This window comes from Garra rufa, chromosome 15, assembly GCF_049309525.1.
Source record: "Garra rufa chromosome 15, GarRuf1.0, whole genome shotgun sequence".
Classification (NCBI taxonomy): domain Eukaryota; kingdom Metazoa; phylum Chordata; class Actinopteri; order Cypriniformes; family Cyprinidae; genus Garra; species Garra rufa.
The window spans coordinates 40923902-40987100 of NC_133375.1; the positions used below are offsets into that span (position 1 = coordinate 40923902).

General features: G+C 39.6%; 1 protein-coding gene and 1 long non-coding RNA gene across 2 annotated transcripts; one reads left to right on the top strand and one right to left on the bottom strand.

Annotated features, from left to right (window-relative positions):
- The first annotated feature begins 3800 nt into the window (after nucleotides 1-3800).
- On the top strand, nucleotides 3801-49615 carry LOC141286592 (uncharacterized). The gene is made up of 4 exons (XR_012339302.1): nucleotides 3801-4016; nucleotides 4130-4222; nucleotides 48122-48216; nucleotides 49226-49615. It is a non-coding gene; the product is annotated as an uncharacterized lncRNA (long non-coding RNA).
- LOC141287563 (ladderlectin-like) lies at nucleotides 36876-37988 on the bottom strand. The gene is made up of 5 exons (XM_073819725.1): nucleotides 37919-37988; nucleotides 37641-37735; nucleotides 37312-37437; nucleotides 37083-37194; nucleotides 36876-36943 (listed from the first exon to the last, which is right to left on the bottom strand). The coding sequence occupies exons 1-5, from the start codon at nucleotides 37977-37979 to the stop codon at nucleotides 36876-36878; spliced, it is 462 nt and encodes a 153-aa protein (XP_073675826.1). The 5' UTR covers nucleotides 37980-37988.
- Nucleotides 49616-63199: the final 13584 nt, after the last annotated feature.

Consider the following 63199-nt stretch of genomic DNA (forward strand, 5'->3'; position numbering starts at 1 on the left):
AATGAATTAAAAAGAGAAATATTAGGTCGTCTGGGACTCTCAGCGACCGCCGCTGCGCAGCGGTTTCATGATTGGGAATTTAAAGCCCGGTTGCCAGTGCGTACTCAAGCGGCCGATCTGATGCGGTTAGCCGAACACTGGCTACTGGAAAGCTCACCGTCCCCTTCTCAAGTTGTTGAACGGGTAGTAGTCGACCGCATGCTGAGAGCGCTTCCTCGCTCGATGAGGCAGGCGGCCGGGATGAGGGGACCCAGAACCATCGCGGACCTAATTGAGGCGGTAGAACTGGCGGACGCTACCTACCGGGACGCTGGGGAGCGAGCGCCGCCTTTCCCCCGGAGGGTGAACCAGGAGCGACGACCGCCAGAGGGCACCCCGCGGCCGGTACGCAGACCCTCCAGCCCACGCGACGAGCCGATGCCCACCGAACCCTCCTCACCACCCGTCAAAGCTTGGATGGCAGGCTGTGTGGTGCACCGGAGAGCCCCCAGAGGGGCACCCACGACCCCGGTGAAGGTCCAGGGCCGCCAGTACCGAGCCCTGCTGGATTCCGGCAGCGCTGTTTCCCTCGCGAGCCCCAGTACGCTCGCCCCCCAGGCTCCACTCCAAGTCGAGGATGCCCATTACCTGTGTCCATGGCGACACACGACAGGTACCCACTAATGTACTTACCTTTCATAAAGAAGGAGAAACCTGGACTATGGAGGTTGGAATCCTGAAAGACCTCCCCGTACCCCTGCTGCTTGGGCGTGACTGGCCGGGGTTAGAAGCCGCTCTCGCCATTGCCACACAGCCTGCTCGCCAGCGTCGGCGCCCACGCCATCAACAGTCGCGGGGGTCTGAGAGCCACGCCACCCTGATGACGTCGGACAGTGGGAGAGAGGGTGAGTCCGCCCCCGGTAATACTAACCTCTTCCACAACATGTTTCAGCAGGTCACCGGAGGAGGAGATTTCGGGAAGGCCCAAAAGGAGGACGACCGCTTAAAACACTGCTGGCGGCAGGTACGCCTCCTCGAGGACCAGGAGATTCTACCGGCTCCTCACCCCCTCCCACACTTCATCGTCCGGAACGGTCTGCTGTACTGTGTCGCCGACCGGCGGGGGGAGGTTAAACATCTTCTGGTCGTACCTAAGGGGAAAACGGAGACGGTGATTGAACTGGCCCATGCGCACCCCATGGCAGGCCACCTCGGGGCCCAGAACACGATCCAGCGCATCCGCGACAGGTTCCACTGGCCTGGCCTAGAAGCCGAGGTAAAGAGGTTCTGCCAGGCCTGTCCTAGGTGCCAACGGACATCACCCCGGAAACCTCCCCCCAGCCCGCTCATTCCGTTACCCATTATCGGGGTGCCCTTTGAGCGGATCGGGATGGACCTCATAGGGCCGTTGCCAAAGTCTGGCCGGGGCCACGAGCACATCCTGGTTATTGTGGACTACGCCACCCGGTACCCTGAAGCAGTCCCCCTTAGGAAAGCCACCGCCAAAACCATCGCTCGGGAGCTGTTCCTGCTCTTCAGCCGGGTGGGCCTGCCAACGGAGATCCTGACCGACCAGGGAACCCCATTTATGTCCCGGCTAATGGCTGACCTCTGCCGGCTGCTGAAGGTGAGACAAATAAGAACCTCAGTCTACCACCCTCAGACCGACGGGAACACGTTCGGGACATGCGGGACAAGATCGACCGGGTCATGCCATTAGTCCGGGAGCACCTGGTGAAGTCCCAACAAGCCCAGCAACGCCTTTACAACCGGGCGGCCCAACCGCGGGAATTCCAGCCAGGAGACAGAGTGATGGTCTTGGTCCCCAATGCCGCCTGCAAGTTCCTGGCCCAGTGGCAGGGCCCCTACACCGTGGAAGAACGAGTCGGCCCGGTCAACTATAGGGTAAGGCGGCCCGGCCGCAGACAACCGGTCCAGCTTTACCACGTTAACCTGCTGAAGAAATGGGTTGGGGACCAGGACCACGTGGCCGCACTCACCGTCCAAGAGCCCGCGGTTGTCGACACCAACCCCAACCTCTCCGCCGCCCAGAAGGCGGAGCTGCGGCACCTGGTCGGTCAGTTCCAGGATGTCTTCTCGGACACCCCCGGCCAGACTAATGTCCTCCAGCACGACATCCGCACTCCTCCCGGCGTCATCATCCGGCAACGGCCCTACAGAGTCCCTGAGTCCCGCCGGCACGCTATAGAGGAGGAGATCCAAAAGATGCTGAAACTGGGGGTCATCGAACCATCACGGAGCCCATGGTCTAGCCCGATAGTCCTGGTCCCAAAACCGGACGGCACCTTGCGGTTCTGCAATGACTACCGGCGCCTAAATGAGATCTCGGACTTCGACAGCTACCCCATGCCCCGAGTGGACGAGCTGTTGGAACGCCTGGGAAGGGGTACTGGCAAGTCCCCCTCTCGCCGGAGGCCAGGCCCAAGACCGCCTTCTCGACCCCTTCCGGGCACTGGCAGTACCGGACCCTTCCCTTTGGCCTGCATGGAGCCCCAGCGACGTTTCAACGCCTAATGGATGTAATCCTCCGCCCCCACCAAACCTACGCAGCGGCCTATTTGGACGACGTAGTAATCCACTCGGAGGCATGGGAGGACCATTTAGAGCGACTCCGCAGGGTGCTGTCCGAGCTACGTCGGGCGGGCCTAACCGCCGACCCCCGCAAATGCCACCTAGCGATGAGCGAAGCAAAGTAACTGGGTTTCACCGTGGGAAGAGGACTCGTTAGGCCCCAAGAAAACAAGGTGAAGGCGATATTGGACGCTCCGAGGCCCCTCAGCAAAACCCAGGTACGTGCCTTCTTCTAGTTGTAGAGCGTTCTAGTTGTGTTGTGCCGTGTTGGCCTTTTGATTTTGTTGTGTTTGGTTTGTGTTTTGTTTTATTAAATTATTTCTTCCCCTGCATTTGGACCCTGACCTCATCTCTCAGCACCTTTCCACGTGACAATTACATCTTTACCTGACTGATAAATAAATAGTAAAATTCGATTTTATTCTGACTTACTCTGAAATAATTTTATTCATTAGCAAATCTGCATTCAGGGTTAAGTACATACTAGATCTCAGGTTAAATGGGGCATATTGGATGAGATTCTAGATTTCTTACTGTCTTGTTCTGCATTTAGTTTTAATTGTTGCACAGGGCATGCAGTCTTAAATAAGGAGACAGACCGGGAGTACCAAACGGGAGTACCTTAAAGCTTTAATCCACCATGTGCTGCAGTATTACAGGTTAACCATCACTAGGCAATCTCCTGCCTTAGTCGTAAATTAGTGTCGCAAATATTCAGTGCTTATGTGAATATTACATCTCCCTTTTTCCAAAGAACAACAAAACAAAACAAAAAAACACATTAAGTCACTGCAGTGTATATACTTAAATAATTAAAACATTACTCTAGCATAAACACAGAGGATGCTGGATTTAAAAAAAATTACCACATGGCACTTAATATAAGAACAAAGTGTCCATTCCTCTCTGACAGCCCATACCAGATTTTAGATTCCATTCTCTCACAGGGGCAGCGATCCCCCAGGCCATTGCTCTGGGGATAATAGGGGCTGGTGGTGGTGTGCGCAAAACCCCATGTCTTTGCAAAGTCTTCAAACTCCTTGCCTCAGTATTGTGGACCACTGTCGGAGACAAATTTCTCTGGGCCATGTCTCGCGAAAATCACTTTAAGTTTGCTGATGACAGTGGCGGACGTGGTGGTGCTGAGTTAGTCCAGTTCAAAGAATCTGCTATAGTAGTCTACTGTAACCATGTATTCTTCGTGGTTCCAGGTGAAGAGGTCTGAAGCTACTACCTGCCATGGTCTGGTTGGTACCTCATGAGGAATCATGGGCTCCTTAGTGTTTTAACGACGTTGTTCCAGGCAAGTATTGCATATTTCGACCATGTGTTCTATTTGTTTACACATTCCTGGCCAGAATAACATATCTCGTGCTCTTTGCTTTGACTTCTCTATGCCCATGTGACCAACGTGAATGCGTGTGAGCATCTGTTTTCTGAGTGAGGTGGGTATGACTATTTTTTTCACCTTTGAGAATGATTCTGTTGGTCAATGAGAGTTCGTCTCGGAAGTTCCAGAAATCACTGATGTCTGCTGGGCATTTCTTCCTCTCTCCAGGCCATCCATCCAGAATCACTTGCCTCAGCTGGACGAGCTGGCTGTCTAATTCGGTCTCAGCACGGATATGTTGCAGCTTTGTGTCACTGACTGGTAAGCTTTTGTATACCACGTGAACTTGCATGTCCATTCCATCACTGAGATTGCCGTGCTCTGTCTCTATGGACTTTCTAGAGAGGGTGTCTGCCACCAGAATCTCCTTTCCTGGCCGGTGTGTGATGGTGATGTAATATTTCTGGAGATGTAGAATCATTCTTTAGAGTTGCGGTGGTTCCTTAGTTATAAGGTCTTTCATTTTTTTGAATGCGTCATCATGCTGAGAATCCCATATGATCTCGCTGGACTGCTTAAGCAGTTGACGAAGTGGTGCATTAATGTCCGATAAGCAGGGCACAAACTTGGACAGATAATTTATCATCCCCAGGACTGTTTCGAGCTCTCCATTACTCTTTGGTGGCTCCATGTTTTTGATTGCTGAGAGCTTTTCAGGGTCTGGCTTGATTCCGTCAGCAGATAAGCAGTGACCAAAGTAGCGAACTTCAGTGGCACTCACAATGCTTTTCTCAGGGTAGAGTTTCACGCCTTTTGCAACATCGCGTGCAAGTTGTCATCATGCTCCTTTTTGGTTCGTCTGTAAATCAGAATATTATCGACAATCGCAAAGACACCATTTAGACCTTCGCATGTCTCATTGTTTTTGCGTTGAAATTCATCCTAAGCTGAAATGATGCCGAATGGGAGACGTCGAAATCTGTATTGTCCAAATATAGTGTTAAATATCGTCAGCTTGGACGATTCTTCTGTTAGTTTTATTGCCTAGTACCTGAACGGGCATCTAAAACACTGAAGTACTTTGCACCCATTAGCTTGGGCGTGATGTCTTCTATCATTGGTAAGGGGTAGTGTGGACGCTTGATCGCTTTATTGAGGTCACGTGGATCTAAGCATATTCTGAGTTTGCGGGTTCTTGGTTTTTCCACGACTACAAGTGCATTTACCCAGTCTGTGGGCTCCATTACCCTTGCTATGACTCCTTGTTTCTCCATATTTTGCGGCTCTTCTTTCAGTCTGTCACGTAGGGTCAGAGGATAAACAACTGGAGTTGCATCAGGTGTCAGATGGATTGTGCATCCCCCTGGAAATAATCCAATTCCGTTGAATACGTCAGCATATTCCATCATGATAGACTTGTCCTCTTTAAGTGCATTTACTGAGAGCACTAGCTTAATTAAATCCAGGTCCAGGCATGCTTTTAGACCTAACACGGGCGGTGTTTGCATGTTGATTATGTAAAAGTTCATCAGTGTTTCTCTGTCCTTGTATCTTCATGGCAAAGCACATGTCCCTTTTACTGTGAGCACTTGACCACCAGTGTTGGGGAGTAACTAGTTACATGTAACGGAATTATGTAATTTAATTACAAAATAAATGTAATTGTAATTAGTTACAGTTACTGAGAAAATATGTGTAATTAAATTACAGTTACTTCTGAAAAATGCCAGCGATTACAAAGGGGATTACATCTGAATTTTTTCACACACTCACCCCCACTTACAGATTTAATTTAATTCTTTCATAAATTGCATTGACTGCTCTAAAATGAGACACCAATGTTTCAGGAGTTTAGGACACAGAATAGGACACATGCTTATTCGATAACTGTTTTATTTCCTATTTTGGTTTATAAATAAACTTTATTTTTTAAGATTTTGTTTTTTCCAAGGCATTGTTAGATGCTCGTGTTTCCTGTCATAACTATGCAAACATTTAATTTCAAACCCAGTATCACAGCTATTAAACTATTTCTTATGATGTTATTAATGTTATGATCTTGTTATGACATATAGTGCAACTGCACTCACAGTGACCCTAGTTTGATTCCCGTCTTGAGGTACTTTGCCGATCCTGCTCCCCTCTCTCCTCCCAGCTCTTTCCTGTCATCTCTCTACTGTCCTTTCACAATAAACGGCATAAAAAGATGGCGGAAGCTTTGTGTTTGGTTAGCTAATAAATTATTAAAGCTTAATTCAATATTATGTGGACAATTTCTTAATTCCGTCATCCTGGTATCGTGGACTCACTCTGTTGTTTCATACAAACGCAGCTGCTGCCATTTTTTTTTTTTTTTTTTTTTTGTACACTGTAATGGATCATAAGATAACAAACTAGTACTACTTCCTTAATTATTTATGTGGTGAAATGTTGTGTAAGAAAACTGGTAAGACTGCACTGTATACCTAAAATGTCTAATTTGAACTTGCCATTTGCTAGCAACTGATTTCTTCATGGAAGCTTTGCGTTCAAATATTTCAACTCAGATCAGTGTTTCGTGTCTAAATAATTTTGAAAAGTCTGACAATAATCAATGTTGAGTGCTACTGTAAGATTAACTCTGCCTGGTTTAAATGTTTCAAAATGAATAACAGTTGAAAATATTCCAAATTTAGAAAAGTAATCAAAAAGTAATTAAAAGTAATAAGTTACATTACTTTTATAAAGTAATTGAAAAGTTACACTACTTATTACATTTTAAATCAAATAACTTGTAATCTGTAACCTATTACATTTCCAAAGTAACCTTCCCAACACTGTTGACCACCATATCCAGTGAGACTGTTTAATCGGTGAGAGTTTGCACTGAGCTTTCAGTCTATCAAATGTGTGCAATGGAATGACATTTACCTGTGCTCCGGTTTCCAACTTGAATCTAACTTCAGTTTCTTCTACTCCTAGTAATATGTCCGCAAATGCTTGTTCTTTGTCACCTGGCTTTTGCGAGACTGAATCCTCGAAAAACTTTGGCAAAGTGGTTACGTTTCCCACCTTTGCCACACTGTTTGCGTTTAGCAGAGCATGTCTCAGATGGACTGTGAGGCTGGTTGCCTCAGTAACTGCAACTTCTGCCATTGCTGTTGCGATGCAAAGCTTTCATTTCAGCTTTCTTTGCTTGCTTCTGTGACTCTCTCTGGGTGGTGACAGCGTGCACTACTTGATCATGGGGATTGCATGTGCCATTTGTGAACATTTTGAGCTGAGCTTGTGCAACTTTGTGCGATTTGGCTATATCCATGGCCTTGTCTAGTGTTAACTCGGAGCCAGCGCTCAGCAGCTTCTCCCACACTCGCGGAGAGGGAATGCCAAACGCGATGCAATCTTTTCCTATATATCTCTTCCTTTTTCTCCTATCCACAGGAACAAATAACTGCACTTTCCGTCTTCTCCATTTTTTGCAGGGGAGCTGTGAACATGAGCTTTGCATTGCTGTCTGACTTACGCCATGCATCGGGTAAATTAAACGATTCCCAGTTCATGTGATGGTACACCTGCAAAATCCATTTTTTATTTACTTTTCTTCTGACGCCATGTCTTGTTCTGCATTTAGTTTCACAGTTTTTCTTGATTGCTTTGATGCAGCTGTCAATCAAACTTCATATTTTCAAAACAGTTAACACATAGGCCTAAACAGTGGCACTTATGGTCAAAATGACACATTTTGTTTGCAAAAGGCTCTAACCGTGCCAAAACATTTAAAATATGCAACAAAAGCAAATTTAGCCTTCAAACAACACAATTTGCAAACAAGTATATGAGCTCTTTCAGTCAATCATTACACAATGGACAACTAAATATAAAATACAGAACTCAATGTGAATCAGTGCACCATTGCTTGTCATTGTAGCCTATTGCCAGTGCCATTTGTTGTCTTTCTATATAGCCTGTGTCAAATTTGCCTTTTTGCAAAGAATTGGATCCAGAATAAGAAATACTTTGATGCATTTTTTCTTGATTCCATGACATTCATTTTTTTCAAACCATGTCTGAAAACTGAAATACTGTAAATATTGTCCTCCTCTTCCTCTGACCCCTCTATCTCTTACTCTCACTCTCATCTGCCTTAGAAATCTTCCATCCATGCTGAAAACTAAACACATAGAAAACTATGTGTTTGAACTTTAAAAACGTGGCGCGACACGGCACTGTGTTTCTCGTCCGGTGTGCGACCCCCTTTAGGAATAGATGGTGTCTGTTTGGTTACCATAGTTAAAACAATGGAGTTTGGACTGCTTGAATGACATCCGTGTTAACTGTTTTGCAAAAGGTGTCAATCCACCTTTTGCAAAATGTGTCAATCCAATGAGAAAGGGTTTAACACGTTTGCAAGAAGTGTCTTCTGCTCTACTGAAATAGCGACGATGAAAACTGAGTGGATTGTAGTTTCTTTAACCAGATCAAAGCAATCAAGAAAAACTGTAATTGTTGCACAGGGCGTGCAGTCTTAAATAAGGAGACGGACAGGGAGTACCAAACAATTTAAAGCTTTAATCCACCATGTGCTGCAATATTACAGGTTAACCATCACTAGGCAATCTACTGCCGTAGTAATAAATTAGTGTTGCAAATATTCAGTGCTTACTTGAATATTCACTTGAACTGCTTGACTTTAAGTTGTTATGCAGTTGCATTAATTATGGGGGGCTAGACAAAATATATAGATGGACTGTAAAATAACAGGAAACAGATCTGAGAAAATGTATTCACAGGAAAACCAGCAAGACTAAAAAAACTTATTTATTCTACCTGTACGCTAGATAATGGAGATAATAGTGTTTGTTAAAGTCAACTAGTTAAGACAGATGAAATGTTTAAATATTTGAAAAAGTGCAGGCATGCAAAGATTGGATCAATAAAAATTAGAATATTGTGAAAGGCTTAAAGTTCATATAAATGTAATTTTGTGCTTGGGTTTCTTACAGTCTCCTTACAATTGCTATGGTGCATTAAAAAAACTTGCTAACAATGTGTAAATGTATATACAGGCATGGGCGACATTAGGGGGGGGCAAGGGGGGGCAGTTGCCCCCCCTGTGGTTAGTCATGGAATCCTCGACAGCCCCGCTGCAACTGCTTTAGCCAAGCTTAGGCTCGGTTGTAATTGGGAACTAGACGGTGCTATATAACCCTCAAACGAAAGCAAAGCAATTGAAGATCTGGCAAACTATCCAACGTGTTTTTGCAGCGTTGAGCAGTGTAGCCAATCACAGACATATCTGTTGTTTCCGAACAATTAGAAACACTTGTCAGAATTCACTTACTGCTGAAAGCGCCTGATCGGTTTTTATTAAGTGCCGTTTTGTGCGCTCGTGAATCATCTTATGAGTGTAGACGCGATGTAAATAAAATATTAATTGTGTAGTTTAGAGAGCTTTATTAATTATAACGGAATTTTGTGAGATCTCTATGAACTTTTAGTGATAATAAGGGGAGCGTGCTTTGCACTTTCCAGGCTATAATCCATTTAGAAATTGTATGAAACTTTCGTTTTTCGGCACATGCAAGCTGATATGTTTTGGGAGTGACATTTGCATATTTACGCTGGGTTTATTCTCGAAATAACGGTGAAGCAATAGACGGGATAAAAATATATTTTCCCCTTCTCCCAAAACAACTTACTGTTTCAGCTATAAAATAGTTCAGTTTTGTATGTAATGGCAAAATGTTTATATTTAGTTTCGTTTTTTATTTAGCTAATTTAGAAAAACGCTTGGAGCATTTTTTATTCGTTAAATATATATATATTTACCGAACAGCGCCCAGCGGAAGACTGATCATAGTCTGTTTGATCAGTTTGCCTTCTCAAATCATCACGACTTGCCTAAAATGAAATCTACAGATATAAAACAGTTCAAGTATAAAACAATGGTAGTTTAAACGTTACAGATAAATGTGCGCTGTATGCGCATAGTTTGTGCAGAAAGTGGAAGCTAAAGCTTGCAGGACATCGAGGCACCAGCGCGATCACTTGCATTTTTTTCATTGGAAGCAATTTAAAATTATCCTTCATTTTTGCTCACAAAGTACGAGTAATACATCGAAACGTTACAGCATTTTTATAAAATAAAGAAAACAATAATTATGTGCTTTCTGCCGTCTGGTTCTTGAACAGGAGTGCTTAACAAAATGAAGCGAAATGCATGCCTCACAGACATAATAAATACATTTATAGAAAGCTTTAAATTATTACTTAACGAAATAAAACAAATCAAAAGCACAAACTCTTTCATGTAATCCGTAAAGATGAATTTCTCTCTAAAGGCGTGTCCAAAAAGGAGATTGGGAGTCAGGATCTTTGCGACACTGACTCAGAATACACAAATTAATTAATAAATAATTCATTTATGTCCTTACTCTTTCCTTGACACATTCATTGTTATTTATTTTTTTGCTGTGCTTGGGGCGAGTTTTAGCCTATTGTGTGCGCTTGAACGCGGATTCAGCTGCGCTAAAGCACACTAAACGGTGTCTGAGTCGGTCTCAAAAGTGAAAGCGAAAGTGAAGTTTCGTGTTGTTTCCACCAGCGCGGCATTTTTTTTCTTCACCATAATTGATGGATGTCTAAATTATGAAAATAAGGAGAAGCCTAAAACAGGCCCGATGCCGGCCCGGGTCTGAACTATGACCTGAAAATTGGCCCGAAGCCGTAGCCCTGGAGTGTAAAAAAAAGTCAGGGCCCATCGGCCCGGGCTGAAGTGCAGCGCTTTAATTGACTGCTTTGATGTGCTGCAATACCGTAGGGCACTGTTTTAATGCTTACATCTGATTTTTTTTTCTTGCCCCCCCTGACTCAAGAGTCAAATGTCGCCCATGTATACAGGTGCTGGTCATATAATTAGAATATCTTCAAAAAGTTTATTTATTTCATCAATTCCATTCAAGAAGTGAAACTTGTATAATGTATACATTCATTCCACACAGGCTGATATATTTCAAGTGTTTATTTCTTGTAATTTTGATGATTATAACTGACAACTAATGAAAACCCCAATTCAGTATCTCAGAAAATTAGAATATTGTGAAAAGGTTCAGTATTGAAGACACCTGGTGCCACACTCTAATCAGTTAATTAACTCAAAACACCTGCAAATGCCTTTAAATGGTCTCTCAGTCTAGTTCTGTGGGCTACACAATCATGGGGAAGACTGCTGATTTGACAGTTGTCCAAAAGACGACCATGGACACCTTGCACAAGGAGGGCAAGACACAAAAGGTCATTGCAAAAGAGGCTGGCTGTTCACAGAGCTCTGTGTCCAAGCACAAAGATGTGGTAGAAAAAAAGTGTACAAGCAATAGGGATGCCGCACCTTGGAGAAAATTGTGAAACAAAACTAGTGGTGGGCCGTTATCGGCGTTAACGTGCTGCGTTAACGTGAGACTCTTATCGGGCGATAAAAAAAATATCGCCGTTAATCTATTCTCAAAGTTGGGTTGGGAGCTGGGTCTAAACTACGTAAAATATGATGACTTTCACTTTGATATTTTAGCGCGGATGGCGTATACCTAGTCGAATTGCACTGTAGGAGGCGGAACGAGTCTTCAACTTCTGTGAAATTACCACATCAAATGAGACGTGCAGACATGAAGTTATGAAGCCGCTTCAGGGCAGGTGCGTGCGTTGTTAGACCCTTTTTACTGGGGCACGTGCCCCAATGAAAATCTGCTGTGCCCCAGTAAAATCTCAAGTTTGAGTTATAATTTACTTTGATAATCCCGAAATAAAGACATTAAATTATATGCAACAACTGAATTGACGCTTCTAAAAGCAACGCAGTTTAATCGAAGCACGGAGAAATCCATGCCCGTGCGCGTCTGTGTATTTACCGGCAACGCGCACGTCATGCAGCCTTTTGCGCAGAAGTACTTGGTTACACAAGTTTGTATAGGTCATTATGTTGTAAATGCAATTGTCAAGCAGTTTGTGATGCATTTTGGAAACAGGAGATGAGCGCCTGGTCTAATGCGCCACCTGGCCCGTTCTCGAAGACTTACTTTTAGTCATTATTTGGGTATAGCACACATATTCTGAAAATGCCTTCATCAGAATTCAAATTAGCCATTTTAATCTAGATTAATCTAGATTAATTCCAAGATTTAATCTAGATTAATCTAGATTAAAAAAAATAATCTATGCCCACCCCTAAACAAAACCCATTCAAAATGTGAGGGAGAAGCATCTTGCCTGGTCTCGCCTGGGCTAAAGACAAAAAGGACTGGACTGCTGCTGAATGGTCCAAAGTTATGTTCTCTGATGAAAGTAAATTTTGCATTTCCTTTGGAAATCAGGGTCCCAGAGTCTGGAGGAAGAGAGGAGAGGCACAGAATCCATGTTGCTTGAGGTCCAGGGTAAAGTTTCCAGAGTCAGTGAAGGTTTGGGGTGCCATGTCATCTGCTGGTGTTGGTCCACTGTGTTTTCTGAGGTCCAAGGTCAACGCAGCTGTATACCAGGACGTTTTAGAGCACTTCATGCTTCATGGGGTTACCCTTTTATCTTTACATTACTAATTTCTTGTGTACATTAGGTTTGTATAAAATTTTCCTAAGCTAAAGACAAATTATTTAAATTCATCTCATGAAAAACTTATTTTTAAAAGTGGCAGTGGAGGACGGAAATTATATTTACTATTATATAGCCTGTACATAAATACTGAAAAATAATACGCCTACTGTAAAAATCAAATAGTATAATCTAAAACCTGCTCTGTTTGGAGGTGCAGTCTGTACAATAACAGGAAACAGATCTGAGAAAAGAGGTTTAACATGTAAATCAGCAAGACCAACAAAACTTTATTTATTCTAGCAGTCTATGGCAATAATTGATTACGGAGATAATATTCTTTGGTAAAGTCAACTAATTAAACACAGCTGAAATGTTTAAATGTTTGGAAAAAGTGCAGGCATGCAAAGATTGGATCAAAAACAATTAGAATATTGTGAAAGACTTTTCAAGTTTATATGAATTTCATTTTGTGCCTGGGTCTCTTTACAATTGCTATGGTGCACTAAAAAAACTTGCCAACAATGTGTCATGGGTTAAAAATGAGTCTTTGCTGTCTATCTGAGTAGCTGGCTATTTAAGTTATTGGTAACGCAGTGAGGTCAATAGTATTGTAAATGATGCTCATAATAATTATATTAATTATAATTTTTATCTAGTTAATGGAAGACCAGTATCAAATGCAGGTGTGAGAGCTGGACAAAATCCAAATATATGTGGATCCATTAGAAGAATATGTACACTAATTTCCAGTAAACCGCGAATGCCTTTTAGTTTTCATGTTTATAGTAAACAATGTTTAAACTTAAAAGATGGAATAAAATTATATGGCTGTCTAACAGCTGTAAATTGTATCTTTTACAGTCAGAAGATTTATAAATTCTGTCCAGAAATATTTGTAGTATTAATTTGGATATGGACATGTATGTTTTATTTAAAATATTAAATTTGTTTTGATAAACAAGTAGATATTTTTTGGTATTTATGTGTCAAAGATAAAGAAATATCTCACTTCAAAAAATTGAAAGATGTTCACATAGCTTTAATTTAATATTATAGTCTTGTCTTTATTGGAAAATTGTTACAATTGCCTCTGTGAGAAAATTATAATTTCTTAAAATAGATGTTCAAGCAGTGCAAACTAATAGATTAATAGAAAAAAAAATTAGTTTTCATGTCAAAATGTGGTTGCAATTATTATTTATTTATTTATTTATTTATTTAATTTAATTTATTTATTTTAAGTAATGGACTTGCAAATCTTGTACATTGCTATTCTTGTTGTGATAAAACATTAAAAGCTTTGCTGCACAGCAACATTTATTTTACATAATTGTATGATAAAAACAGTACCATCATGAGGTTACCTATGCATGTTCAGATGTCAGACAAAACTCTGCTGACAGGTGTTTTATATTGTTTTAAAATATTCCTCTCAGAGGTGGAAAGTAACTAATTACAAATACTTTTGTTATAGTAGTTGAATGCATTTTTAAATTATTTTCTACTTTTTTTGAGTATAATTAAATTGTGGTACTTTTACTTTTACTTGAGTTGAATAAAAGTGAAATATTCAACTTCACTACATTTATTTTTTCACCAAAAGTACAAAGAAAAAGGTGCCAGTAGAGAAAGAGAGTGAGCTAGCAATTGACGGGCACTTTACAAACTACTGGGGTGGAGCCCTGCGCTTCAGGCAGAAACTTAAGACTCAGCTCCCTCTTGCAGTAACCCTCCCAGCCACTGTATAGTGAGGACTCTCTGCCACCAGCTGGCACCACCTGATGTGAACTCTTTGACTCTTTTGACTTTGAACTCTAGATGCAGATGCATGTAAAATCACTTATTCTGTGCGCACACTTTGGATGTGTGTGCAAATGAGTGAAGAAAAAGGTAGTTTAAAAGGTATCACTCTCAAATTAACACTCTCAGCCAGGGTGCTTTAAATTAATCTGTTGCATCTCCAAGATGAAGGGTGAAGATGATTGATCTGAATTTTCATAAAATACCAGTGAGAAACATTTTGAGTGAAAAATAATTAGTGAACCTACTATATTTGGTTTGTGTTACATGTAGGGGAGAGCGGGGCACAACCTAACACTTTTTGAATTTCGCGGTTTATGTAAATCCACTTGGGGTTCAGAGTACAATTTTTTTATTCACATTATTTTCACACTTGTGTAGTACAAATATATCGCTTTGTTTCATATTTACAGTGTATAAGTTTTTCGTCATTTACCTCAAAAGAAAGGAAGTGAAACGTGACAACATGCCCCGGGGTACATTGTAACATCTGAGGGACACGTTTTAACATGACCATATGACAGCTTAAAATGTTATCTGATCGAATGAAAAAATATACACAACAAACTAAAATATTTTGTCACTAAAATACATGTTAACTTTTCAAAATGAAGTAATTACGTTTTTTTTTTTTTAAATAAAAATAATCTAATTTTGGAGTGTGACAATGAACACATCGCAACAATGCTTGGAACAGCCCTGATCGCAACACACAGCTGTACAGTAGTTCAAAATAATGTGGAAAAATAGATGAAACACATTTAGACATTCAAAAAACACTCCCGTCCCTCCACACACAGCTCTCATAGGACACGACACACATAAACAAGCCAAAATGCTTTACATTTCTTGAAATAATAACTTCTGAACATTAAACATTGATTGGCAGTCTTTATTCACCTGTTTCTTGTTGTTTCTTATCAAAATCGTTAGAAGTAAATAGTGCAAATTGCATTGCTAATGTCATAGAATAGCATATAGTTTAATAAATGCGGGGTATATTGTTACAAGGTGTTACAACGTTCCCCATCTGCGCGACTGGAGTTTAAAGGTCCACTAGTGCCTTGAAACACGCAGCGTTATTCTATGTGGTGACGTACTTTTAATTGAAACAAAAACATATCGCCCAGCCCCGCCCACTTATTTTGAATAGCCAATAGCGTTCAATTAATATCTGCTCGGGCCAGAGCCGTTAAACTCGGTAAAGCCGCAATTGTAAGCTTATGACAGACACAGACTAATAAATTACCCCACATATTCAATATGAGGCTACGTTTACATTAATCCGGATACATTTGAAAACGGAGTTTTCATTTTAAAACGCTCTCCGTCCACACTAGCGTTTCCAAGCGTTTTCCAAAAGTTTCTCATCCACACTGAAACGTAGGAGAACAGCAAATTCGCCTTACTGCGCATGCGTAAAGCCTCCAAACTTATACAGACGTAATAAGTTTTCACGCAATTCTTCTGGCGGGATAATTTACGGAAATATCTCATTATCCACTGACGCGTCTATAGAGTCTGGGAACGTGACGTCAGCAACGCAATGCATGTTGGGAATTTAGGTAACGGAGCTGCGGTTAACACTGTGTTTGATTGTGATCGTGAAGTTTTAGTCTACTTTATTCTGCATAAATAATAATTTTTGGTGAACTATTGTTGTGTTGTTAATTGCCACAGTCTCACCGATTACCAGCATGTACGCCGACTGTCAAATGTTTGATTTTCCAGCTTTCCAGCCTTGGACAATCACCTTAGATCCCAAGTGTCCGAGTTAACAAAACGGCGTTGCATGGCGTGGGTACAAGCAGTTAGACGGAAAAGCATTAGTTGACTAATATGTGCCCCAGCGTTGTTATGAAACCATGAATTAAGAAATTAATGCTGTCAAATCAGTTGCTCTCAAGGAATGTCATCCAACATAAACTTTTCTGTGTAAATATGTTCATGTATTGCGTGTATTTATATGTATATACACATGTACATTTATAAAATTTAAATTATTTATATATACACTAGTTAACATTTGAAGTGGATCGAAAGCTTTCATCAAAGTTGTCATAAAATCATGTCTTAGGACTTTAACTTTTTTGATCCACTTCGAATGTTGACTACTAATATATGTATATATATATATATATAGATATAGATATAACACGTATAAAATATACACATGTATGTGTACTTATACATAGACAAACAATGTTTTACAGCCTTCAGTTATGCCGCGTTTCAGGCAACCCGTTACCCGTGTTTTTCCAGCCTTCTACCGGTGAAAGTGCACTGGAGCGGCAGTCAAACCAGTGATTTCCCATCTGTGAACTCGTACTAACGTTAGATCAACGTACTCCCAGTTCCGAGCTCTGATATACGGTGCGTTGTTTATGCAAGTGGTACATCGTGGAAAAATAGTCTTTAGGACAATATAACGTTGCATTCAAGTTAATAATAATAAATGCGCTCAGACAGTTTGGCACGACTTGCCTGGAACGCAGCATTAAACAAGCATTATCTGTTTTGCATATTGCATACCACGTTGTAGCAATAAATTGAAAAAACACGAACATTTCTATATCCCTTTATTTGTGGATAACACACTGATGTAAATGTGCAGAGTTCACAGTAACATAAGAATCAACTAAATTGAAAAGTTCAGTTCCACTACTACTATAGTGCAAACACAACAGGTGTAAGATGTAACAGTGCTGTAAACTTTAAGTCTCAAGAACACAGGTAACAATGCAGTAGGTAAAACGGCAAATAACACTACAAACAAAGTAGGAAAACACCATCTGGGAATGTTACGTGCGTTAAGGCGGTAACTCATTTAGATCGTCCACCACTCTTTATGCTCATAAGGATCGAGCCGTTGATTATTTTTAGTTTTTCTAAATACCTCAGCTTTGACACTTCATTAAGCTTTTCTCGGTATGGAAGATTTAGCTTTTCCTCAGATCTATGCATTGTTTTTTTTTTCTTTTTAATAGTTGCCTACTATCTTGTAATACTGACGGCTGACGACGTTACATAAAACATGGCGGCAACTACCCATAATTCTACGCGCAGTGACGTAGTTGGCCAAGCTCTATATATCACGCTCATTCATATTTTATCTGAAAAGCAGTTGTCGTCATGTTTTGCAGGACAGCAACTGTGAGTAAATTTTCCGTCATCATTTTAGGACTGTAATTTGAAGAGTGTACAAGGTAAATCTCTTTAGCAGCAGTGTGTGAATAGCACAGGCACAATTACTGGTGTAAACATATCTATTGGTACAATATGCGTCACATGACTATAAATATGCGTCATCGTTTTCAAAAGCCTCCGTTTTCACAGTCCACACTACAACGTGAAAACGGCGTTTTCTAATTTATCCACTTTGGCCGGAGTTTTTAGAAATAATCGTTTTCTGTGATAAAAACGGGGTTTTCGTGTAAATGAGAGGCCAAACCGCAGGGAAATATCTGCGTTTTCCCTTCGTGTAAACGGGGCCTGAAACTCTTGCTAAACCAAAATAGTGATCATAATCATGCTGAGGCTGTGTAGTTTAATACATGCCGATCGCACATATGAACGTATATGATCTGCTCTGTGTTATTGCGTCTCTGGACCGGAGACAAATCCGGAGTAGACTATGCGCGCTGCCACGGTTCGCGTGACACAACGTGAAACAAGACCTCATTTTCCCCAATGGAATTAAAGCACATTTACACTGTCTGAATCGTTCTCTATTGCGTACATTGCGCACTACATGCCATTCACAGAAAACACTAACAGAAAACAGAAAACACTAACACTGTGAACAAGTGACGACCTCAGCAGTACATTCAGCATCTATTTATAGTGTAGGGGGCTGGACACTACGGACTCTAGAGAGCATTTGATTAGATAGAACGTTTGATGAGAAACACCTCGGGTTTCGTATGAAACCCTAGTTCCTCGAGGGAACGAGACGCTGCGTCAAACGCTTTGGGAACGCCTCCAGCGTGACCACGCTCTGAATCATGGGCAAATTCCAAATGGAAGTGCGCATCCCTACGCCCTACTCCCTCCGAAGGGCAGATCCCTTTGAAGTGAGTTCTTTTAAGGGAGTAGGGCATTTCTGTCTCTTTTAACCGTTTGGAACTCCCTTGGCGAAGGGAATGACTGACGAAATGTTACCTTGACAACGCTGCGCAAACGTGATCACTAACAGAAATCACTTCCGTGAAGTGACCATGGAATGTTCCCTTCGCTAACGGCCTTCTGGAAGGGCCCTTCGTGAAGGGATTAAGTTGCTCACTTTCGTTTGGAACGTCCCTACAAATGGCGTCCCCTTCTAGAAGTGCCCTTGAAGGGCGCAAAATAGCCGTTTGGAATTCGCCCCATGTGTCTAATCCGTCCAATAGGAAAGTGCGTTGTGACGTGTGGTAGATGTATAATGGGAGTTGTCCAGCAGGGGGCGGTGGCAAATGGTATGGGACTGAGCACTATTTAAAAGGTGTGAAGAAGTAGTGATGGGAAAATGAAGCTTTTCGAAGCACTGAGGCTTTCCCCTCAACTGTAATGTAAAAAGGTTCATTACTCGAAGCTTTTCAACACGTTGCACACTAATGACATCTTGTGGTCAAAGGTGGAAAAAGTTGCCTTTGCGTCCCAGATCTCAAAGCGATTTTGGACAGTTTCATCAAATACATCAGTTTGTGCTATGAAAACCGGCAGAAATAAAAATAATAATAAAAATGTCATTTTACTTGAATTAATCTGTAAATAAACTTTTTTATAAAATTATAAAAGTATAAGCATGGTTTATGTAGGCATATATTTCCAAAGTAAATTAACTGTTAAGTTGACTAATAGTATTATTAATTAGAAGTGCTTGTGAAGCAAGGATAACTACAAAATTAACATGCACAAAACTACACATGTACATATTTTTTCGTATTATGTTTATTCTTAACAAAAAGCGAATGACACTTGAAACTCGTTATTTGAATCAGAATATGAAGCAGTCATGTGGTTGTGTGCGAAAACGAAGCTTTGGACGTCACAGGTCACGTGGTTATGGCAAAACGAATCAAGCTCCGGTACAGTGCTTCACTGCGAGATGTTTTGTTTTTTTGATACAAGCTTCGAAGCTTCGGTATCAAACGTTACATCACTGTGAAGAAGAAGTGCCAGGTAGACAATGGCTATGCTTAATTGTGTTTGTCTTGCTGCTGAGATGGGTCCTCAATAAAGTTACCATCAGGAATTTCTGGCTTTGCTGTGTTTCCTTTCTTGGGTATCTCAAGATACTACATATGGCGACGAGGATAAACAAAGAGATGAAGTTAAATGAAGACAAATAAAGATGACACAACTATTTCAAAGAAGCAAGTGAGAAGCAGGATGCTAAGTGGCTAAGCTGATTGAAACAAGTTGCTACCACATGAAATGATTGAAGAAACAATGGCTGGAATGGTTGGATCTGTAACACCATTTGATAGTAAGTCACAATCATGGGAAGAGTATTGTGAAATATTGAATCATTTCTTCGTGGCAAATGATGTTGAAAACACAGAGAAGAAGCGAGCCATATTGTTGAGTTGTGTTGGAGCGCAGACATACACACTGATGAGGAATTTGCTGAGTCCAGAGAAACCAGGTGCAAAGAGTTTTGAAGAATTGGTGAGTTTATTGAAGAACCACTTTAATCCAAAACCAAGTGAAATAGTTCAGAGGTGGAAGTTTAATTCAAGAAACAGACATCCTGATGAAAGCATAGTAGAGTATGTGGCTGAATTAAGGAAACTGGCACAAGATTGTAATTTCGGAAACACACTCACAGTTATGCTGAGAGACAGATTAGTGTGTGGTGTTAATGATGACAGCATACAACGTAGATTACTGGCTGAGGATGGATTAACATTTGAAACGGCACTGAAGAAAGCTCAGGCTATTGAAACTGCTAATAAGGATATGGCAGATCTGCACAGAGAAAAAGGAAATCGTGTGAGTACTACTGTTTTTAAAGTGGACACTGAAGAAAGAAGTAATTCAAAAGGGGCAGGAATGTGTTATCGGTGTGGTGGAATTAACCATATGCCAAAAGATTGTAAATTTGCCACAGAAAAATGTTATAACTGTGGTAAAATTGGACATGTGAAAAGAGTATGTAGAATGAGACCACAAGAAACTGATGGCCACAAAGGCAAGAAAACTTTGAAATGGGAGAGAGGAAAGCAGGCAAAGAGGGCTAATTATTTACGGGAGGAAGAGGAAGAGCAATGTGAAGAAGTTTTCACCATGTATAGTATACAAACAGCCCAGTCTCCTGTGCCTCCTTTTACTCAAGTTTTACTTTGAGTGTCCTGTAAAATTCGAAATTGACACTGGATGTAGTGTAACTGTGTTATCACAGGTGGAATATGGCAAACTGGAAGTTACAGAGAAACTGCCTAAATTGAAACCAAGCTCTCATAATTTGAAGACATATACAGGCCAGTCAGTGAAAGTTCTGGGAACCAGCAAGGTTCAAGTAAAGCACAACAGATTAATGAAAGATCTTTCAGTGGTGGTGGTGGCAGGAGCTGGTCCTAACTTGTTGGGAAGATCATGGCTTGCCGAGTTGGAACTTAGCTGGGAAAAGGTAAATAAAGTCCAAACAAGCTCAGAGAGGTTGCAAGACATTTTAAAGAAAAGTGAAGTTGTTTTTAAAGAAGAACTGGGGAAATTAAAATGAGCTACAGCCAAGATTCACATAGCTAGTGGGGCAAAGCCACGTTTTTTCAAACCACGTTCATTACCTTTTGCCATGAGAGAGAAAGTAGAAGCTGAACTTGATCGACTGATTGAAGAACGTGTCATTGAGCCTGTGAAGTTTTCAGAATGGGCAGCTCCAGTCGTGCCTGTGTTGAAGCCCGATGGATCGGTGAGACTCTGTGGAGATTATAGAGTGACTGTTAACCGGGAATCGTCATTGGAGCAGTATCCCATTCCCAGAATGGAGGACATGTTTGCAGTGTTATCTGGAGGTGAGAAATACACCAAGTTAGATATGAGTCATGCATATCAACAGATTTTGTTGGATGAGACATCTAAACAGTATGTCACGGTAAATACTCACAAAGGTTTGTTTACGTACACACGTTTACCATTTGGAGTGAGTTCAATTTTCCAGAGAACTATGGAAGGACTCTTGAAGGATATTCCAAAAGTCACAGTTTATTTAGATGATATCCTGTTAACAGGAAGAAATGATCAAGAACATCTGAGGACACTGGATCAAGTGCTGCAGAGGCTGGAGGAGTCGGGATTGAGGCTGAAAAGGGAAAAGTGTAAGTTCATGGAAAAGGAGGTTGTGTTTTTAGGACATAAAGTGGATGCCACCGGGATTCATCCTGTTCCAGAGAAAGTTCAAGCTGTACAGGAAGCACCAACACCAACATCAGTGACGGAGCTGAAAGCCTATTTGGGTTTGTTGAACTTTTATAACCGATTTCTTCCAAACCTTTCTACACTGCTTGCTCCTTTGCATAAGCTTTTGAGGAAAGATGGTTGTTGGTGTTGGGGAGAAGAACAAAGAAAAGCCTTTCAGAAATCTAAAGAGTTGTTGCAATCTAACCGTGTGTTGATCCACTATGATGAAAAGAAGGACCTTATCCTTCCCTGTGATGCTTCCGCGTACGGTGTGGGGGCCGTATTTGCACATCGAATGAATGATGGAACAGAAAGACCTATTGGATTTGTATCCAGAACCCTAACAGCCGCAGAGAAGAACTACTCCCAACTAGAGAAAGAGGGGTTGGCGGTGGTGTTTGGAGTAAAGAAATTCCACAAATACTTGTATGGTCGTAAATTTGTAATCTGCACGGACCACAAACCTCTACTCAGTTTACTGAGTGATTTAAAGGCTGTACCTCAGATGGTATCTCAATGAATTATGAGGTGGGCAGTGATATTGGGAGCATATGAATATGTAATTTCTTAGAGAGCTGGTAAAGATCATGGTAATGCTGATGCCCTCAGTCATCTTCCTGTTGCACAACACTCTGAGGAAGAACCTGAGGAAGAGCGGATCTTGATGTTGGATAGCATAGTTGGTCCTTTGCTGACTGTAGAGCAAATTAAGCACTGGACTACTAAAGATCCTGTTTTATCAAGAGTGCGTGAGTATGTGCTTAAAGGTTGGCCTGATCACAGTGAGGCCCAGGAATTTGCACCTTATAAACAGAGACAACAAGAGCTCAGTGTTCAGGATGGATGTGTGCTGTGGGGCGCCCGTGTCATTATTCCAGAACAGGGACGTTCGGATTTGTTGGAACAGTTACATCAGTCTCATCCAGGTATGACCAAGATGAAAGGATTGGCAAGGAGCTACTTATGGTGGCCGAATCTGGATGCTGATATTGAAACTCGAGTAGGAGATTGTACTGTATGTCAAGAACAACGGAAAGCCCCTGTGAAGGCTCCACTTCACCCATGGGAGTGGCCCAGGCAACCATGGAGGAGAATTCACATGGACTATGCAGGCCCCTTCCTAGGTAAATTGTTCTTAATAATCATTGATGCTCATTCTAAGTGGATTGATGCCTATCCTGTAACTTCAGCAACTACAGCTACTACTTTGGAGTGTTTGAGAAGAAGTTTCAGTGTACATGGGATTCCTGAGATGATAGTGTCTGATAATGCCCAATGTTTTGTCAGTGAAGCAAGTAAAGTATTTATGTCTAAGAATGGAATAACCCATGTCACTTCTGCTCCACATCACCCTTCATCAAATGGTTTGGCAGAACGGGCAGTTCAAATTTTCAAAGACCTAATGAAAAAGAGTTCTGGGAATACGCTGGAGACCAAGTTACATAGAGCTTTGTTCATTTATTGTATTACACCCCAGTCTGTAACTGGACTGTCTCCTGCTGAATTGCTGATGGGCAGAAAATTGCGTTGCACTTTAGACAAGATACATCCTGACTTCACTGGCAAAATGGAAATGAAACAACAAGTTCAGAAAGAGTATCATGATCAACATGTGAAATCTCGCTATTTCCAAATTGGAGATCCTGTGTATACCCGCAACTTTGGGTATGGACCAAAATGGGTGCAGGGAGTAATTCAAGATATTACAGGACCTGTATCTTATACAGTAGCTTTGGGAAATTCTCAAATAGTGCGACGGCATGTAGATCAATTATTTAGGCGCCAACAAAGGGAAGTAACTGATTACCCACCGAGCATGGATGTTCAGTTATGTGATGCTGATGTTGTGTCTCAGAATACTGAGGTTCAAGTGCCACAATCACCCAGTACTTCCACAATACCAACTGTGGCTGTTACTCCTGAGAGAAAGGAGCTTAGAAATTTGCAAACTGAATGTACAGTTAGACCCTTGCCAGAGTTATCTAGTGCTTATACTATGCCTGAAGGGACATCAAGTGCAGAAGTAAAAAAGCCTGAAATTATACCGACTGAGGGTCTACGACGGTCAATGAGAGAACCGAAACTACCAGCACGTTTTAAGGACTTAAAAAAGGAAAGAAGGAAAAAAAAAGAGAAAAGAAGAAAGTGATAGGGTAATATGTATTGTATTTTGTTGTATGGTACTTAATGTTCTTCCGCCCATGTGGTTATTTGGAGAAAGGTTTTTTTTTTAACTTACAGTAAGTGGGAAGGAATGTGGTAGATGTATAATGGGAGTTGTCCAGCAGGGGGCGGTGGCAAATGGTATGGGACTGAGCACTATTTAAAAAGTGGGAAGAAGAAGTGCCAGGTAGACAATGGCCATGCTTAATTGTGTTTGTCTTGCTGCTGAGATGGGTCCTCAATAAAGTGACCATCAGGAATTTCTGGCTTTGCTGTGTTTCCTTTCTTGAGTATCTCAAGATACTACAGACGTGGACGGGGTGACGTCATGAACCAGGAAACTATAAAGCACATGCGGTGAATGCAGCCGGCAGCTTCTGCCACCAGGAGCGCTGCAGGGTTGCCGAAATTGTGGAAGGCGACGCAGCGTCTCATTCCCTCGAGGAACTAGGGTTTCATACAAAACCCGAGGTCGTTCCCCTTCGGGAACGTCGAGCTGCGTTAAACGCTTTGGGAACGATATACCCACGCCACCAGAATTTCAAAGACCTGCTATATGTGAAGTTAAAATAGATGTTCAAGCAATGCAAACTAATAGATTAAAAGGAAAATATTTGAGTTTTTGCGTCAAAATATTTTTAAATGTGGTTAAAATTTTTTTTTTTAAGTAGTGACTAGTATATCTTGCACATCTTGTACATTGCTATTCTTGTTGTGGTAAAACATTAAAAGTTTTGCTGTACAGCAACATTTATTTGACATAATTTTATGATAAAAACAGTACCATCATGATGTTAACTAGTAGGCATGTCTAGATGTCAGACAAAACTCTGCTGACAGGTGTTTTATATTGTTTTAAAAAATTCCTCTCAGAGGTGGAAAGTAACTAATTACAAATACTTTTGTTACAGTACTTGAATACATTTTTTTAATTATTTTCTACTTTGAGTATAATTAAATTGTGGTACTTTTACTTGAGTTGAATAAAAATAAAGTAAATACAAGTAAATAAATAAATAAAGTATACATTCATTTTTCACCAAAAGTACAAAGTATATTAAAAAAAAGAAAAGTCAAAGGTGTCAATAGAGAAAGAGGGCGAGCTGGCATTTGACAGGGTGGAACCCTGCTTCAGGCAGGAACAGACAGTTCTGCCTTAAGTATAGGTCTTTGCCGGGAAGTAATTTGTTTTGAATCAGCAACATCGTTTGAATATTCTAGTGAATGTGAGCTATCATTTTAAATCATCATTTTGACAGATCCTGAAATAGGTCATGATATTACCAGAGCACTCAGTTTAAGTAAATAGAAAACTCGGTTGATAGAAGCACACAGTTATTGCATGTTAGGAGCAAAAACAAAGTGTCTAAAATGCATGCACATACTTCAATTGAATGGTAAAAATTGCCCTCTTTAACAGTGTAGTTAAACTAGGTGTATAAAGTTAAAATAACCTCATTGTAACAACAATATTGAAATTTCGGTTTATCTGACTGACAGATCAACCATAATTTATCTGTCAACCAGATGCAGATGCATGTAAAATCACTTTTTCTGTGCGCACACTTTCAGCCAGGGTACTTTAAATTATTGTGCTCCATCCCCAAGATGAAGGGTGAAAATGATAGATATGAATTTTCATAAAATACCAGTGAGAAACATTTTGAGTAAAAAATAATTAGTAAACCTACTATATTTGCGGTGGAGAGAAGTGACTTTTTGTACTAGGTGTTCTATCCAGGTTATCAGAGAGAACAATACAGTATAATAATAGTTAATAGTAGGGCTGTTGCCAATAATAGCCGTTAGGTGGCAGTGCCCTTCCACATGCTAAAAGTAACAATATAAATTCCATTCACAAGTCATTCAAAAACATACTTTGTCTATTCCAAAAATGTAAGATATATATGTTTTCAGTGGAAATATGTAGGGTACAACAGGGCTAAAGGCACACCCTAAGAAAAAAAAAATCATTCTTACTGTGCCCAAAGTGTATGATTGCAGAAAACTGTATACGTTTGTATTGAACATTTATGGAGGAACAAATTTTGTTTGAAAATAAATCATACAAGTTGTTTATTTTGTTGGCACAGTATTGATATATATACTTCAGCTAAAATACATATATTTTAAAATAATGTCAAAACAATGTCAAAACAATAACTTTAGCAAGGTTTCGAATAAATGCACTGAGCAGCAAAATCACCCATAACAGATGAACGGATATTAACGCTTTCTTCAGTAAACATTCAAACTAATGTCATATCATCATGAATATGAATAATGAATGCTCTATCAGATGCAGGTACATTAATCACTCGCTCAGTCCATCTCTCTCTCATAATACTCATACATTATACAGTGAGGTTTTAATAGGCTTTCAATGAAGCAACTCAAATATCCTTCGTTACTAGTTCTAAAGTGACATTTTGGAATTAGTAACGAAGCTTATGCTCAGCTGACCAACCGTCAAACCTTGATTTGAATCTGTGGCGGAAGGAATAGTTCGCACAAAAGAGGGCTTTTATGGACACTCGGTTGTTATTTTGTTCATGTATTTACATACTCGTGCCGTTGAACCGTTGAACGCAATATCACACTCCATATACAGCCATATCTCAAGTCTATATGGAACCTGTGATTCTTTTTTCAGCATTCTTAATGAAAAAAAGGTTTAAAAGAACAGCAAATGAATTTTTATCAGCCATTTCTTCCATTTTCAGTGTCACGTGATTCTATGAAAAATATTCATATATATACAATTGCAATCGAAATTATTCAACCCCCTTGACCTGCAAAACATTTTTGCTGCAGAGAACACAATTTTGTAAAAGCAACTCAACAAAGGCATCAGTACACTATTAGAGAAATGTATAAATACACATTTGAATCATTCTGAAAACGGAAGCTGATGAATAATAAAAAAAAAAATCAAATTGGCTCTAAATGTTCATGTTCAAAATTATTCAACCCATAAAAGTCAAATTTTGTGCAGAATCTTTTATTCTTTAAAACCGCCAATAAACGCTGCCTGTAAGTGCTTTGAAGCTTCTGTCACCTCTCTACTGCAATCTTGGCCCATTCCTCACCTGGAAAAGCTTTGAGATCACTGATAATCTTTGGTTTTCACTTTGCCACTGCTTTCTTCAAATTCAACCAAATGTTTTCAATGAAAATTAAACCTGGAGACTGAACAGGCCACTCAAGTACATTCCATAACTGATCCCTGAACCAAGCATAAGTCAATTTTGGATGTATACTTTGGGATGACTGTCCTGAAGAAAAGTCCATTGATCCTCAGCTTCAGTCTTTGCACTAAAGGCATCACAATTCTTGCCAAAATGGCCTGATACTTCAAAGAATCCATGATGTCCTTCATACGGTCATGATTTCCACTTACTGCTAAAATAAAACACCCCTCTAACAGGACTGGTCCACCTCAAAGTTTGACGATGAAGATGGTGTTCTTCTGCTCATAAGCTCTGCCTTTTTTGCACCAGACATACCACTGATCCATAGGTCCAAAAAGTTCCAGTTTGGTCAGATCACTCTATAAAACATTCTTGCAGAACTATATGTTGACATTATCACTTTTAATACGCCAGTAATTGGTTATAGATGCATTTTTTTTTTAATTCCTGGATCTTCAGAAAAGCTTGTATTTGTAAACTACTGCAGTCTCTGGTAGGTTGAATAATTTTGATTGCAACTGTATATATATATATATATATATATATATATATATATATATATATATATATATATATATATGGAACCTGTGATTCTTTTTTTCAGCATTCTTAATGAAATAAAAGGTTAAAAAACAGCATTTATTAAATATATATATATATATCATTTTTAACAATACAAGTCTTTGCTATCACTTTTTATCAATTTAACACATCCTTGGTAAATAAATGTATTAATTTCTTTCAAAACAATAAAAATGTACAGACCCCAAACTTTTAGATGTTATATTGTTAAAAAACTATATATATATTAAATAAACGCTGTTCCTTTCAACTTTTTATTTGTTAAAGAATCCTGAAAACAAAAAAAAAAACAAAAAAAAAAACAATTTCCAACAATATATTGAGCAGCAGAACTGTTTTTAACATTGATAATAAATCAGCACATTAGAATGGAAGGATCATGTGACACTTAAGACTCTAATAATGATGCTAAAAATTCAGCTTTTTATCACAGGAAAAAAAAATTACATTTTAAAATATATTCATATAGAAAACAGTTATTTTAAATTGAAATAATATTTTACAATATTTTTGATAAAATAAATGCAGCCTTAATGAGCATAAGAAACGCAGGATAGAAAGCAGCCAGAAATACCATCAGGGTCAGCTGGTTTTCTGAAGTTTACTTGCTTCAGTGCCCTCTGATTCATTATTTAGTTCAGCTGTGTTCACTTTGTTTTCACTATTATTTAAGTTCTCTTTGTTTCTGTGCAGTTGCTCCTGCCTGGTCAGTGCTATTTCTTAGTTTCTTCATTGTGAAGGTTGCATTTGGATTTTTGGGTTTTAAAGACTGTGACTCTTCATCATCTTTGTTGTGTGTTTATGTTTGTACCACACAACCATGACAACAGGGGCCTGTTTTAATAAGGAGGTTCAACCAACTATGAGTTTAAACTTGAACTCTGAATTGACTTACCCTGAGATGGCAAAAAAATAAAATAAAATAAAAAAATAAGAAGAATGAAACAGCTAAACATGAAGTATAAAAACATAATTCAACTAGGTAAAGCTTTAAGCATAAAGGGTTGATGGGTGTAGGCTACATGACTTTACTAATAATATATGTGTCTATTTCATTTTGCAGCAGCTTTTTCCACATAGTCTAATGCTCTTTTCACATAATTAAATGTTCTCTAATCCAAACAGTTACATTTCTTAATTAGATTAATGAAATGAACATTTGACGCCTACTCAGCCAACAGCAAGAAGGCTCAGATGAAGAGGAGATGGAAGTACTGGAAGAATGTTAAAATCCAACATGAAAAAGAATAAAAGTTGCATTTGTGCATTTAGGGAAAAAAGATGGCTGTGGTGGTTATATATATATAGTGTCACACCGTCTGCTCGTTCCTTCAGCCCCAGTCACCACGAGCTATCACCACCCAACCAATCACCAACGCACCACACACGTGAACAATCACCAGACTTCTAATTACCTTCACCTGCATCAGCAGTCACCCACTCCCTTTAAATACTCACCTCATTCACTCACCGGCTGGAATCGAAGTTGCATGGACACTCTTCTATGAATCTTCTCCTCCTTGTGCTGATCTTCCTGTACTCATCATTGGAACCCTCGTGTGTACCTATGGACACAACGCACACACAATTCTAAGGGAAGTGACTTTCACTCATATTAGTGATTGCTGACGAACTGGTATTTACCTGTTGGATTGTGATTGAAGATCAGTCTCCGCAGTCCATACTTACCTGTTGTTACTTCTGCTTGAAGCTTGCTCTATTTTACATTAAACATCACCAAATATACCTACCTTCTCTGTGTGTGTGTGTGTGTGTGTGTGTGTGTGTGTGTGTGTGTGTGTGTGGACGTGACAGGATTCCAGCCCCAAGGAACTCTGATCCCGTTTCCTCATGGAGGCTAATGCAGTATTCAGGATCCTTTCGCGGAGATGGTGAGCGATCTCCGTCAGTCATTACCGTCCGTCTCCGCCGCTGCCAGAACGAACGTTCCGACGTTCGTTACTCCTCCCCTCGCTCGCCCAATGAACTATGCCGGTGACCCGGGCAGCTGTAATGGTTTTATTCTTCAAACTTCTCTATATATTGAATCCAATGCTCATAATTTCCCTAATGAAATCTCCAAGATCTCCTTTATGATTTCCCTCCTCACGGGACCAGCACTCCAATGGGCGGAGGCGCTCTGGAGTGCTAGAAGCCCAGTATTAGTCACCCACAGCGCGTTCGTCGCTCATTTCAAGGAGGTGTTTGGAGTAGCTCTCTCTCCCCTCACTGTGCACGATGAACTCATCACGCTTCGTCAAGGTACATCAAGCATTCACGAATACACTCTACGTTTTCGATCACTAGCCGCCAACAGTGGTTGGAACCAGATCGCCCTCTTGGCTGCGTATCGAAAGGGACTCAAACTCCAAATTCGCAAGCACATGGTTACCTATGACGATAACGTTCCTTTGGAAAACTTCATTAAGAAAGCTATCAACATCTCCCAACATCTTTCTGCTTGTCCCTCAACGGTTTTAGTCGCTCATAACCCTCCTTCCAGAGCGTCTTCGCCCCAACAGGATATCGGGGAACCCATGATCATTGATACTTACCGCCTGGACCCTGCGGAGCAGAGGCGACGGATCGGTAACCGGCTGTGCTTGTATTGTGGAGAAGCATCGCACCTCAACAACGTCTGCCCAGTTCGTCCGCCTCGTCCAATGGTGAGTACAGTGTCTATTACCCCTACCATCTCTCACTTACCATATACCAACGCCTCCCTGATAGTAAACTCTCGTACTCTCCCCATACATGTGCTGGTGGACTCTGGAGCGGCCGGCAACTTCATCTCATCTCACTACGTCGTAAGGCATCAGATTCCCATCGTTCGCAATGAGATCAGGTATCAAATAACCACCATCCAGAACTCACCATTGGGCGATGGCAAGATCTCTCAACGGACACACGAATTAACGCTCATCTCTCAACATGACCACCGTGAAACCCTCACCCTCCTAGTACTCCCTCGAGCCAACGTCGATGTCATCCTGGGTCGACCCTGGCTCGCAAAGCACCAACCCCGCATTGATTGGAGCACGGGAAACATCCTAGGGTGGAGCGCAGGATGCAAAGACCATGGCTACCGTTCTCCATCATCCGTCAAGAAATCTTCACACCGCTCCATTCCTCTTCACGCCACAACCGTTGAGAGTCCCGCCACACACACCTCCATCACTATTCCTTCCATTTATCAAACATTCTCGGACGTATTCAGCAAGGAACGAGCCACCCAGCTACCTCCACACCGGCCCTGGGATTGTAGTATCGACCTACTGCCAGATGCCAAGTTACCCCATGGAAAGATCTACCCTCTTTCGCGTCCTGAGCATGAGACCATGGAAAATTACATCAAGGAGGCTCTCCAACAGGGGTTTATCAGACCTTCCACGTCTCCTGCAGCATCTAGCTTCTTTTTTGTATCCAAGAAGGATGGTGGACTCCGGCCCTGCATAGATTATAGAGTGTTGAATGACGCTACGGTCAAGTTTGCCTACCCACTTCCACTAGTTCCAGCTGCCTTAGAGGAGCTGCGGGAAGCCCGTATCTTCACCAAGCTCGACCTCCGCAGTGCTTACAACTTGATCCGTATCCGAGAAGGGGACTAGTGGAAGACTGCCTTCATCACCCCTACTGGCCACTATGAATATCAGGTGATGCCCTATGGCCTGGCGAACAGTCCGTCCATATTTCAAAATTTCATGAATGAAATCTTCCGTGACTACCTCCACCGTTTCACCATTATCTACATTGATGACATTTTGATCTATTCTCGCAACCTGGAAGAGCACCAAAACCATGTCCGCCAAGTTCTCCAACGTCTCCGTGAGTATCAACTCTACTTGAAAGCCGAGAAATGTGAATTCCATCAGTCTTCCGTCTCCTTCCTCGGATACGTGGTCTCTGCGGAGGGAGTCCGAATGGAGCCCGGTAAAGTGGATGCTGTGGCAACATGGGCGGAACCCAAGACTGTGAAGGAACTCCAACGCTTCCTTGGCTTCGCCAACTTTTACCGACGCTTCATAAAAGACTACAGTCTCATCTCAGCAACGCTCACTTCTCTCCTGAAAGGAGGACGACAGGTGCTACATTGGACATCAGAAGCTCAGCAAGCCTTCGACTGCCTCAAGCTCATGTTTACCTCAGCTCCTATCCTCAAACATCCTGATCCCACACGACCTTTCATAGTGGAAGTGGATGCGGCAGACGTAGGTGTAGGAGCCATCCTGTCCCAGTGGTCTGGTGAACCCCGATCTCTCCATCCGTGTGCGTACTACTCCAAAAAGCTCACCCCAGCCGAGCGGAACTATGGCATAGGTGATCGCGAATTACTGGCTATCAAGCTGGCCCTTGAGAAGTGGCGGCACTGGTTAGAGGGAGCCCAATTTCCCTTCACCGTTGTAACCGATCACAAAAATCTCCAGTACCTCCAACAAGCCAAGAGACTCAATGCTCGTCAAGCACGCTGGTCGCTGTTCTTTGCCCGGTTCAACTTTCAAATCACCTACCAACCCGGTCACAAGAACACCAAAGCTGATGCTCTATCCCGTATGTATTCACCTGAACCTGCCACTGACACTCCTGACCCTGTTTTATCCCCTTCTGTGTTTCTAGCACCCATCCTGTGGCGCATGGACCAAGAAATTGAGGCGGCCACCCTCGAGGAACCTGTTCCACCTGGACTTCCCCCGGGTCGTACCTATGTCCCTAGTAGTCATCGGTTGCCTCTCCTGGATAGTACGCACACTTCCCCTGGCTCAGGACACCCTGGCAGTAGGCGAACCCTCTCGCTCCTCCAACAGAAGTACTGGTGGCCTAACATGACCAGGGACGTTGTTCGGTACGTCCGAGGGTGCTCGGTCTGCGCCGTCACTACCACACCTCGCCATCTACCTGAAGGTAAACTTCAACCCTTGCCCATTCCCCGCCGACCCTGGACGCATTTGGGAGTTGACTTTGCCACGGATTTGCCTCCATCTCAAGGTTACACCACAATCCTGGTGGTTGTAGATCGTTTTTCCAAGGCCTGTAAACTAATTCCTCTCAAAGGTCTTCCCACAGCTCTGGAAACTGCCGAGGCGCTGTTTCATAACGCGTTCCGGAACTACGGGCTCCCTGAAGACGTCGTATCCGACAGAGGGCCTCAGTTCATCTCCAGGGTCTGGCGGGCCTTCTTCCACCTGCTGGGAACTACAGTCAGCCTATCATCCGGATATCACCCTCAAACGAATGGGCAGACAGAGCGGAAGATACAGGAGATCTCCCGTTACCTTCGGACGTACTGCTCTCAACATCAGGACACCTGGAGCCAGTATCTACCGTGGGCTGAGTATGCGCAAAATTCCCTCCGTCAGACATCTACTGGTTTAACCCCATTTCAATGTGTTCTAGGATACCAACCATCTTTGTTCCCATGGACTGTAGAAACCTCAGAGGTGCCCGCGGTGGATCACTGGTTCCAGGAGAGCGAGAGGGTGTGGGACTCAGCTCACATCCATCTGCAACGGGCAGTACGGAGGCACACGGAAGCCGCCAATCGCCGCAGGTTACCCAATCCCCTTTACCTCCCGGGAGACCAGGTATGGCTCTCCACTCGGGACATCCGCCTCCGTCTGCCCTGCAAAAAGCTGAGTCCCCGCTACATAGGGCCTTTCACCGTCCATTCACAAATCAATCCTGTCACTTACCGTCTGAACTTACCTCCACGTTACCGGATCTCCCCCACCTTCCACGTCTCCTTACTCAAACGTCACATTGACCCAGTCTCCCCTTCTTCCACAGAACTGGAGCCGCCCCTCCCTCCAGACCACCCGGAAGTCCTCGGAGACAACATCTACCAGGTCCACGAGATCCTTGACTCCCGGCGGCGGAACGGCCAACTCCAGTACCTCGTAGACTGGGAGGGGTTCGGACCAGAGGAGAGATCATGGGTACCTCGCGATGACATCTTGGATCCTGCTCTCCTCGAGGAGTTCCACCATCTTCATCCCGGACGCCCAGCTCCCAGAGGTCGAGGTCGTCCCCGTCGCCGTTCTCGGGTGCCTGGAGTCACCCGTGGCGGGGGGGGGGGGGGGTAGTGTCACACCGTCTGCTCGTTCTTTCAGCCCCAGTCACCACGAGCTATCACCACCCAACCAATCACCAACGCACCACACACGTGAACAATCACCAGACTTCTAATTACCTTCACCTGCATCAGCAGTCACCCACTCCCTTTAAATACTCACCTCATTCACTCACCGGCTGGAATCGAAGTTGCATGGACACTCTTCTATGAATCTTCTCCTCCTTGTGCTGATCTTCCTGTACTCATCATTGGAACCCTCGTGTGTACCTATGGACACAACGCACACACAATTCTAAGGGAAGTGACTTTCACTCATATTAGTGATTGCTGACGAACTGGTATTTACCTGTTGGATTGTGATTGAAGATCAGTCTCCGCAGTCCATACTTACCTGTTGTTACTTCTGCTTGAAGCTTGCTCTATTTTACATTAAACATCAACAAATATACATACCTTCTCTGTGTGTGTGTGTGGACGTGACATATATAATTAATTAATTTTATTTATTTGGGACTTTGACAGTGTCTGCATTATGAAAATATGTGCAATAAATTAATGCAAATATATCGCTTTGTTTCATATTTACAGTGTATCCATTTTTCGTTATTTACCTCAAAAAAAAAAGGAAGTGAAACGTGACAACATACAACATGCCCAGTAGGTGGGGAACATTGTAACATCTGAGGGGCACGTTATAACACGACCATATGACAGCTTAAAATGTTATCTGATCGAATTAAAAATATATACACAACAGACTAAAATATTTTGTCAATAAAATACATGTGCTAACTTTTTCAAATTAATGACGTTTTAAAAAAAAAAATCATCTAATTTTGGAGTGTCAGTGAACACATTGCAACAATGCTTTGAGCGGCCCTGATCGCAACACACAGCTGTACAGTATAGTTCAAAACAATGTGGACAAATAGATGAAACACATTTAGACATTCAGAAAAACACTCCCTTCCCTCCACACACAGCTCTCATAGAACACAACACATAAACCAGCCAAAATGCTTTACATTTCTTGAAATCCCATCTTCGCGACTGGAGTTTAAAGCAGGTTAGTGTCTTCTGCTCAGTACCGCTGCTCCCTATACGCAGAGCAACTCCCAGAACTCCCAGGGGGGCACCATCCCAGCTGCGCCAAAAATCGTTTTTATATATTATAATGATAAGTTAATGTTAATAATATACATATACAAATAAAAAATATAAACGTAGGCCTATATATTGCATTTTACGGTGAACGCAGAGTAGGGCTAGTATAAGCACACGTGATGACGTGCCCTCACCTCTGTTTACGGCTGCCTATTTGGCCAAAAATTGATGATAATAATTGATTAACAATATGCCTGGTCCTGGAAAGAGACATCAACAGTCCGGCGCCGAGAAACGAAAGAAAAAAACAAAACAAAGATGAAGCCCGTGCATCACTTTCAGGTACGTTCATAATCCTGTGAAACTTTATTTTATCTTGTCGACGTTAATAATGTGTTTTAATGTCGGTAATAATTTCACGATTGACGCATCTTTCTTAATATGAATACAAACAGATCTAAGTAAACAAAATGACTTAAAATGCATTATATTAAAACACAGAGGCAATTATGATTACCTAATGATTAATAATGACCATATGGTGTCATTAAATAACAGTGTTAAAATACATAATCTAATACAAAATTAACAGTTTACATTACAATTTTAATAGAAATGCCTGAAAAGGGCACCAAAGGCCTGGTAAATTGTTACATTATATTGACCAAATATTTAATTAAAATATCCACATAATCTTTCCTATCATTTCCTCAACAAAAATATGTGGACATCATAACCCTTGTCTGCTTTATTGTCAAAACTGACACATGTACAGTGCATACAAGAGTTTTGAAGTTTCGTTTCTCTCACACCCTTGGTGCAAACAGGTAAAAACACAGAATAAAAATATATTTAAAAAATACAGACAAATACAAATATTATATATTCTATAAAGCACAATTTCCAAGCATGGATATGATAGAAAGATAGATAAAAAGGCAGATGGTTTTATCATAGTAAAACTGCTTAATTTCCTTTTGTATGATTCTGAGACTATTAAATCAATCAGACAAAGTCATTTACGACTATGCCTCAAGAAAAAGCAGAAGTGTGTCTTTGTAAATTTTGAACTTTGGAAAGCTCCAGCAGATGACAGTGTTGATTTTATTTCAGTTTATTATTGTTTATTTAATTAAGATTTCACATTTTTATATGTTTTATTTAAAGTGTAATTTTAGTTTGGATTTTTTGCTGTGGAGCTACAATTGTATTTTACAAATTATATAATTTATTTATGTATTTACTTTTATTTGAATAAAGTTCTATTTTGGCCCCTATAGTAGGTGTTTTTTTTGATTATTTTATTTTTACTTCCGTAATATTTGGGGGAGGGGGCACAAAAGTAAATTTCTGCTTAGGGCACCCATTAGGCCAGCAGTGGCCCTGCTTCTGATGTTTGATTTAATAAACTCTCTAAACTGATAGATAACAAATTGGAGATTAAAATAATAGCAGATTTGTCTAATTTTAAATGAATACTATAAACTGAAATGAAAAGTTTACTTCAGACAGAAATGTACTTTTACTATGGTAAAATAAATTAAATATATTGAATTTTGGCGCTCTTTTTTCTCTGCATAGAGTTGCTATGGCAACTAGTAAATACCTTAAATTTGGTTATGCTAGCATGTGTGGAAATACTTCAAACCACGCATGTTACAACTAATCCCGCGTTAGTTTGTGCCTCGCACTCCCCCAAACAGTGTTCATTGTGTGAAGAGTATTGTCATTGTGGATAAAGGCTGATGATCAGTAATTAATTGCAAATGAATCAACACTCACATAGTAATTTGTATTGTAGTAAGTGTATTAAGTATATTTTAATATGTTTTGATATGAGCCAAACTTTTCTTCTTTTATCTATGCCTGAGAATTGTATCAGATTTGCAAAATACTAATTTGTCTTTTTGTATCAACAAATACAAATACAAACAAACACAAGACTCAATGCCTAATGCCATTCTAATAAACCACAACACACAAGGTTTTCTTTAATGCTTTTATTGATTTGGAGAATTGTGTCAGAGAGAAGAGATTAAAGTTCAGAACATCTTGTAAAGATAAGGCTGGAAGAATATAAATGTAGTACAATTAAAGTAACTGTGGAGCAGGATGACTGCATATGATCTCACAGGTCTTTAGCACAAACATAGCCAATTAAGCTTGAGCAGTCTCTATCATTCCAGCAACGGTTAGCTGTAGGGTGGAAATATAAAATTAGTTATTCAAATCATTGTAGTAGTGTTAGAAAATGAGCCAATTTATGTTACTCTTTAATGTGAAGTTATAGGATGGTAAATATTTGACATTAAAAAAAACTACACTGCATTCTTACGGGTCCAGTTAATCTCTCCGCAGTCCTCTGCTGAACCAAGATCATTAGGTTCCGTAGCACACCAGTTGGTGTAGGCAAAGGGAGTTCCATCACCCCACACCCACTGTCCTTCCTAAAAAGCAAAGACAGTTATTATAAAACTGCACTACTGTACAGATACAGACTCCATAAAGAAGGTCATTTAGTTCACCTTTGAAGAAGTCTCTTCAGGCCACACAACTTAACTTACTTGTACACCATCATGAGCACCAATCCAACATAGTGAGGAAGAAGTAGGTAAAAGACTCATCAGAAAATCATTCTCCACTTTACTGCGCACAGATGCAAGATTTGCATCCTCCTTTTGGCAGTTTCTCTAGAGATAAAAAAAAGTATCAATACAAAATAGTATTTTTAGCAAAAAGTATAAATTACTTTTTAAACAACATTTTAGTCAAACAAAATCTGATTTGATTAATTGTTTGCTCAAGACAGCTTGTTTGCTGTCAAATTTATTTGAAGAAAGGGATTTTAACTTTAAAAATAATACAAATCGCCTTGTTCTAACTAACACTTTACCTCGGCTGTGACCCAATTAACCGTCTGGGAGAAGTACTTGAAGCATCGGACTCCAAAATTTGTCCATCCATAGGGGCATTTTTCAACTTTATCAACTGTGTTCAGTATAAAGGATAGTTGTGTAATATTCAGATTATTACTCTTATCATGTAAATACTAATATAATACTGTATGTTGTCCTACTATCCCTCTCCATAAAGCTACAAAATGCAGACAACTTTGGCAGAACAAGCTTTTAAATAGAATAATCAAGGTTTACATAAATAAATGTTGTTTACCTTCTGCATTCCCAATAGAGAACACAGTAAAAAAAAGCAGAAGACTCCTCAGCATTGCCATGATGAATCTGAAAATTAATAAGCAGCAAGCGTTAATGGTCTGCACTCATATATTGCACACCATGGATTCTCAATATATTTTAAAGACAAAGTTATTCAGTAGATCTCTGTGCCGAAAACTCACCTTGGTTTTCAGATTGTTGTATTTAGAACTTCAGAGGAAGATTTTGTGAAGTTCCAGAAAGAGCCCTGCTTTTATACTTTACTTGATGTCAAGGATGTAAAAGTCACAAGGATGATACAGGATGTGTTTGTTTGACATGTGGACTTGTGTACACATATGATAAAATCCAAATATTGGTGATAACTAATTGTCTTTTTGTATCTACATAGTAAAACAAATTTAAACTAACACAAGACTCAATGCCTAATGACATTCTAATAAACTACAATACACTTAAGTACTTACTTAAAGAGAGCTAAAAGATTATGTACTCTACAACCAAATCTCGTTGAGGATCCGGACGTCTTCCTCCATGTTGACGTTATCATGTGACCAACGATGTTTTATGTTTACTGGAGCTCCCCTGTTCACTGTCATAAAACCTGTTTTTACAGCAAAATAACAAATCTAATATACTATACTATCCTATTTAACGTCTTTACACCTTAAACAAATCAACATACTAGCTATAAATTAGCTCAACAAATACAGTTTTAACAAAGCCCGAGGTGGAGACGGAGAGCCTATAAGCCAGAGTGACGAGGAGGATCCTGAGGGTCGAGGTGGAACAGATGATTCAAGCGACCGATTCAGAGGTGTGGATCTGGAAGGCAGCGGTGGAGCAGAAGCGACAGAGGACCAAGGTGGATCCTAGGGGATGGAAGAGCCTGACAGAGCCGGAGGGATGACCCAAAGCCGGTGGAGTAGAGTCTCGAGGCGAAGGATGGCCGACAACAGGCCAAGCCAGAGTGACGAGGGAGCCTGGCGGAGCCAGTGGACTGCCGGGCCACGGTGGAGAGCATGAACCAAGGTGGAGCTGCTGGGTCGACAAGTCTCTTGGTCTGAAGCTGGAGGCGGATCCTGGATCCTCCAGCCACGACGCCGATGGAGACTGGCAGACCTGCGGTGATTCCACTGCACAGATGGTGGGCTCAGGGCTGCACTCTGGAACAAAAGCCCACCCTGGCCATTGGGAACAGAAGCCTTCTCCAGGCTGGACTCGGGGACACAAGCCCTCTCGAGGCTGGACTCTGGAACAGAAGCCTTCACAGGGCTGGGCTTGGGAACAGAAGCCCACTCTGGGCTGAACTCGGGAACAGAGACTCTCTCTGGGTTGGATTGGAAACTGAAGCCCTCACTTGGCTGGATGTGGAAACAAAAGCCCTCTCAGGGCTGGACGTGGGAACCGGAGCCTTCTCTGGTCTGGATGGGGGAACAGGAGGCCTCTCTGGGCTGTACTCGGGAACAGTGTCTCTTTCTGGGTTGGACTTGTAAACTAAAGCCCTCATTTGGATGGATTTGGAAACAGGAGCCCTTTCTGGAATGGTCAAGAAAACAGGAGCCCTCTCTGGGCTGTACTCGGGAACAGAGTCTCTTTCTGGGTTAGACTTGTAAACTGAAGCCCTCACTTGGATGAATTTGGAAACCTCTCTGGGCTGGACAGGGAACCCTGACCCCTCTCTGTGCTGTACTCGGAAACAGAAACCCTCTCTGGGCTGGTCGAGGAAACAGGAGCCTTCTCTGGGGGGCGTGGGAACAGGAGCCCTCACTGGGCTGGGCGTTTGAACAGGATCCCTCTCTGGCTATGTTGAGTATAAATAAGGCTTAAGTAGTCTTTTAAGTAGTCAGTTTCACACGTGGGAGTCGTGAGAGAAGTTGGCATTTCTCTCCTCCCAGTTACCTCGGAGGAAGACACGGTGAACTCACTATCAGACAAAGCCCCCACGTGCGTCATACTCTATGCAGCTATTGATCTGCCAGTGTGGTTTTTTTTTTGACGTGAGGATCGGCACCTCTCGTTTTATTGAGCGGCTCAATCCTTCTGGGCAGATGGCAGCAGAACACTGTCTCCTATGATTGTATATCGCTGACAACTTCATATTTGGATGCACCTCTCGCCTGGGCCATGCCCACGCTGAAGCTGATTGGACGTGTCTGGGGGCCATCCCCGGGGTGTCAAGTTGGGTCTTGGAGTTAATAGAACTAGGCTATATGCTTCATTCGCTATTCGCTCGAAGATCCCCACGTTTCAGTGGCGTGGTCTCCACCTCGGTTCAGAGCAAGAAGGGGAGGAATTTGCTGGTAAAAGGAGCTGTAGAAATGGTTCCCCCAATTCAGAGTGAGTCAGGCTTCTACAACTGCTACTACATCCCCAAGGAGGATGGCTGTCTAAGACCCATCCTCGATCTCAGACGCCTGAACTGTGCCCTCATGAGACAGCCATTTAGGATGATTACATTGAAGCAGATCCTCTCGCAAGCATGCCCAGGGGACTGGTTCTGTTCACTGGATCTGAAAGATGCTTGTGTTCACATCCAGATTGCCCCCCACCACAGGCAATTCTTTAGATTCTACAGAAGGAAGGTGGTCTCGACAGATGCTTCCAACTCAGGTTGGGGAGTGCTGTGCGATGACAAACCGTGTTTCGGCCACTGGTCGAAAACAGAAGGTCGCCTTCACATTAATTGCCTGAAAATTGCTGGCAGTATGTTTGGGCCTTCACACCTTTCTGCTGAACCTGAAGGGAAACTGCGTCTTAGTCCGCTCGGACAGCATGACGGTAGTGTCCTATATAAACTGCCAGGGTGGTCTCTCCTCGAGGCGCTCCCTCTTGGAATGGGCTCAGCTCAAGTTACGTTCTCTAAGAGCAATGCATGTGCCAGGCAGAATGAACCAAGGAGCAGATATTCTGTCTGCAACAGGCTTGGCACTTCAGAGCGGGTCCAAGAATCTAACCATTGAGGAGTGATATTGAAAGTTCTGCTTCATTCAGACAATCGGAACAACTGTTTGTATGCTTCGGTGGCCATACCAAAGGGCTTCCGGTCATAAAGCAGAGGCTATCCAAATGCCATTTGCCAGATTTTATAATCTGGATGTCCAGGCCTTACAGGCCTGGGTCCTCTCTGCTTAAGTGGACATGCTCTTCAAAATCCAGTAACTATAGCAGTTGCCCTTTTTGTACGCTCTTGGCTCTCAGCATGAGTTCTGAGGTTGTACGACTCCCTTGGGATAGTCATTAAAGGATTAGTTCACTTTCATAACAACAATGCACAGATAATGTACTCACCCCCTTGTCATCCAATATGTTCATGTCTTTCTTTCCTCAGTCGTAAAGAAATTATGTTTTGTTTTGTTTTTTGAGGAAAACATTTCAGGATTTCTCTCTTTATAATGGATATGGATGGCGCCCCGAAGTTTGAACTTCCAAAATGCAGTTTAAATGCACTTTAAATGCAGCTTGAAAAGGCTCTAAACCAGGGATCCTCAAATCTTACCCTGGAGGTCTAATGCGCTGCAGAGTTTAGCTCTAACCCTAATCAAACACACCTGAGAATGCTAATCAAGGTCTTCAGGATCATTAGAGAATCACAGGTAGGTGAGTTTGATCAGGGTTGGAGCTAAACTCTGCAGCGCATTGGACCTCCAGGGTAAGATTTGAGGAACCCTGCTCTAAACGATCCCAGCCGAGGAGGAAAGGTCTTATCTAGTGAAACGATCGGTTATTTTAGAAACAAATTGACAATTTATGTACTTTTTAACCTCAAATGCTCGTCTTGTCTCATCTCTGCGCAGCACAAGCGAAGTCTGTGTGATTCGGGTAAATACAGTTAGGGTATGTCTAAAAACACCCATGTCGTTTATGTCTTCAATGTCAAAATCGTCCTACAATGCGGTTTTAACCTTTTTTTTGTTAAGGGCGTTTGAGTTTCTTTGTATGTTCACTTTGTAAACACTATTTCAGTACTTTTGCAGCGGTCTAAGGCGATTTTGAAGTTAGGTTTTTAGACATACCCAAACTGTAACTTTTAAAAAAAGTTTACCTATATACACTACCATTCAAAAGTTTGGGATCAGTAAGATTTTTAATGTTATGTTTTTTTTATGTTTCTTATGCTCATCAAGACTGCATTTATTTGATCAACAATTTTAAAAAAAGTAATATATAATAATTCCAATGCAAAATATTTTTTTTCTATGTGAATATATTTTAAAAAGTAATTGATTCCTGTGATGCAAAGCTGAATTTTCAGCAACATTACTTTAGTCTTCAGTGCCACATGATCCTTCAGAAATCATTCTAATATGCTGATTTATTATCAATGTTGAAAACAGTTGTGCTGCTTACAGTTTTGTTAAAACCTGTGATACTTTTTTCAGGATTCTTTTTTTTTTTTAAACGAATACTCAGAACGGATGTGTTCATTTGATTAAAAATGATAGCAAAGACTTACATTCTTGGAAAAGATTTCTATTTTGAATAAATTATGTTCTTTTAAACTATTTATTCATTAAAGAATCCTGAAAAAAGAAAACAAAATACAAGAAAATATTAAGCATTAAGCAGCACAACTGTTTCCAACACAATTGTTTAATACAATTAATAAATCATCATATCAGAATAATTTCTGAATGATCATGTGACACTGAAGACTGGAGTAATGGCTGATGATCACAGAAATAAATTATACTTTAAAATATATTAAAATAGAAAACAATTTGTTTAAACTGTAACACTATTTTACAATATTACATGTTACAGTCCGTATTTTTAATCAAGTAAATGCAGCCTTAATGAGCATAAGATAATTCTTTAAAACACATTAAAAATCTTACTAATCCCAAACTGAAAAAGTTGTGATGTGTGGGAATTATTATATTGTATTCCATATAGCTATTATATAGCCTATGCATAAATCCTGAAAAATAATAGGCCTTCTATAAAATATAATAATCTAAAACCAGCTCTGTTAAGAGGTGCGGTCTGTACAATATGAGGAAACAGATCTGAGAAAAGAGGTTTAACATGTAAATCAGCAAGACCAACAAAACTCTATTTATTCTAGCAGTCGTCTATGACAATAACTGATTACGGAGATAATATTCTTTGGTAAAGTCAACTAATTAAGACAGCTGAAATGTTTAAATAAGTGAAAAAGTGCAGGCATGCAAAGATTGGATCAATAACAATTAGACTATTGCGAAAGGTTTACAGTTCATATGAATGTACTTTTGTGCTTGGGTTTCTACCAGTCTCCTTACAATTGCTATGGTGCACTAAAAAAACTTGCCAACATTGTGCCATGGGTTAAAAAGGAGTCATTGCCATTCTATTTGAGTAGCTGAATAGTTATTGGTAACGCAGTGAGGCCAGTAATATTGCAAATGATGCTCATAATCATTATATTAATTTGACTTTAAAGTCAAAACATCTTTTTAGCTCCGGAAAGACATTGTTTGGATTCCATTTCTACCATAACTTCACTTTAAACTCTCTATAATGGTTTAATTTCTAATAATTTTAAAAAAGCATTAATGTGTAACAAGACTTCATTTCAGGAGACTATTCTGAGAGGCAATATTGAGTTAATTAAAAAAATAAAATCTGAACTGTAACAAGAAAGGTTTTCAGACTTTATTTAATATAAAGAAGTTTCCTGTGCCTGTTTGTAGGGCTGCACAATTTGGACAAAATGATGTTTTTATCAATATGATTAATTCTGATTATTGTTGTACTAAATAGAAACATTAAACAAAACAATAATTATTGTTAATGATTATCAATTTATTTTACAGAAAACTGCAGCATGAGCTGCAAGAGGCCTAACTATAAATGTTTGGAAAGGTATAAAGATTTATTCCAAAATAACTTATGATTAAAAATCTTTGACAGAAAAATCTTCATTTCTTTTTTCAGAAAAAAGAGAGAGAGAAAAACCCTAGAGAGAAGCATTTTTATTCAAATTTTTACCCAAAATAAGGTGTTAATATACATGTGATACAATAATATAATGTTTCATTCATACAGGAAATCCCTAATATGGACAAAGGTATACCCTTTCGGGTAGCTGAATAAAACTCCAATAGAGACGTTTTAACTGATGAAACATGGAGACATTTCTGTACGATTGTGACTAAATTGTTTATCTCTGTTCTACAAGTCATATCTTGTATTTTTATATGAATAAACTATGCAATGCAGTGCTAATCAACAGACTTAATACTAGCCTATATAAAAAATGATCTTGCATCATTCCTCACAACAGATTTGTAAGCAGCCTCAAAACCTTGCAAAATCCATGCATGCGTTCTACTGAGGTAAATTTGAATGCACAGACGTTCGACACATATGCCGCATTGTACAGCTCTGGTGCGTTACCCTTTTGTTGCGATACGCACATCGACCAGTGTATGACATGAAAGTAGCACAAGAGTTATGTACATTTTAAAACTATTTTCTATACCTTCTTGAGTATAATTCAATTGTGGTACTTTTACTTGAATGAAAGTATTTAACTTCACTACATTTATTTTTCACCAAAAGCACAACGTACAAACAAAAAAAGACAAAAAAAAAAAAAAAAGACAAAGGTGCCAGTAGAGAAAGAGAGCGACCTGGCAATTGACGGCACTTTTCAAACTACTGGGGTGAAAGCCCTGCACTTCAGGGCAGAAACGGTAAAGAGTCAAAAGTCGCGCGCACGAAAACCACGAGCACGCGAATGAAGCAAGCGCGCAAAACAGACCCACGAGAGGAAAATAACAATGCGAGAGCGCATCTGTGTACCCGCGAGCGCGCATTTGTACACCGCGAGCGCGCAGAACAGTATTTAGGAGCGGAAATGAATACTGGCGCAAGCCCCTGCTCCCTCGCGCGCACAACTGCACATGAGCGCTCGCGCGACTACTCAACACGCGCTCGCTCGCTCGAGTTAACTTTTGACACTTTGAGGGCGGGGCAATGACTTTTGTCTTCCCACCTGTGATTGGTCATTTGTAAAACCCAATCAACTACAATCTGCCGGCTCCCCAAAGATATTATTTGTTATTACTCTGACCCTGCCAACAAATCTAAAGAATATATTTTCAACTTTTTTATTTTGTTTGGCAAATTCTTCATACATAAGCAAAAATGTATGGGCTCAGTTCCCACTCTTCAACATTTTCTGATTGAGATTGACTCACTGCTCACATCTTTTTGTTTGACTAGTAATAATAACTGTCAGGTTTTTGGAAATATATGAAAAAAATATTTCTGTTAACTGTGATTAGGTTTAGATAGCTTTCCTTCATTGCTCTTACATTATTATTTTTAATTATTATATATGTTTTTTCGTATTCTAAGCAACATACCCCCTTACTGTATTTTATTTCTCCTCTTCTTACTTCTATCTTCTTTACACTGTTAATGTTCTCCTGAAGATGATTGTATATTTCATCAATTTGAATAAAAAAAATAAAAATAAAAATCTGCCGGCTCCCGGAGGATCCCCCCTTACAGCATTTTCGTCAAAGAATCCCAAAGATGTCGGAGAAAAAGGAGGTAAAACACAATGGCAAGCATTATTGTCCTTAATACCATAAATTGGGAATTGCCTACTTTGCAGAGCCTATTTGACAACAGCAGTAATATAAAATAAATGTATTTAATTATGAAAATATTCTACATACGTCTATTTTGATTATAAGTGATTAATTCCATCATGTTCTTGGCTTCTTTTTGATTTCTGTAAAGTAGTCAGCTCATAATTATGAAAGACTGATTATATACATATCTGTAAACTGTTATTAGGAAGAATTGCAGGAGGCAGCAAGAAAGGTCATCTCACTGCTGCAAAGCGCCCTTTCCCGGCCTGCAACAAGAGACAGTGAGGATTGTTCTCATCCTTACCTATACTTACACTGATCTGCTTTTCTAGAAGATTGACAATTACATCATTTTGCACATTGATCATACAATGCATGATATCACCATTTAATATAAAAGTAGCAGGGTAAACCTACATTTAAGTGTAAACCTACATGTGTTTTTCAGAGACATTGGCATAAGGTAAACAATAGGTTAGCATGTTTACCTCTCAATTAATATATACTGTAGTTATGGCTAGATGACATGCATTTTATAATCTAAAATTAAGATATTAAATGAATAATGTTAAAAGTCTCATTGGTAGACTTGGTACATATTTTGCTCATTTTATAACTGATTTAAAAATATAAAAATTGAGTTGCCTAAATAATCTTTATACTGTATTATATTATTATTAACAGAGGATTATATTATTATTATTATTATTATTATTATTATTATTATTATTATTATTATTATTATTATTGTTGTTATTGTTATTATTATTATTATTATTAACTGATTATTTTATCGACATGCATTAGGCAGTAAACAAAATAAGTAGCTTCGAAATTGTCCAATACAATATCATATATTGAATATATTGCACTGGAAACACAAAGCCAAAGTCCTGCTACATGTTTAAACAAGAGTGAAACTGATTAAACAAATGACCAATCACAGGTGAGAAGACAAAAGTCATTGCCCCGCCCTCAAAGTGTCGTAAGTCAACTCGAGCGAGCGAGCGCGTGTTGAGTAGTCGCGCGAGCGCTCATGTGCAGTGCAGTTGTGCGCGCGAGGCAGCAGGGGCTTGCGCCAGTATTCATTTCCGCTCCTAAATACTGTTCTGCGCACTCGCGGTGTACAAATGCGCGCTCGCGGGTGCACAGATGCGCTCTCGCATTGTTATTTTCCTCTCTTGGGTCTGTTTTGCGCTCTTGCTTCATTCGCGTGCTCGTGGTTTTCGTGCGCGCGACTTTTGACTCTTTTTAAACGCCATACAATAGCTCCTCCATTGAAGCCCATTCATTTCAGCGTTTCTCAAGCACTGTCGCCGGTAAATTGAAGAAATTACTGCATTTTTTTACATTTTAACGCATCAGTTGACCTCTCGGAAAATTGGCCAGTAGTGGTATTTTATAAAGCGTGTTGTAGTTAATGTTTATCGTTAAAAAATAAACAGTTATACTGTAAATGCAGTTAGATAACGTGAGAAACACCATAATAGCGACCATAACCAGATACTAATTGTCATATTTTTACGTTTTTAGTCTTTCTGCAATCTTTCTCTCATTGTGGGAGATTGAATGAGTTTCAGTAAAGACTGCATTCAAGAAATACGATAAAAAATGTATACTGAATGCAATTCGTTGCCTTGTGTTTTTTTAAACACTATTTTCATCTTTTCTATTATGTCAAATGCCATTTTTGCTTGCCTTTTATAATATTCAGTTATGTTGTATATTTGAATATCATAAAATAACACGAATAAATTACTTTTTTTCATATTTAACATTAAATCGTTAAATCAAAACATATAAAAAAGAGAGTGTTTGATCATGTCCAAATACACATTCAAATGTATTTTACCTTAAATATCACACTAACTGTAATATAAATACTATATTAGAAAATGTTATCTTTTAAATGTTCAGGATCATTATTGCACATATTATTTAGTACAAAAAAAAAAACCTCCTCAAAATATTAACTAAATAGAACTGAACTATATATTACAATTATTTAATTGAATAAAAGTTACACTTAAGGTGTTTGGTCACATTTGACTGCCAAAAAGTATGAGAACATATTAATTATGTCTCTTTATCACTGCCCAGAATAAAATGCGATTGTAAAGCGTATTCAGAGAAGTTATCAATACACAATCAATGCACATTATGTGTTAATAATTACTCGAAATTGCTGCAAATATAGTAAAACTGCTGTCTATCCTACTTAAACCCATTCAAACACATTGACAGCGCGGAGTTGTTTGGAACTATTGGGCGCTCCACGAACCACGTGACCGCGCGGCGGCGAGATCAAAGCGTGTCGCAACTCTCTTTCTCTATGGCTCTGGTCTAGACTAAAACTATAAAACTGCACAAAATGGAATTATTTAAATAAGAGCACCTTAAATTCATATAGTAAATTACAGTACCTGGTTATGACATGTCAGTGACATACCTAGAGTGGGTGCATAAGAACATGTATGTGGATATTGCATAAAGGTACAGTACACTAAAGGAGGTGTTTATGGGGTTTTAAAAATATGGTTAATCTATCATAGTAAATTTTGTTCATATCTTTGCTGATAATTGTGCTATTCTTGTTTGTGTCCCATGAATAGGTAATGATTCCCGAAATTCTCAGAAAACAGAAATGGAGGCTGAACCTGCAGATGTGGATGGCAGTGATGTGAATGATGGAGCGTACACAGAAAAGGTTAAATATGTAAACAAATCAAATCAACAAAATATTTTAGTTAAAAATGTGTCTCCATGTACTATTTAATACAATTCTAGTGCATTTAATCTATTAAATAACAGTAGAGTGAGCGAGTTTTTGGATATGGTAAGATTAAACTTATTTTAGTAAATGAAGTACCACATTTCAGTTATCAGTTTGTTAGGACGGGTACACAAAATATTATTTTATCATTTCTTCTAGAAAATCATCAATCTATCTGCTTTCTAACAGCTTCATATGGCCGTAAACATTTATCTTTAACGTGGCTTTAAGCACTATAGATTATTAAAGTTTCACTTTCACTGTGACAAAGGCAGTAAATGTGGTGCAAGAAACTATTAAAACAGTATAACTATTTAAATTGATAAACTGTTCGGCATGATGACGTTTAAAGCCTCCGACAGGGCCTGTAGTCCCATTTAGCAGCATGTTAGCAACCATATTTTTTAAAAAACATAACAGTTTAAAAAATTTAATAAAAATCAAAAGTGGGGTTTAACTGGTGTGTTTTATGTCATAGAATAAAATGTGAAAGGATTATGAGTTTGTGTTATAGTTTAGTTCTTCATGTATATAGAGACATTATTTGAATGGGCATGCAGGCTGTGCTCTGTTGTTCTTCCATGTCCTTGTGGTATCTGGGAATATTTTACAACTACAACTTATAATTATTACATAAATAATGAGTATTCTGCAGTTTTAAAATAATGTTTAACTTTACCAACTATGTTTAATACTCAGTATATTTGTGATCTTAAAGTAGTTTATCACTTTAAGATATAGGCACAGTTCTAATTAAAAAGCAAAAATAAACTTTGGTACAATGTTGGATTGCAAGACTTAAGTAGGTTTTATATTTTCATATATCATCATGTTGACTAAAATCAAGTACATGGTTCAGAAATTGTATTGTAATTATCTTATAAAAGTCTAACTTTTGCCCTTTTTTCTTTTTCTTTTTTCTTTCTTTTTTTTTTTTTTACAGATGCTGGAATCCAGAAATTTCTTCACCCGGGGCTTACTGGGGATAGCAATAAACCAAAAACTAACCAAGCTGTGGGAATACAAACCTGTAGACCTTGATGTTCTGTTTCTTATGCCTGTTCAGTGTTTTGATCAGTTATACATGTAATTGTTTCTTTTTTTCTGTTTGATTGTGCAGGTCAGTAACATTTTTTTTTCCCTATTTAAATAAATTCTGTTTAAATAAAGATGTTTCTTTGTGTAGCTTACTGTACCATTTAACATTTAAGGCTTAAGGTGTGAAATGTGCAATGCACTGCAACTTTGTAGCGTGAAGTGTCTCACATGTGTCTACAACCTGTATTTAAAGATCAAAGATCACATATTAAAATATTAAATGTATGAAACCTTATATTTCATGCATATGGCTAATTTGTATATAACGTTATAAAAAATACATATATCTCACATATATTAATAATTATATACATTCCATATATGGCAATACATGTATTATACATACATAAACATATATTTTTGTATGGAGTAGACTTATATGTCAATATATGAAATTGTTCCATTTTCTAATAGGAATCATATATTGATATGGCATATATAGAACATGTATTTAATATAGGGGTATTTCATATAAGCACATATATTACATTTCTGTATGGGATATTTGAGGGCCAAAGCTTTACTTCAAAAGCATTTTGGTGACCAGTACGGACAATATGGAAAAGTGTCTTTCATGGGCAAACATAAAAAGTGAAGATTTCAGAGGTTTACAAGATTATACTTTGTTTCTTAAGAAGCTGTTGTAACCCAATGGAAAACATTCAGTATTTGCAGAGATGGATACTCCCTTCAGTATGTTGACTGTAGAAATCAGAGGTCTGTCAACTGCAGGAAGCTGTCAATCAAAGAGCTACCTTCTGCAACATTGTTAACTTTGTTGAAAGACAAGTAAAAATTAAAGCTGCAAGCAGCGATGACCGCCGTCTGTGCAGTCGCCATCCCGATAGCATCAGGAAAACGGTGCCCAGTTGGCACATGCATTCACAGTAACCCTTTGGACTAACCCTAACTGTCTCTCCTCCTCTCTGACTCTTTCTCTTACCACCCATCCCCCCTCCTTACACTCAACCACTTACCACACAAACACACACATTGAGTGCAGAGCAGAGTGAGATCAGATGTGTTTTTTTTATTTTCTTTCATTCGTGGAGTTTTGTATAATTATGAAATGAACTGTGTTTGATCAGAATGAATAGTTATTTGTATGAAAAAAGTTTCAAAGAGTTAGGATGCTGCACTTTAAATACATAATAAATCATTGAAAATTGAAAATGGAAAATGAAATTCTAAGCACGCTATCTGCCTTAAATATCACAGGAAACAAATATTTAAATGTATTTTTTATTTTTATTTATTTGCCATGGCAACAGCATTTGATGCATCAGGGCTTTTACATTATTCTGATGAAGTTTGAAGAAAATCGAGCACAAATATATTGTTCGTTGTTTGTTCGTGTTTGTTAGTTCATTAACCATTGTTAACAAAAGAGACCCTATTTTAAAAAGTTACCATGTTTTATGGTCTACAAGCATTTTTAAATATTATTTTAATAATCTATAAGCATCTGTGAAATAATTATAAACAAATATATTAAAAATAAATACATATTAACTTAGTTGATTTTTTTGGCCTTTTTGTATTTGTTTCTCATTCTAATTAAGTGAACTGAGCAGTATAGTGTCATACTTATAAGATTTTTTGCTCTACCAGTGAGAGTGTATATATGTATTTAAAACATAATTTTTCCTTAAAAGATAAAAAAAAAGATTTTAATGCTCTTTAAGCACCTATACAAAATAATTATGTAAAAGTACACTGACAGTACAGTATATATCAACTGATTCTATGGATTATTGTCATTCTTATACACTGACAATGAGCTAAATAGCATTAGAGGTCAAACGATTCCTTATCTTATGAGGGCCTCTAGTGTTCATCCCTGGTATTAGAGCTTTAATCTGACAAATTTAAATGACACTTTTAATGTTTTTGGGGCCTCTGAGCATGATAACATTTTGAAACTACACGTATTTCCTAGGAATTTCTTGTTCTTTATATGTAAAAAGTTTTGATGAGTAAGAATAATGCAATTTAAAGATATATGAAAATAACTCTTCATCTTTTTTATTGTTACTTTCATAAATCACCACATCAACACCGTTCAAGATATCCCAAAGCTGTTCACAATATAGGGAACATTTTCCCTATATTCTGATGATGATGATAAGAACATGTAATTCATGATGATAACAAAATGTTATTATTGCTTGCTTTACGTCCACCACTTCTGCTTAAATGTCATCGTTACCTATCTGTTCAATTTGTGTGTGGATAATGGATATTGCTTTGCAGGTGACTCCTGTTATAAGACATCGCTTTTAAGCGCTACATAACAAAGAATCAATTAGGAAAACGGTGCCCAGTTGGCACATGCATTCACAGTAACCCTCAGCCAGTTTGGAATTAAAGTTTACTGAATTGAAAGGGTTAAACTTTAAAATCAACACACAGACACATGCACACAATATATAAAATTGCCAACCAGTATCATTTGTTAACATTAACTATATTAGTTAACATGAACAATAATTAAATAGTATTTATTAATTTTAATATTAAGCCAAAAAAAGTATTCATATATTGTTTAATGGTAAAATAGTATATTTTAACATTAGTTTATGTTCTGTGAATTAACATGAACATGAACACAGTTCATGTGGGTGTACAGCAATACACAAAGTGCTCTATAAACGCTTCTTTCTTTCAAAATATCTTTAAAAATCAAGTTGAGTATTGTAATGAGGTAATGGGTTTCACTCTCTCTCTTCCTTTCACCCCTCCCCCCTCAGTCTCTCTTAAGTTACTGTGACTCAACTACGCACACACACACAGAGACCCAGAGTGACAGCAGGTTTCTGATTTCGATTTTTAATTTTCTTTAATTCATAGAAGCTTGTAAAAAAATTATATTTACAGCACTTGCTCAGAATGATAAGATCTCTGTGTGAAAAAAGTTGTAAAGAGTTTGGATGCTGCACTTTAAAGATGTAAAAAAATTACGGTTATGTTTTTTACTACATCTTTAAAAAATCACCACGTCAACACTGTTCAAGATATCACCAATCCGCTCGCAATTTAACATCTTCAGAATCTTCTCTTCATGTTAAAAAAGTTTGGTGTGAATACCTTATTGTTCTTAGAAGGAGTGTGAATTTGTTTACAGCCTGATTTTTCCAAAAATCCACATTCAAATCAAAATAGCCAGCTTCCTGTTGGTCTTAGCTAATGAGTTTGATTTAGAAAGTTGTCCAGATTGATGAGAACAATATACGTACAGAGTTTGGTGACTGTAGGATAAACTAACCCCCCAACTTTTGTCAAAAGATGGCGCTATAGAGTGCCTGCTCCACGCCCATTTATGACCTTTTGCCAGTGTCTAACTATCATTAATATTGATGTGTGTGTTGAGTTTCATGAAATTCTAAGCATGTTATCTGCCTCGAAAAGACAGGAATCTAATTTTAAAGTTTGACACGTTGCCATGGCAACAGTATTTGATTTATCATCGACCCCTTTACATATTCTCATCGGCCGTGTTTAGACATTATTTTGATAAAGTTTGAAGAAAATCAAGTAAAATTAAGAGGCTGATTTCAAAGGATTTTGAAAATGACACGCTTCCTGCTGCCAGTTGGTGGCACTATAACTTTGACTCATAATAGTCACATTTATGGAATCGGCATCATACAACGAACAAACTGGTGAAGTTTCATAAGAATCAGGCAATGTATGCAACAGTAATTAGACACTTCCTGTTTCTCATTTCTCGCCATAACTTTGTCGCCTTGCCACGGCCAACCCGTTCGAGATATCAAAAATCCTCTCGCAATTTAGCGTCCCCAATGTTTTGAGATCATGCTGACCGAGTTTGGTGACAATCCTATCGAAACCCTGGGAGGAGTACGTTAAATTCCAGAGCATGCGCTTTTTAAACAGCCCTAAATATCTCACTTCCTGTTGCGTGGAGCCTATGACATAGAGTACAAAAGTTGTTTGGCTCAGTGAGATCTATATGTGTACCGAGTTTCATATCAGTACGTGCAAGTATGTGTGCGCAGTACATCAAGTTTTCAAACTGTGTTCCAGGGGGCGCTGTAGAGGCCGTGAACCACGCCCGGGTCCCAGCCTCTGTGGCGTCCTGATGGCCGCAGATTCCGACGTGTGTGCAAATTTTCAAGAGTTTTTGAGTATGTTAAGGCCCCCAAAAGTGCCCGGAAGGTTTAAAAAAAAAAAAAAAAAAGAACCCTTAGAAGAACAATAGGGCCTTCGCCCTTTTGGGCTCGGGCCCTAATAATGACCAATCCAGTTTTTTGAAACATACAGCATATCCCAATGTTAATAGGAAGTAAATCAGTCAACAAAGGCAAGTTTCAGTCTTCTCTTAAAACCAAAAGAAGCAGTTTTGCTATGACTGCCACAGCAATGGGAATCAGAAATTGGAACTAATTAAAGAAGAGCCTGTTTTACTCAGCAACAAGAGTTGTTAGTTTCACAAATGTGGACACACTTTGAAATTGTGCCCTCTGTTGGAAAAGAGGTGTCATGGTGAAAAGATATTGTTCTTGAAAGAGATGGTGTTTGTTTTGGCTGCATATGTACAGGGCACATCAGTAAAGATTGTAAAAATCGCCTTCCATGCAAAGTGTGTAATCTTAAACATCCTAGTATTCTTCACATCTACCCAAGAGAAAATGTGACTGATTTAAAGCAAGTGAATAGACAAACGGACACTGTAGTGGGCAGTGCTTCGGAGTCCAGTGGATTTATTGAGGCTGGTGAATATGAATAAAAGCTTTCTATAGTTTCCGTGTGCGTAAAATCTAAAAAAGAAATAAGACTGTGGCTACTTATGTTTTTCTGGACCAAGGTAGCACAGCAGTGTTTTGTACATCTGGATTGATCAATAGACTTGGCCTTTCAGGTAAAAGGACTAATATTCTCTTGACTCATGGGTCAGGAGAATGTCACAACTACCTGTTTTGTTCATGTTCTTTCATAAAATAACTCACAGTGCAGTCTTAGGATATCTGTCTTTTTATCTCTTATTTATCCAAACCTACTCTTTTTCTTGTCCTCCCATTCCATCGTATTCAAACCATAACACTGAACACATTGCCCTCTAGTGGCTTCCTAGAGTAACAGGCACAATCAATTGATATCAACCCATCCCCTTTTCTTCAAATAAACATAAACAAGTAAACACAGTATTATTTTGTAACACATCTTGACTTGTGCTTAAAATGACATTTTAACTCGGTGTCTATATTTGAACTGTTGAACAGTTAATACGAATTAACTACAAACATTTATTCTTCAGCAGTTTCTTACAGATTTAATCTATCAGGCTTTTTAATGTGTCTTGTAGATCTTCTAAGTGTAAATGTCTGATTGTCTGGTATTTGTGTTTCGTTGTTTGAATCAGTGTTGCAGTCATTTGTTGTGGACAATGCAGTTGACTCAGATCTTGCATTGCATTGATTCAGGTCTTCTCTTTCGTTTTCAGTCCGGTTAAATTACAGTAAAAATAATGTAAATGAAATTACAGTAAAAATACTGTAAATGAAATTACAGTAAAAATACTGTAAATGAAATTACAGTAAAGACCTTTTAGTACTGTAAATGCACTTACAGTATTAATGTATTAATTTCGGTTCCGTCTGAAGATTTGTCCGTCATTAGTTTTCACAGTATAGGATCTTGGAGCTACTTCTTGCATAACTGTGGCTTTCTTGCTCCAGTTCTCATCACCTTTGATTCGGACAACATCATTCCTCACCAGTGGTTGTAGATGCTTTGTAGCCCTGTCATAGTAGAACTTCTGTCTATCTTTCAATTGCTTGAGTTTCTGCTTCATTCTCACATTTCCTTTTCGTTTGGCACAAGACGGCAGTGTAGTGCGAAGTTTCTGATTCATCAACATCTCAGCCGGGGCCATGCCACACTCTAACGGAGATGTTCTGTAACTGAGCAAAGCAAGGTACGGGTCAGACTTGCTGTCAGCAGCCTTTTTTAGAAGTTGCTTTAGAATGTGAACTCCTTTCTCAGCTTTGCCATTTGACTGAGCATATTCTGGACTTGAAGTGACATGCTTGAAGTCATATTGCACTGAAAAGTGTTGCCAATCTCTGCTGCTGAAACATGGACCATTGTCACTGACGACAGTCTGTATGCCATGTCTTGCAAAAATTGATTTTGCATGTGTTATTACACACTTTGATGACATATTCGAGAGCAAGGCCAATTCAGGGTAATTTGAGTAGTAATCAATCACCACTAGATAGTTATTGCCTTTCAGATGGAAGAGATCCATTCCAACTTTCTCCCATGGTGATGTTGGTAAGTCCGGTATTATCATTGGCTCCTTAGTTTGATTAATTCTGAATTTTTGACACGTGTCACACTGTCTCACCATCTTTTCGATGTCTTTGTTGATTCCGTGCCAAAAAACAGTCTCTCTTGCTCTCCTCTTACATTTTTCAATGCCGAGATGACCTTCATGTATTGTGTAGTATGTCTTGTCTCAGGCTTTGAGGAATGATGATTCTGTTTTGTTTCAGAAGAATTCCATCCACCACACATAGATCACCTCTGATGTCATGGAATTTTGGAGATGAACTCGTCAGCCATCCATTATACATGTTGTCAATGACAGCTTGTAACTCATCATCTTTTCTGGTTTCTTCAGCTATTTGCTTCGACTTTGCATCTGACACTGGAAACGCTGTGCGCACCAAATTTACATGAATCTCAACATCTTCTTCTGTTGTACTCTCACTATTTTTTGTAGGTGCTCGTGAGAGGGTATCTGCAAGCACTATATTTGCCAGGCGTATATACCAAATTGAAATCGTACCTCTGCAATTTCATCATCAGTCTTTGAATCCTTGGTGTCATTTCATTCAGATTCTTTTTTATTATTGCAATTAATGGACGATGATCAGTTTCTGCAGTAAAGGTGGGAAGGCCATATACGTAATTATGAAATTTCTCCAGGCCGAAAACTAATCCCAAGCACTCTTTCTCAATTTGTGCATATCGACACTCAGAGTCAGTCATGGATCTGCTTGCATACGCTACTGGCTTCCAGATTTCATCATCAGCTTGCAATAAAACTGCACCAAGACCATTCTTGGAGGCATCTGTGGACACTTTTGTTTTCTTGGTTGGATCAAAGAACTGCAATACAGGTGCTGAGGTCAATGCTATTTTCAGTTGTTGCCATTCACTCTCATGTTTGTCTGTCCATGCAAAGTCTGTTGTCTTTTGCAGTAGTTCTCGCAGACATGATGTTTTCGAAGAAAGATTCGGAATAAACTTTCCTATGTAATTCACCATGCCCATGACGCGCTGTACTCCTTTCCTCTCTGTTGGACATTTAATTTTCAGGATGGCATTTATCTTCTCACTATCAGGCTGTATCCCTTGACTTGACAATTTGTCCCCAAGAAATAGAAGTTCTTGCACACCAAACTGACATTTGTCTTTGTTTAGTTTCAGTCCATTCACTCTGATCTTCTGTAGCACTTTGGTTAGTCTACTGTTGTGCTCTTGAAGTGAAGATCACCAAATGATGATATCATCAATGTATGTTCTGACTCCTTCAAGTCCTTCAATAATGCTCTCCATTGCTCTGTGAAAGATTTCTGATGCAGATATTATTCCAAATGGCATTCTAAGAAAAGAATATCTACCAAACGGAGTGTTGAAGGTACAGTACTTTGTGCTGTCCTCGTCCAGACGCATCTGCCAAAATCCTTGTGAGGCATCAAGCTTCGTGAAATATTTGGCACCCGCCATTTCATTCATTATTTCTTCACGTTTTGGTATTTGATAGTGTTCACGCTTTATGTTATCATTCAGATCCTTTGGATCCATACACACTATTAAGTCTCCATTCTTTTTCTTCACACACACCATGGAGTTCACCCAGTCAGTTGGTTCTTGAATTCTTTTGATCACTCCTAATGTCGTCATCCTGTCTAATTCTTTCTTCAGATGATCTTTGAGTGGAGCTGGAACTCGGCGTGCAGGATGCACTACAGGCTGTGCATTTTCTTTCAGCTGGATCTTGTAAACATAAGATAAAACACCAAAGCCTTTAAAAACATCTGCAAAACTCTGCACTATGTCATCCACAGAGTTACTTGTAGTGACAGCTGAATTGTCGTGGTTGATGTGGTACACCCTTTTGACCAGATTTAAATTCTCACAGGCCTTGTCACCTATCAGGGACTCCAGTTCCTCAGCAACAACAGAGAAGAGCAGATGATGCACTTTGTCTTTTACTGTTACTTTCAGCCTGCATATACCTAAAGAGTCAATGCTTTTTCCATTGTAGTCCTTGAGAAGTATTGGCTTCTTCTTGATTTTTGGCTTTTCTGTCATATTTTTGATGTCCGACATGCTTATTAAGTTCGCTTTAGCACCAGTATCCAGCTTGAGAGTGACCAGCGCTCCGTTTATCTGTAATGGTGTCACCCATTTGTCATTTGTGACAGCATCCTCTTGACTCTGTGCATTAACTGATAGCTGTCCACATCCAGTGTTCTCAGATTTCTGCAAATTTCACAGGTAACCATGCCGACAAAGAATGTATCGCTCAAATCAGTTTCTTCTATCATCTTGACAGATCGGACTTTTTGTTTTATTTTTCCTTTGGTAAAGCACTGTTTTGCGAAATGATTTTTACCATTACACTTCGCACACTGTTTCCCAAAAGCTGGACATTGCTTAGGCTGATGATCAGTACCACATCGTTTGCAACTGTAGACGGCATCCTTCTGTTTTGCTGCTCTGAATGTGCGCCGCTTCTCTTTAAAGGATACTGCACCAATTGCAGCATCTGTGCTTGAAGACATACTTTTTGGCATTATCTCACCAAATGTTTTCACAGGAAGTTGAGCAAGTTCACTAGCTTGACAAATTTTGATTGCCTCTTGCAAAGTGAGCTCTGTTTCTCTCAGTAAGCGTTGTCTGAGTTTTGCATCACCAATGCCAAACACAATCTGATCTCTTATCATTGAATCACTTAACTGGTAAAAATTGCATGTCTTAGCCTTTAGTCTCAGGTCAGTCAGGAAGTTATCAAATGTTTCCTGTGGCTGCTGCACACGTGAATGAAACACGTTTCTTTCATAAGTTTCATTCTTTTTGGGTGAACAATGAGCAGTAAATTTAGCCAGCACATCTTCGAGCTTGTTTCTATCTTCGTTCTCATAAAAGACGAATGTATTATACACTTCAATAGCCTGTGGACCAGCTATCGTCAGTAGTAAAGCAACCTTACGTGCTTCTGGCTTTGTGTCCATCCCGATAGCGGCCATGTACAGCTCAAATTGCTGCTTGAAACTTCGCCAGTTGCTGTCAACATTTCCAGTGAGCTTCAAGTTCTCTGGTGGTTTCAGAGTATCCAAATGTCACTTTCACAACAGGCTATTCTTCGTTTTTACTTTACTCCTGGTACCATGTTTTGTTCATGTTCTTTCATAAAATAACTCGCAGTGCAGTCTTAGGATGTCTGTCTTTTTATCTCTTTTATTTATCCAAACCTACTCTTTTTCTTGTCCTCCCATTCCGTCGTATTCAACCCATAACACTGAACACATTGCCCTCAATCAATTGATCAACACACTACCCATGTTGTTTTTGGGTTAGAGGTTGCTGGTCTGAATGAAGAAGACCTTTGGGAGTTACCTGTTGCTTATACACAAGAGACCATGTTTGACCTGTGCCATTGCATTTTAATTTTCTCCCTTTAACCAATTGTCTGTAAGTCTGTCAGAAAAAAGTACTTATGTTTTTTAATACTTGAGTACAATATAAACTTGTATTTTTAACTTTTACTTGTATCTTTTTGTACTTTTTTTACCCTCTTGTTGGAGCTAATGCTGCATTTACACCATGTTATAATTACTGTGATTTCAAGATGACAACACATGGCATTCTAGTTGGAGCTGTGCACATCTTTAGACTTGAAATCGCACTATAAATGCTTAAACATATAGTTACACTAGTAGGCTATCGATGGATGTTTGTGAGTTTCTGCAAGCAATAAGGTTTGAACAGCACTGTATTTTAAACTAGTTTCATTTATCAGCGCTTACAAGACCAGTCATACATCAGTATGCAAATATTACATAGTCATAACCACTATTTATCAAGATGCATTTGACTCCAGCTATAATCCGAACCGGTTATTCAAGATAACAGTATATTAGTTAAGGACTAAACATCTAGGTTTTTAACTAAAATAATCTGTTGAACATTCATTTAGTTAATTTGATTAAAAAAAAAGGCCAAATTTATTATCAGTAGTTTACTAAAATTCAAAAGACGCTATTACTAAAAGAAATAAATGAATAAATAAAAAATAAGAAGCACAGACTAAATGCTACAGGGGTCATGGGGGTCTTGGTGGATTTCAAATACACAATCTTTGTGTCACATTTTACAAGAAAATCATCTATTGCATTTACATCTTCAGACCTTTTAATTTCCAAGTCTAAAATGAATGTTTCAAAGATGAACTCATTAGTATTCCTAATGAAAAGAACAACAACAAATACAACAGTACAATGACAAACTGTCTTACATAATGTTTAATACCAAAAACGAACAAGTCATGGCATACACCACATGCAATAAAAATGTGTCTGTAGCATAGCGTCAGATAGAAGCAAAGACAAAAGAAAATTAAAACTAAATTTCCTGTCGGTGACAGTGCTTGCTAAGAAAACCAACATGCTCACCTTTGCTGGTTTAAGAAGTGGTCTTTTACTTTACATTTCATTTCTCTCGAAAGCCAAAGCCTTTGTCTGCCATCGTTGCCTCAGTATTTGCATTATTTTTGCCATGCTTACCTTCGCGTTCGTATACACCGGAAGCACTTGCTCTAACAGTGCCTATGTCACTCTTCACTTGATCAGTGAAATCTGACTCCTGCTGTACTGTATGGAGTACAACTGTTCGGTTTACAACTGTAGTGTCTGTTGTCCAACTGAACTAAATGGTTTTTATTTCTATAAAATTGCAAAACCACAGAGAGGGGGTTACTGCAGTGGGCAAATAATCAATCCAGTGCACGGCCGAACACTGGTAATACCGATAACATGGACTGCTGCTGTACTCTTAACCCAGTTTATTGTTCATTGACTACCTACCAGGCGCACCATCAGAAATATTTAGGGTTAGGGCAGTCTGCCGAACAGGTGTAGACTAGTCAAGTTGAAGGTCCGATTCTACTGGGGTGCTAGGGGTGCACCCGAAACAGCTTTTGCAAATGCGGCAGTGTGTATTTGTGCTCTGAGGAATATTTTTTTGTTTGTGCCCTGAGGTGTTTTAAGCAAGTCTGTTGATTTCTATGGCTAATAAGAGGTGTTTAAAGGGGTCATCGGATGCCCATTTTCCACAAGTTGATATGATACCTTAGGTTTGGTTAAAATTTCTCAACGGTAGTGTAAAAAACACAATTTTTACCTTGTCAAAATCAGCCCTTTTTAGAGTGTGCTATTCTGTTGCATGTTTCTTTAAATGCTAATGAGCTCTGCTCGCCCCGCCCCTCTCTGCCGTGGGATGATGAGCCGTAATGTTTACTTTAGCTGCATTCAACTGCGAAACTTGCTAAGAAAGGTAATTTGCAAACATTAAAAAAAAAACTCACTTCTGCTGTGGGTGAAGCTGCATCACGAAGGAAATCGGAATCTGCGCTTTCCTTACAAAAACGAAAGTAATGTTAATGCTCTGCGTCTTCAGTGGTTCTGATGTCGGGAGTAAATGACAACTGCTATGTTCATTATTACATTTAACAACAGAACACCTCAATCGCTCAATCTGAGACATCCTTGTCTTCCCCTGCACCTGAGTCGACACAATGGCGATCGGAGTCGGACTGTTTCAGCTCGGTGAGGGCGGGTCTAAGATAAGGCGCTTATGTCAATCAACTATTGTGGGAGTGGCCTCTGTCACACTGACAAGAAGCTGAGAATAACCTGATTTTAAAAAGGGGATATTACCTTTTCAAAGATTAAAAAAATACCACTGGGTGGATTTTTATCATTGTAGGGTGGTTGTGTACACAAACTGCCAACACAAATTAATGTTCAAACAACATGTAAAAGTGAGTTTTGCATCCGATGACCCCTTTAAATTAGTCAGAATCCTGTGACCACTGTAAATAAGAGATTCACTGTGCAAATCATAAATTATAATGGAAGTTTGTGAGATTGTGATGAAATGTGGAAGCTTTTTTAATTATTATAAGAGGAGTTTGTAAATGTAATGTTGATTTTATTCAACAGTTAAATAAACAAGAAATTAATATTAAATAGGGCTGTAACAAACTGTTATTTTGATGATCGATTAATCTGTTTTTACATTGAATCTATTACTATTATTCTCTGATTAGTCAATTAATCCTTACAGATGACCTTCATTAAGTAAAGTTAATTTATCACTTTTTACATTGTGCAAGCCTAGTAATTGGTGATATCATATTGTAAAGAAACATTACGCATCTGTGTACATACCTGTAGACTGAACATGTAATACATGCACAACACCATTTTCACCAAAAAACAACAACAACAACAACAAAAAACACAAAAAACTGTATATCTGTTATAGGTTGACGTGCAGGATGTATTATAAATAAGGATGTGCAGGATACACAATAAACACTATTTAATATAATTCTCAATGAGCACGAGTTTGGCATCAGTCACGTCACATGAGCACGCGCTCTGACGTAGAATACGCAAACGCCGGAAGCGATCTGTCACATGTATACGACACTCATTGTTTACACAGTGCACAGAGATTATGGGTATAGCGGCTATTCAAAACAGTAATTACTTGCGCGTATCCTGATTGGTTAAACCGATTTAAAGCTAAAAGATTACGTTTGCTTGCGCAAACTCATCCGGGACTTTTCACTGATTTCCCCTTACGGCGTTTGCGTATTCTACGCAGAAGCGCTTGCACATGTGACGTGACTGATGCCAGACTCGTGCTCATGACAGATGGATGTGGTTGTGTATCAAAGGTAAAAATTGATAAAAATACTGTTCAGTTTCTCGCAAAAACCGATCGTTTCGTGTCTTAAGACATCAATGTATCGTCACGAGCCGCAGGGTGTAATTTGGATTTGTCTGTGCATGTTTTTGTTTACTTTTAAAGGTTTGGTGCCCATCCACGTACATGATAAGGCTGGCAGACTGCACCGGTTTTCATTAAAAATCTTCGTTTGTGTTTTTCTGAGGAAACAAAGTCACCTACATCTTGGATGCCCTGGGGGTAAGCAGATAAACATCAAATTTTCATTTTTGGGTGAACTATCCCTTTAATTATTCAAGTTCAACAATACAGAGGTAAAGTCAAAATCAAGGGCTGAACTACATATATAGGCTTTAGGTAAGGGATAATCAACGGTTTGCCGTGCATTAAAGGATTTTAAATGCACGACGTGGAGGCTAATAACCGCCCGACGCGAAGCGGAGGGTGGTTGCCTCCGCGAAGTGCATTTTAAATCCTTTAATGCACGGCAAGCCGTTGATTATCCCGCTTATTCCATGGTCATTTGCTAAGTTATAGACAAGTTAAAACTAGTACTGCTCTTTGCAGCGCAATATTTGACTGAATATGTAAAAAAGACAGTTATTTTCGTCAGTTATGACACGCCGCTCTAGCATTCTGCCTGCTTCAAATCAGACACAGACATGAAATAGTGCGGTAAGATCACATTTATTTGAATGAATTCTAGCATTTGTTTCAGTAAATTATCCATCGACCGAGAGAGGTAGAGATGACAGTTTGTGTGTGTGTGTGTGTGTGTGTGTGTGTGTGTGTGTGTGTGTGTGCGTAC

What these genes read in the sequence shown, in the direction of transcription:
- LOC141287563 (XM_073819725.1), bottom strand. Translation starts at nt 37,979, where the DNA reads ATGGCAATGCTGAGGAGTCTTCTGCTTTTTTTTACTGTGTTCTCTATT. An exon ending in CTCTATTGGGAATGCAGAAG is followed by an intron (nt 37,736 to 37,918) that starts GTAAACAACATT and finishes TACTGAACACAG; the next exon opens with TTGATAAAGTTGAAAAATGC. An exon ending in CGGAGAGATTAACTGGACCC is followed by an intron (nt 36,944 to 37,082) that starts GTAAGAATGCAG and finishes TCCACCCTACAG; the next exon opens with CTAACCGTTGCTGGAATGAT.